Source organism: Pinus tabuliformis, chromosome 9, assembly GCF_031772625.1.
Source record: "Pinus tabuliformis cultivar Carrire ecotype Pingquan chromosome 9, CPIR1, whole genome shotgun sequence".
NCBI classification, from domain to species: domain Eukaryota; kingdom Viridiplantae; phylum Streptophyta; class Pinopsida; order Pinales; family Pinaceae; genus Pinus; species Pinus tabuliformis.
In genome coordinates this window covers 460,156,710-460,226,069 of record NC_142307.1, presented here as the reverse complement: position 1 = coordinate 460,226,069, position 69,360 = coordinate 460,156,710, and the positions used below count along the sequence as shown (strand labels likewise).

Below are 69,360 nucleotides of genomic sequence, written 5' to 3'. Positions count from 1 at the left end.
TGTAAAGGTAAAAATCGCAATCATCGCTATTGTGAAGGTAAAAACTATGATGCCATTGTGATTGTAAAGGTTAAACCCGCGATGGACGAGGAATATGGGAAAAAAACTAAAAAAATTCCAAGAAACAATCCAAAGGCAGTAATCAGTGATGGTATAAACCCAAACTGATGCAAACAAGCTGAAAAATCAATGGTTGGTCAAACTAAACAAAAGATTAGGGTGAAAGATTGGATGGAAAGGGTCATTAGGTCACTAGTTGAGTCACCATTTTGTTAACAAGTTTAATCCTCTTTGCAGACAGAGACGATCCCTCTAGCCCAATGAGTGGATCTAGCAACTGAAGTGACAATCAACTAGAAATCCTCCTAGATTATAATTGAAAAGTAGAACGAGAGAGATGACTACCTCACTCTGATGCTATTCCGATTTCTTTTGTTGAAATCCTCGAACCACTTGTGTCACAAACTTGCTCTCGCTTCTCTCAGCACTTACGTACTTGCACAAGTGATCAAGAGACAACAAAGCATGCCAAAACCAATAGCAAATCCAATAATAATTTACTTAGCTAATCAAGGAATGTCAAGCTAATACATACATGAACATATATATTTTGGGAAGATGAACCAACAGTTGTATATTATTTAAAAAATAAAAGGAAGCTTACAACCATAGCCTTGATGTTTAAAGGTTCTCCTTGAGTAGTAATCCAAGTCCAAGCCAAGAAAGTCTCCAAGCACTCCTTCTCCAAGTCAAATGAATAGTCTTAGGCACAATCTCAACATAAGGGTGCAAATACCCATAGACTAACCATTTGGGAATGGGAGAGGAGGAATTTATAGGTTGGGACAGGGAGTTAGGACTCCTCCAAAGATAGGATTAGGCCCACATCTCAAGGAGGTAGCTCATAGGGATAAGACAAAGAGGTCAAGTTCTGAGGATTTGACCTCATGTATACGAAACCACCTCCAGCTCATCGCTCTGAAAGCTTATAGATCACGAAGCTTCTCATCCTCTTTGGGAAAATTGCCTTTTTGGTATCATTGTGGGTATGATAGGAAACAGAGCGATGCCATTGAGGGTCAAACACAATGCAACAGGCGACGATCACGGTTTTGAGCTTCATAAGAGCGATGACCCTCATTTTAGGGTTTTAAGAGCTATTTCTTCAAGGAAAACTCAAGACATTTTCCAATAAAAGTTAAAGGAGGGATTTGAGTTGTATACATGGATGAGTATATTGTATAATGATCATGTTTCGGACACTTCAGGGTATGTCACAGGGAAATGAAAGAGGCGTGACAAAATGATGTGTAACACACCTTAATTAAAATATTTCAATATCCACTTTATATAATTGCATAAAAATGGGACAACAATAAAATTATCTCTTTTGTTGTTTTGTTGACTTTAGAAAAGCTTTTGAAAACATTCCTAGAATAAAGCTATGGAAGAGACCAAAAGAGATAATTGCCCATCTCAAAGAATTCTTGTGACAAGGTTGCATGAAAATGTTATTGTCAAGCTTAGGGCCATTGAGGATTGGTTGGAAGAAATTAGGTGCAACATTGGAGTTAGGAAAGGGTGTCCCTTATCCCTTACCCTTTTTGGCATATATATTGATAGCCTAAAAGAGTGTTTGAAAGATGCAGGTTGTGTTGGCCTCATGCTCATCGGTATATCCATAACTCCTCTTTTATGCTAACAATATTGTTCTTTTAGCAAAGAACCATTACAATCGTGACAAGCAACTGAAAATCATCCAAGATGGTATGACTATTAAAACTAACAAAACTAAAGTCATAATAATTGAATAAAAAAATATCACCTATGATATTTTCATTTATGACAACAACTGGGAGGAAGTTCTTTATACAAATATCTAAGAATTGACATCCATCATAAGCTCAATTGGAATTATAGCATTGAAAAAAGATAAATGAAGGTTGGAAAGCTTATTATGGACTTGAAAACAATTGTAAGTCGATAGATCTTTAGATTTGGGATTCTAAAAAAAAACTCATCTTTGAGACTCTCATCGCCCTTGTTATTTTATATGGCTTTAATATTTGGTGTTGTAGTATATCTAGGGAGTCGTAGTGTAAGATTGAACATATCCAAAAGTGGTTTATAACCCACAACCACAATATTAAATGAAATAGTCCCTACCTTCACCTCCTGAATGAAACAATTATTTCCCCCACTAAAAGCATGGCTATGACTAAGTATCTTATGTATAGAAAGATTTTAAACAACATGGACGAAGAGGTTTCCTAAAATTGCTTCTAACTCTAGTCAACACCCCCACCTTTAGCGCAAATGAGGGTGGCATAATGTTAATTTTAGTTAATAGTGGTATGTTCTATGCTTATAGCAATTACTTCAATGTTTCATTATAAGCCCAATTACAATTCCACTTAGAGATAGAACAATAAATGCAGAAGACAAGCCGAAACAAGAGGAGACTGAAATTTAGGCTTTAAAGCCAAGGGAAAACCCACAAGGGGAAAACCTAACATATATTTTTCTTCTGGATAAATATCAAATGTTCAGAGAGAAAAATTCCAATAGAGTACAATGATACAAAGTCAAAATCAAATTTGACTTTCCAATTAGATGATCTAATACTGCTGCCCATAGTCAAATAGATGGCCCAATCAAAGTTTGCAATCCTGCTCTCAATCAACAACAATCAAATTTCCCTAACCAGTGAGACAACAGAAGTCAATGCAATAGTCAAACCAATCTTTCTTGAACTTGACCAAACACAAATTAACTCAGCATAATCTAGATAATATTAAGTCTTGGTTGTACCATTGGGGACGAGAGGAGGAAATCATCTTGAAGAATCTAGATAATATTAAAAACAATATTACTTCCAAATTTAAAGAGAATTGTAAGACAATAAAGAGCTAAAGGGAAAAAGGAACTAAGCTATTATGAGGTGATCAACCCTAGTTTGGAAAACCAAAATTATCATTTTGTACTCACTAGTGTTAAGAAATTGAATATTGCCAAGATAAGAACTAATTCTTATGAGATCATAGTGAAACCAAGCGTTGGCCAATTCCTAAAACACCGTGGAATGAAAGAGTGTGACATATGTGATCTTAAGAGGGTTGAATATGAAAAGCACTCTTAGATTATCCATCTTATACTCACATTTGATCTATTTTTCACAATATTTGATACATTACCCACCTTCTTAACATTTTAAGTAAAACTTAAGACCATATAAACCTAGTAAAAATTAATCATCATCACCATATAAAGTATTTTAAAGTAAAAAAATTATGATTGGAACATTGGATCGTGTTAGGTTTGAGGGAAGAGTAATTTCTTCTGTGCTGGTTTGAGGGAAGAGTAATTTCTTCTGTGCTCATCATGAAGTTAACACAGAACATTTAAAAAAATATTAATAACAATAAATTATTTCATGTCTAGTTTAAATTAAAATATATATAAAGAAAGTAATTGGAAATAAATAAACAGAAATATTCCAGAGATAGATATTAGGTGCTTTTACATTCAAATATAAGGGTGATGCATAATTTCGTAAGTGCTTAACATGATGTGAACAAATAACATTCAAAAAAATGTTAATAGATAAAAAATATTTCAACGTTGGTAATAAATAAAATATTTCACAATCAACATTATTTTTATGTAAGGTAAAATATATTTGGCCCATGAATCTGATGGACTGGTTCAGACAGCAGCACAGAACTAGTAATAACATCTCCAATGTATGGAAGGCGGTCATTAATGCATTACCACTCCTTCGTGAAGGCCTTACATGGAGAATTAAAGAGGGCAATGATGTCCGTATTGGCACAGACCCATGGGTTGGTTGTGGAAATGCACACAGACAAACGGCAGACTTGATAAAGCATTTACACAGCAGGGGTATCACCCCCATCAAACACATCGGGGACAGGAACAATTCCTCCTTCCTACAACAAGCATGGAAATCGGCTCGTGACCTGGACATCCCTATACAGTGGCGACCTGATTGGCAGGAATACACAGATGATCTTACACAGGGTCACATCCGACTATCCGAAGGACCGGACGAGATTATATGGGCCTTTGCAAAACACGGTTCATATTCTCCAAAAGTGGGATATATGAGATTAATGGAACCTTTCAAACCCCCGAACATAAACCCGACTTGGAGATTACTCTGGAAGCTCAAGGCGGCCCCTCGCACCCGCTTACTGATGTGGAACATTTTATTTGATAAGATACCCACAGGGTCAAATCTGATGAAAAGATCCTTCCACGGCCCATTCTGGTGTCATCTATGTTACAATGATGAAGAGAATATTGATCATCTTTTCCTACATTGCCCCACCACTAAGGCTCATTGGAATTCCATTATTTCTCACTATCCTAGCTTAAAATCATGGCAAGGACACAACATTCTGGATGCATGGAGCACATGGTGTCAAAGTCAAAATGGAAAATCCAGAAATATGCCAATTTTAGTTTGTTGGTCACTTTGGATTGCTAGAAACCATTCCATTTTCAACCATAAAATACCCCACTGGCCAGCCATATTGCTTCATATCATTGCGGATTATGATCTACTACCTGAGGAGGACTCCAATGCCCCTCCCCGCTACATCATACCAGTGAATATAGACAAAACAAAATCGTGGGCATACTTTGATGGCTCTGCACAGGAGGCTGGATGTGGTGGCGGAGCCATTCTCTACCTAAATGATGCACATCGCTACAAGATCCAAATAAACTTTGGCAGGGGAACCAATAATTATGCTGAACTGTGCATTGCTAAACATCTCATTCATTTTGCATTGGAAAAGAATTGCAGACATCTACAGCTGTTTGGTGATTCCAAAATAGTTTGCAATTGGTTAAATAACGCATCCCATTGTAATGCATTTACATTGAGGCATATATTAGAAGAAGCTAAAAAACTGATATCATCTTTTGACTCCTTTACCTGTCGCCACATTTACAAGGAGCAAAACACGGGGGCAGATCACCTTTCCAAAGAGGCAGCGCATAAACAGGGCAATGACTGGCTGATCCAGGAGGAAATAGATGGGACCTTCCACCAGCATTATCACAGACCTTTTGTGGATACCAGAGATAATGGGCTATAAGCCCCATAATATGATCTGATAAACCTGTATATAGCATGAATGTATTTACATCCTTTTGGACTATATTATGTTTTGTATATACAGCACAGTTTTTGACACTTAATATCTCTCTCTGCGAAGAGACAGTTTACAATTTTGATCTTGTTCTCTCTAGATTAGAGAACAGGTATAGATACAGTTTAGCAGATAACAGACTCCCTGCGTGGAGATAATCTTTATCTATCTGGTCAAGTTTTGGTTTATTACTTTGACAAGCAACTCTGCCTCCATATGCATATGCCTTAGCATCTACAAAATGTAATTTCTTTATATCAATAGAAATTACGACTTTTTTCCATGGACAAAAAAAAACATTCTTTTTATGTCAAAGAGCATGGTAGGGGGTATATAGAGTGAGTGAAAATTTAATTAAAGAAAAAAAAAAGTGTAATTACTCTTAAAGAAATGCACTTTTACATTTCAATGTAAAAATGAGGTATAATTCCTTCTCTTTTGACTTTAATTTAACAAATAGCATTTAAAGAAAAATATTGATAACCAAAAAAAGATTAATGTTGATTATAAATCAGTGTATATCCATCATAATTCTAAATATTCTGGATTTAATCCCTTTCAACACATATAAATCCAAAATTATGATAAATTCATACACACAATATTTAATTATTCAAATATTTCCAAAATTATTCTATAATCCCATCATTTTAATAATTAAGAAAACAAAAAAACACAAAACAAAACAAAACAAAAAAACAAAAAACTTAGAACAGCCATTTTAACCCACCTCTAACAATTTTTTAACCAATCTCTAAGAAGTTTTGGATAGCTTAAGCCATTTCGCTATTCAAATGAAAGGGGATTATAGAGAAAATGAAACCTACCAAAAAAAATCTTATATGTATTTCTTTTTAACTTAATCTTGATTTCATTTAAAGTTTAAGCTTCAAGTGAAAAAAGAAAATAGAGAAAAGGCAACGTACTAAAAATCATTCATGTACCTTTTTTTCTACCTGAGTTTAATTCTGTGTAAAGGGTAATGTTTTTATTGTACCTTTATTTTAATTTAATTTACTTTTGTGTAGAGGGAAATGTTTGATTTTGTGATAAGATGAGTGATGAGTGCTGTGTTATGGTAGTTAAAATGAAAAAACATGTAATAATAATTGTTTTATAAATTTCATTTTTATAGACAGAGGGTGATTGGATGTTCTGTTAAGTCATAAATTCAATTCAATATCCCCTCTTATTTGAGATTCCTAGATATGACTAGACAGTGATTGGATCCACTATTAAAGCACTCCTAGATGTTAAGTCACAAATTCAATTCCCCACCCTGTTTGAGATTAAATAGATTTTTAGACATGACTATGTCGAGGCTCAAATAAATTTTTAAACATGACAAATTCTTAAACATGACATACTAACATGACATACTATGTCATAGGCTCACCAATGCCAAACTTAAAGATTAAAAATAAAAATAAAAATAAATTATAATCCAGCGGTGACCGTGAAAACTATCCCCCACCCCAAAAAAAAAAAAAATACTTCAATACACTTTCAGATTGTTTTATGGTCCAGCTGTGGTGGACATTATTATTTTACGAAAGAGAAATTTAGTTCAAGAAGCATCGAGCGTGTGAGCTGGAGATTGAAGTATACTATTTTCTCATTCTATTCAAAATTATAGCATCTTGTCAAACATATTATTTTTCCTCAAAATTATAGCATCTTGTCAAACATATTATTTTTCCTTCCAAGACCATGCAAGTGACAATAACGTCTCAGTTTTGTTCTCTTATAAGGGTTTAACGTCTCAGTTTTGTTCTCTTATAAGGGTTTTTGTTCTCTTATAAGGGGTGATATAAGTAATATGATGGATAAAGAGTGTCAAACATATTTTTCCTTGCAAGACCACAAAAGTGACATCAACAGTCACAACCAATCAGTTCTTGTGATTATCCAATCATCAAGTTGGATCAAAAACAACATTGTTCGCATTAGAAGGTTGAATTAGAAAAGTTGTATACAATTTGCAACGAGGTTACTAAAGCAGCTGTGAAAATAACAGGGAAACAAATGTTGGATCATGTTATGATCAACCTCCGAATGCTATGAAGAGCATGTTGTGATGATAGGCCTCCCAATGCGAATAAGAACCGGAGGCAAAGGTTGTCGAACATGATGAGCAAAGACAACCAAGATAAGATTGAAGACATGTGAAAGCATTGATTATTATTTTTTTAGACGCCTAGGATTGATTTATGAATACTAAAAGTCAAATTCTAGTCAACATTTCACTACAGATGGTGACCATGGAGAAACTGACTTTGGCCACCTCTCAGGATGCTCCTCGTTAGGAAAAAGATTATATGAGTAGGAAATAGTCATACAGATGTTATGACTTCATAGGAGGAGCACACAAAAGGAACACGAGAAGTATTTCTCCACGTTGGTTCCAAAAAGCGAGCATCTAAGTTATTATTCATCCCCCCTAATGGGTAACTTAGTATATTAAATGAAGAATGCCATACATCTTTCTCCTTGAGACAACTTCATACGACAGGACAAAAGGGACATAACCGAAGTATGATACTTCTCCAAGTTGGTTCAGACAGGGCATCTAATTTTGTAATCCACTCCCCTAAAGGGTAACTTATATATTAAATAAAGAATGTCAAAAATCGACTCCCCGCAAGGTTAACTTATATATTAAATAAAGAATGTCATTCATCTTCTCCTTGAAAGAATCAAACTAATCTTCAGTCCGTTCTTTGTTTCATGGTCCAGTCATTGACTTAGGGGAATGATGACCATACAGGATGACTGCGGTTGATAGCAAGTAGAAAGTTGACTCAATGAGATGAGATAAATCATTTAACAGACGTGAGCAACAAACTGCCAATCTTAGAGCATATTCTGACGATTGTCAACCATCGTGAACAAAGAAAACACGGACAGTATTTAAAGACTCTGAAAGTATGTGTACTACTGTTTAAGATGGCTCAATAACTGATTGGACATCCCCAAGTGATCGTGATCTTAATGTCAGCGAGATTTCAAGCATTAAACATCTTTAAGTTGAACAACGATATGATAGTCAAATTTTAACTGGAAGGTCAGTAAATGTGGTAACTGACGATGGGGATGGGTAGATTGCGTGGAAAAAATCTATACAGATGAATATTGAACACTGAATACATAGAGCACACAACCAAAAGAACACACAAATATTGACTATTGCACACAATTTTAATATTGAAGCCACCACCATAAGCAACAACACAAATTTCTCAGGGATTAGAGTTTCCACCCATCCATAATTTTTTAGATGTACCATACTCTTTATGCTGGAACCGTGTGATCAGGCATGACATACCCACCAATCTAATAGCCGTCAGAGCCAAACATAGGATGTTAGTCTCCAGTATTTTACCTCTTTCCTTTTAGGAAAAGAGGAAGAGTAAGGACTGATGCTCTGAACTCTCAAGGGTGTCTTCGTTTCAGTAATTTAATTCAAAACGAGATACTCTTTGGGGAATATGCAAATTGCTCTTCAGAGGTTCTGCCCGCCCTGAATAACAACACAGGAGCAAGATTTAAAGTCCAAAATACCAGTCCTATGCATATCACTATGAACTGAAAAAAATATGCTGGCAGTCTCATTCAGTCCAGACTCCACACAGTATTAGCCATGTCAGAAATGAATGCAAGGAGAATCCATAATAATTCACAGTTACAGTACAGAATCCTGCCAAATAGGAGAGATTTGTTTCAATTTAAACAAGAGATATTACAATGCTTTACAAGTTTTCATATGTACAACTGAACATCCATATGTGCAGCAGATTAATCCATTCATTCATACCCACCCCAAATGTGCCCCCATCCCACAATTCCAAATAATTCAATAGGCTATGTATGTTGCATCTGTATGTTTTAATCCATCGAGAAATTCCAATGAAAATGCAATGCACTCGAATCAAGTAATCATGGGTCGGCATGGCCAGCCACTTCTTCATCACTAGATTCATATTCATCTTCGCTAACTTCTTCATCACTGCTTTCTTCTTCTTCTTGTTTTCCAACATCCTCCGGCTTAGCATATCTTGCACAGTATTCTGCAATGATTAAATGCAGTAATGTTTAAGAAAATCTCTACATACAAGCTTCAAAAATATTGTCACTTGTACCTTCATATGCAATGCCTGACAACTGCAGATGATCTCATCTTGCAAAAAATTATGACAACCAAAATCGATACTAATCCTTTAGCAACAAATACGAAATCAGCATCAACTTAGTCTCAGCATGAACTTAATCTCAGCATATGCATTCACAGATTCCAGGTGATAAAACGAATCATGATCTGGGATTTTATATTGGCATGTAATGGACTATGTACAACAATGATAGTACCTTTCACTTTCTGCTCATAGACCTGCCTATCACGCATCATTAAAGCTGCAGCCTCTCCATTTAAAGGATCAGTTGGATTTGGATACAACAAAAGTTGAGGAAGAAACACTTCAAATACATTCACCAGATCTGAAATGAAAATAACAAAAAGGTAAGTACATTGAGATCTGAAATGAAAATAACAAAAAAGTAAGCATATTGACAAAGAAATTCACAAAATTTTGCAAAACAAGCCTTGAGCGGAACACAATAAAACTTTAGATATAACAGACCAAACAAGTAAAAGTCAAATGGTCAAAAACTGAAAATTGGACTTACCAAACATGGGACTCCAAGTCTGATTAATTACATCCAGACAAACTGAACCAGACCTGAATGACAAATTTATTAACAATATCAATATTTCTTAAACAAATACAAATTTTGAGAAGCCCACTAATACAGTTAGTTGACAAATCATCACAAAATAATACAGTAAAAGAACAGTGTCACTTGATTGCACCCTGCCATCCATTTGGCAAGCAGTCACACTTACATCTCATCAACATTGGGATGAAAGATCTTATTGACGAAACCTATTGAAGGAGATTTGTATGGATAGGCATCAGGTAACTCCACACGAATCTTCCAAACTCCTCCCTGATAAGGGCCTAAAAACAATGAACAAAGCAGACAAATAATTGCAGACTGATCAGTGTAGTGACCAATAAATTTAACAAGTACACAAGAAAATATTTACCACCACACTTGGAAATGCCTATTTCAATCATCAAATACTAATATTACAAGCAAACAATAGTATATCTTTGCTTCTAGATTGTCCAAAGACAAAACTAGACAATTAGCACATTATTGTACTTCACCAACACAAACAATCCAACTATACATAGTGGAGCACGTTAATTGCTCAGAGGTAAACGAAGTACAGACAACTTCCAGAATATATGACGACATGACCTCCTGAAAACATGACTGATTTCACATGAATTTGAAAGGTTCATACCAATGTCAACAAAATTTAATGTTTCCTTCGTGTTTCCATACAGGTAGATTTTTCAGAATCCAATCACAGGAAACTTCATTTAAACCCCTGGGAAACGTTTCTCAGGAATGAATTATTCATATAAGTTTCCATGGATTTTTCCAGCCTGGAAAATGCCATTTCTCTTATTAAATTATGGTTTTTTTTGTTCCATAAATGAAAAAAGACTTTAATCAAAGGCCATAAAGATCCGTATGGAAACATATAGATCAGAATGAGACATGGAGATACATGCAGCCACTTCCCTTTCTTTCTTTTTTTCCCTCGCAAAGCTATAAAAATAATTTCCAGGTCTTGAAAAAAAACGTACATGTGAGAAGAAATCTGTAAAAGTGAACAATAAGAAGATTTACTAGTAAGAAATGTAATACATACATTTCTCATGCATCATGATTCATTATAGTAATCATGAAAAATTATTACCTATTTATGGAAAAACTTGCCGTGAAATCACCCCTTTTCCTATTTCTTCCCCTACGGACTTCTTTTAATTTATTCCACTTGCTTACCAATTTTATGTCAAGTCATTCCATTTTCTTCCTGAATTATTCCAATTTCTCAATTAGTTGATCTCTTCCAATTTATTACTAAAATCCAATATATTCAACATTGAATACTAAATTGAAAATGGGGCTCTGGATTGACAGTGAATGAGTGATATGTTAAGGAAATCCGTATGAAAAGGTCACTGGTTCAAATCCCCCATGGTGTTTACCCCACCAAATAAAAAGGTAAAAAAAAACATTGATTACTAAATCACTATTATCATTATTGATAGTCATTGTTATTAGTACTATTATAACATATGGCTAAAATGGATGGAAGACTTTAACCTCTTATTGTAGAAGTGCCTTTAAACAAATAGTTATAGGGTGTAACTTCATTGATCCCTCACTCCACCTCTACAAGTCTGAAAACCTTCCTTCAGTGACCCTCAAACCTTTACATTCACCTTACCTCTATGGGTCCGGTAACCTGCAGTTTGATCATATTCCAATCCGAAACTAAGATTTGCAGTGAGGTGCCAGACCCCAAATCTCCTATCTGCAGCCGAATCTTTTCATGTGGTTTCACAACTTCATGGTCTTTTCATGTGGTTTCACAACTTCATGGTCGTTCAAAGGCTTCATTCCTCAAAGGACACAAATTTGGATGACCATCTTCTATTGTCTCTATTCACACATGTGAGAATAAAGAGGACAAATCTGAAGCAGACTGAAATTTTCTGAGGAAAGTGCAGGAGGCCGAAATTTCAGGATGAAGAATTTCTTGACCAGGTTTGACCTGGGTATGTTTGTGGTCAGTTTCACTTTGTATTTGACTGGAAAGATCAGATTGTTTCTCTCATTGAATTGAACGATTTCTCTAAGAAAAGGTTGCTGGGTTTTTCCTTGTGGGGGTTTTCCCAGGGTAAATATTTGGGTCTCTCGTGTTTGGCTGTCTCTTTATGATCCTACTGTTATTATTGTTTCTACTGTTATTGTTTCTACTGTTGAGATCTTCTGTGTAATTACTTAATGATGCATGTGAACACAAGAAAGAATAAATTAAAAATAATTTGAAGATCTTGAAAATTCAACATGGTATCAGAGCATGGGTGAAATAGCAGCCTTTAAGAAAGCCGTTCTGTTTCAAGTTCTGTCGCGAAGACCTAGAGGGACCAAGACCTTGTTCTATGGAGAGTCGAAGCATCTAAGATCTGTATGACTAAAGAAGGTCAATGTATCTGCTGCCTCATAGGAAGACGAAGCTCATAATATGCCAGCAAAGTTCTAGATTATAGGAAGAAGGCCAAAAAGGCCTCGGGCTGTCTCTTGTAAGCCAAAAATCCTCAGAACTAGGCCGCAGAAGAGACAGAAGATGTGCCTCAGTCAGTGGAAGTTCGAAAGGCCTCAGGGGTGATATCACAGAGGCCAAGAGAAGCCTCAGAGGTGGCCAAAAAGGGGATACAAAATGCCTCAATCAGCAACCCAACATTTGAAAGACTAAGAAGCAGGTCCTGACACCTCAAATCAATGAAGAAGCCAGCAAAGTTGTCTTCTGTGTAAAAGCTGAGTTGCAAGACCAAATATAGGCCTAGTTGAAAGGTCCAAAAAGCTTATCCTCAAAGCGTTACAAACTTGAAATATCAGGGGCCTTGTAGTCATTCTAAAGACTGATATCTTTGTATAAGTCTGAGATCAAAGAACAGAAATTTAAAGACAAGTTAATCAAACATCCTGGCATCTATAAATGTCCTAGCATCTATAAATGTGACAATGCGAAAGCAAATTCGATCTGCAAATATATGAAGTGTTCCATGACTATTATCTGAGAGTACTATCCATGTTTTGCAAAGCTGTTGCCTTGTCTAAATACCATATTCGATGGATCTACCATATCCAACAACATAATTCTTCTGTTGATCAGATGTATGAAGTTCCCACTTAATATGACTTCCAATCTCGTATGAGAAGGCAAATGAGACAAGTGTAGCTTGAAAGACATTTTGGTTTGCAAACGTAATATGGATGGATCGTTATGCCTGACTCTGGCAAACTAATCAATGCAAGGGCTTCTTAATGCTCTACACAGAAAAGAGGATACTCAATTCTTCTAAGATATCGAGACCTGGGTTTGATACCTTATGATGTGAATGCGAGAGTGGTGCAGTGATTTGGCATGCAATCTCAAGGTATGATTTTTGGAGTAAAGCTTGCCTTAATCCTGTGATTACACAAATGAACCTTATGGAAAAATGAAGTCACGAAGTCACTCTCTCATTCAAAATCTTGTAGTAATTCTTGGAGATTCTAATAACAGGGTCAAAAATGATTCAAGGAATCTCATTAACAATTCTGTTACATGGGTCAGATCTCATTAAGAAATGTGCAGTATTGATTCAAGATTCAGGGCCCAGACAAAGGCTCACGTTCAGGCCTGTTTGGGCAACCTTAAAAGTCTGTTTAAGGAGGTTTGGGTGGATTGCGGAGAAAAGTATTCATATGAAGTCCATTAGCAGCCATACTAGACAAGGAGCTTTTGAATTGATATAACAAATTTCATAACGTTAAGTATCTTCAAAATCTGTGAAGGACCATTTGAAGATTGTTTGTTTGCCTTGGTTGATGAAACAAATTCTCTTGAAAGACTTTTGAGGAAGTCATTGAAACATATTTTGTTGACATGATACTAGTCAACAAAGAAGCAGATGAAGCATTCCTTGATTAATTGATAACAACCTCATCACATTTACAGAAGCATGGGACCACATGGCACATTCTTGTCCTATTATGCTTTGAATGAACTATCCCATCTGCACTTGCACATGACTGATTCGATGACCTTAATTGTCTTATGAGACCTGAAAGAAGCATGCAAGCCATATTTCAAGAGGGATACTTCCTTTGGAGATACTCATTATATTGCAGAGTATGTGTTGAGGCTGCAGAGATCTAAGCTTTTAGATACCATATATATTATGAACCTTGTACTGCTGCGGAAATATCTTGCATGACTGAATAAAGGTTCTTGTCAAGGATGCAAGCAATGTCTTGCATTGTACTGTTGTGATCATGATTATATTGGCTGAGGTATGTTGCTGGTATCAGGATGCCATTGCTTGATACTAGCTGTTGCTAGTACAGATTAGTATATGGCGGAGTTTTTCCTTCAAGTATTTGAGATATGATCACAGTGGCTCCAAAAACAGATGGAGCAATACTTGTCAGATCTGGTAGTAATAGGGTTTGTAAACCCTAGATAAATCTTTAAGGATATAATTAAGCCCTAGAGTTTGTGGACAAAACCTTCGAACTAGACCTAAAGTTTTGAAAAACAATGATTCTGCTGAATGAAGAAACCCTAGCTCATGCAAGGAAGGAAAGACACACATCATGTGTTACCAGCTAATGATGACAACAAAGATGAAGAGTTTGCGGATGGATTTCTGTGATTTCTGCAAAGAAAGCAAGGATCAAGAGAGAGCTGACTAATTCCCTTCAATCCTCAAAGATAAGTACTTCATATCTTTCTTCCTTGATTGTTACTACTTTATTTATGGTTAGTCACCTGTCTTTGTGTTCTTTTGCTTGATTATAATCGCTTTTCCATGGCTTCCTAAAGACATTTGCAGATACATTGTGAAGGCTGCCAGGACTCTAGCAGCGGGTGGAAACATCAGAAAGAACGAAGCAAAGTTTTCTCCCAGGATAGAGCATAAACTCAGCAAAGAGTGATTTCCGTTCGAGAGGAGGAAATGGAACAAGACATCTACAACCATTCCAGACGAACTTCTGGTTCAGAGGAAGCAGACAGGCCAGCAAGTTTGAAGGATGCCATGATGAAGGAAAGTGTGTTGTAGACTTCAAGGGAAGTCAGCGGTGACTTTCTAGTGTATCTACAAGATCTAGTATGCAACAGATGACAGCATAATGCGAGACTCATGACAAGAGGGTTCTCCTAGTAAGAGGGAGAAGACTGTCGAAACATAAGTCAGTGGTGACTTTCTAGTGTATCTACAAGATCTAGTATGCAACAGATGACAGCATAATGCGAGACTCATGACAAGAGGATTCTGCTAGTAAGAGGGAGAAGACTGTGTCAAAACATTTGTTCCAATTGTCAGGTACACTTTTGTTAGAATTATTATCCCTATGGTTTTTGTTGGAGGTTACACCAGATGGATGTAAAGACCGTTTTCCTTGATGAACTAATTGAAGAAGAAGAGTACATAGATCTACCTCAGTTTTTTGAGGTACATGGAGTCTCTTGCTTGCAAACAGAAGAAGGCTTTGTATAGGCATCTCAGACATGGTATTCTTGGATTAATGGATCAAGGTTTATCTTGTTATCATATGACTTGTTTCTAACGAAAGGACTCACATGATAGAGGGAGTAGTTAAGCTTTGCTTCAGCTTCAAAGGGGGTTAATGTTTGAGTTCGAGATGGACCTAGAGTCCTAGACTTGATGCACTACCTCCTTGGTCAAAGAAAGCACCCACTCAAGGTGATCGAATAGCAGTTGTGATGATGGCTCCCGTAAAGGAATGGTTAAGCCAAGGCATGTGGCTCAACATGTGTTGAAATTCCAGTATGGTACAGTTGGATATGGAACATCTTAATATACAGATTCAGATTGGGAAGAGAGTGCAAAAGACAGAAAGAGTACAGTACGATGTTCCTTCATTTTAGGCTCCGCTATGGTTTCTTGGATGAGCAAGAAGCAAACATTTGTTGCACTCAGTCTTACAGAGGCCAAGTATATTGCAGCTTGGTTGGCGAGTTATGAAGCAGCATGGCTTCAGAAATTATTTGAGGATTGCTTGATCAAGTGCAGGAGACAACCATGATGACAGATCGAAGCACATTGAGATCTAGTATCGAGACATGGTACAAAAGGGAGCAATGTGGCTCAAATACTATTCTACAGATGAGCAAGTTGTTGACAAAGCCTTTGTCTCAAGATGAAGTTTGTACACTTCAAGGACAAGCTTAGAGTGGTTGAGAATGCCTCTCCCAGTGAGAGGGAGTGTTGATGTTGCAACATCAGGGACATACATTCTCTCTAGGTCAAAGGTGTTGACCAGGTTGCCATGTAATGTGGTTAGGGAGAATGGTCCAGAGATTATCAGGCCCACAATTACTCCTCAATAGGGTTAAGTGGGTGCCTTTAGCATCAGGCCCACAATTACTCCCCAGTAGGGTTGAGTGGGTGCCTTTAGCATCTAACCCAAATTACTCCCTAGACAAGTTGAGTGTGTGCCTAAGGTTTCACCATGAGTCAAATGTGTTGACCAGAATTATTGTGACTAGTTGATGTTGATGTTGATGATGACGATGATATTGATGCTAAGTTGTTTCAACCTTTGCTTAGAGAACTTTTTCAGCAAGAGAAGATTAGAAGAAGTCATTATGAATACCTCCCTAGCTAAGAAGGGGTGTTGAATTTTGTAGCTATGGCCGGTCTTCATAATTTGCTTTAGCCCTCCAAATAAAAGAAAATGATAAATATGAAAGTAACCTTTAAGTCGGCTTCAATAGAGGGAAAATGAATTTTGAAATTCAAATTATTCTTGCCTCCAAAATCAAGTCGGTTAACCGCAAAGGTTCAAGTTGACCTAACCCTTTGACACACCTATTCAGGCTCATCGATTTACTATATAATGGCACTTGACTTCCTCCTCAGAGGACAGAATTTAGATGACCATCTTCTATCGTCTTTTTCACACGTATGAGAATAAAAAGGACAATATGAGGCAAAATAAGACAACGAATCTGAGGCATACATGAAGGACGAATCTAAAGTAGACCAAAAAATTTTGAGGAAAGTGCAAGAGGCCAAAATTGTCTTTGGTTGACCAAGTTAGACCAAGGTATGTTTGTGGTTAGTTTGACTTTGTTTTTTATTGGAAATATCAAATTGTATCTCTAGTTGAATTGAACGATTTCTCTAAGAAAAGGTTGAATTGAAGGGTTTTCCCAAGGTAAATATTTGTGTCTTGTGTTTGGCTCTCTTTATGATCCTATTGTCATTGTTGTTTCTATTATTGAAATCTTTTGTGTAATTACTTAATGATGAATGTGAACACGAGAAAGATTAAATTAAGAAATCATTAAAAGTAATATCAGATTAGAATTTCTTGCAAATTCAATAGTCCCAGCCCATAAAAAATGAAGACAAAGAGCGATGTAACCCACCCAGCACATCAAATGAATTACATGTTGCTTTGCAACAAATGGTGTACAAGGCCCAGATGCGGGTGAAATTAATGAAATCGAAAGCTCTTAATGACTGACGAACAGGCATGGTACTGCCAGCTGCAGATCGGCGTGGCATCCCAGGATTTCATCCGGCGCAAGATGGATAACCTTAAGAGAGGCAGATTTGGTAGGATTGCTGAATTAATGGCTCGCTCCGTCCAAGGTGAAGCTATGGCTGTTATAATCATGGCGCTCTGGATTATTCTTCCCACAATTAGTGTTCAGCCTTTATGCTCCAGGCTCTGGCTTGCTGCCGGTCTTGGTGGAAAGCTGGTCTCTGCTAACAGAGGCAAGCTTCATTTCCGCTCCCCGCCTTCCTGTCTGTGGTCTTGTTATGCAATCAGCGATAAGCTTTCAATTGCCCCTGAGATTCGAATTGTGCCGCCCTCTTTGTACTCTCAAGCCTGTCTGGTGCGTTCGAAGTGGTTCCCTGTGCCGTTTTATTGCCCTCCCAACATTGCCCCTGGTCTTACTGTGCCTCCCCCTCCTCACTTCAACATGGTACGCCAGCGTATGAGGAGTCACTCCGGGGGACGCCGAGGTAGCCGAAGGCGTTCGAAGGCTAGTTGTTCCGTGGATACTGCCCTACCTCCTGTTAATATCCCCTCCTCTCCAGTGGATTCGCCTCCTCTTAGCCCTGCTCGCAGGCCGACTCCCAATAGCGCGTTTCAAACCACTCACTTCAAGTTTCAGAGCAATCTCAATAGGCCAATGATCACCGCTCATATCACTATTATCCTCTCAGAAGAAGAAAACCAACTTCATCCTTTGGTGCGCATGGCGACTGAGCCTTCTCAGAGCAGTGAGCAGTTTACGGCAGAGGGAAGCCCGGAGAATCAAAAGGGAAAGTTGCTCAACGGGGGCGATACTCCCAACGTTACTCTGCCTCCTGAAGCCATTGTCCCGGTGGAGGGGGGAGGCAATTCCATTGCCACTCATCACCCCACGGCGATCCCAGAGGGCGAGAAGGCAGGTAACGAAGATATGTGGATTGGCATTGCGTGTCCGGTGGTGGAGGTGCCTCAGAGTGAGGACGTAGCTGTTTAAGGCCACCTGGGCCTACCCAAACTTTTTTTGGGTTTGCTGATGTCTCATATGGTCAAATTCAGGCAGTTTTGATTGCAGTTCTGATTCAGCATCTTCAGCCAGATGGTTTCGTTATTCCTCTCGGGCAATGGTAGTATAAAGATCTTCTGGGTAGCTAGGGAAAGTTTCTGTCTTGCTTCCAGGTCTCTTCTTATGTTATGCTGGTCTATCTTTGGTTTCGCTATGTTGAGTGTTCTCGGGTGATGTTATCCGAGGCCTCAAATCCTTGTAATATTATTTTACTTTTCAATTAATAGAATTAGTCTTTGCCGAGGAAAAAAAAAAACAAATGGTGTACAAGAAATTGCTCAACCTAGATGATTTTCCATTCATAAGTCCCACTTAAGATTTCATGGGTCTGGACTTGCAACAAGTTTCCAAGAGGTCATCAAAAACAACCTTTGAGTGAGCTCATCAATGAAGGCAGTATCAAATTTATCCATACAGTGAGATACCGTAAGTCAATCACTAAATAGAGCCCTTTCACCCTCCTCATCTAAACATAAAATATTTTGGCTAAAGACTTCACCATGTGAATTTGACTGTGACATGTTCTATTGAAGATGGGCTTTCCATGAACATAATATCTTCAATAACATAATGTGTACTGGGGAAAGGTATGGAATAACGGTATAACCCAAACGCATAGGCCAATATATACTATTTATCATGATTAATTTCAAAAAGACCAATGACAAGTGCCTTGGATTTTGGAGCCTTCTTTATTAAGACAAATGAATCTTTTTTCATGTATGCCTTAGTCTACCTTACAATTAACAAAATATATCCAAAAGGCATCTAGCTTTACAAACCAATTAAATAAGGATGCACGCAAGTCTAGGAAGTTGAAGCCTTGGGTGATATGTTGGCTTAGAAAGTCAACGAAGACCAACTTAAAGATATTTATTTAAATAAACATAACTCTATAAAATTATCAATGGGCACTACAGATGATTATTTTCTTGAAATGAGTAGGAAATCCTTCAACAGTTTGTTGGGATGATTACATTATTTTTCAAGCGTCGAAAAAGACCAAAAATGCATTGTTATAAGCAAAGAACATGTGAACATGCACTTTCAATGGGCTTGGAATCACATGGGGCAAGTTTTTAAATACCACTAACGCATCCCTTTTGCTTTCCAATCTTTTCTTGTGAGTTTGGTAGCAAGTTGTGCATTGAGTAGGAGAAAAAGGTTCACATGGGGTGAACAATGTCATATGTGCACAAAAGTGCTAATAACAATACATGTTCACTGCTCTTCATTCTATGCTTCCTCAATAATAACCTACCACCAACTAATGCGCTCTTAGCATTACTATGGGCAAAGCCTAATGGGAAGAAGGGCTTCCAAGGAGTGGCCCATCTATTGTTCAGAAAAGAAGGGAGAAATCTAGGAATTATCAATGCTCAACATATACCCAAACGCAAGCTCTTTTATGCCTAATGGAGTATTCAAACTATCAAAAACTAAAGAAGCCTAGAAGACCCTCGTAAGCAATTTTGTAACAAGTATCCCATATGTCAATAAGTATTAGCTAAGCCACAATTTCCAAAATTTGATCCTCATGCCAACTCCTATCTGCAATCAAGGAACTTTTATACCATAAAGCATTGAGAAAGCTTAGGAACTAGCCAAGCAATGCTTGAGATAGCCACATAATCAATTTTAAGCAAGAATTTCATTCAATGAACACTCAATTTAACTACAATCAATCTTCATGGAGAATGGGAAATGGTTGGCTAACATCATTTGTTTCTCGACCACTCACCTCTTTAAGAGGGGTATCAAGACAGTCAAAGACCTTTTCTCATAGCAACAAAGGAACTAAATGTTAGGAACAAGCTCAAAGTTAAATTCAAGCTACAACATTCAAATAAGATCGAGCTTGAAAGGACCATAGAATTAATCCCAAACTCCCTATCCTTCAAGCTTTGCATCAAGACCTCAATCAATTGGTGAAAGGAATGGAAGTTGAAGCACTCTAAAACTTAAACCTTTCCATGATGCTTCAAGAAACACAATCAATTATTCTAGAGCGAATAAGGCCTAAGTCTAAGCCCTCAACCTAGCATTGTAGACTCAAGGTTATTTGGAAGGTCCCTATCAAACCCAAAAAGGCATGCTTTCCATACTTTTTAGAACATCAATTGTCACATTTGGGTCTTCTCACTTCCACTTTAAGCCTTCTGTTGCACCATAAACAATCAAGCACATTCAAAAATGCCCAAGCCAGCTAAAAATGAACCAAATCAATGTAAGGGCATTTTATCCTTACCCCGATCTCTTGGGAACATCATCTTTTAGCAAGAAATCATCATTGGATTACCAATACCAACCTAGATCCATCTTAAATCCAGATCTAACAAGCGTTGAGAGGGATAAAGTCCAAAGTGAAAATGGATCTAACCTAGTACTCTTGCAATCCATAATGGATTTCCTCAAACCTTTAAATAGGCTTCATCATAGCAAATACCATGTGACAAATACCATGAGTTAAGCAATACCATGGGCTTGTAAAACACCATCGATAAACCCATCAAATGAATAACTCAAAACTTATCTTAATAATTATTATTTTTTATTATAATTTTATTTTAATTTTATTGTAAAAAATTTAACCAAATTAGAATAACATTACATTACATTAAATAACATTACATAACATTTTACAACATCGTTGCCATACTGGGTAGCAGGGTGCCTCTCAGCACAACAATATTACCAAAGTTGTGACATGATTTGGATCAAATTTCTTCTATGCTTTGGAAATGCCAAAATGATATTATTTTGGGTAGCTAAGCAACTAGCTAATATTTTTCTTGGATTAAGAAGACTACAATCATGACCAAATTGTCATTGCAAATTCAGTGCCAAGTAAAACTTGTAATGGAAATCGACCACCTAAGGTAGTTAGTGCACACATTCACACAAGGAAAGTGTTCTATGTGGAAGTATTTGATTCCCAGATTTCTTGAAAGAATCAAGAAAGTAGTAACAAGATGTTAACCACAAGAACTAAACATGGAATAGGAAATTTCAATCAAGACGAGGTATCTCACATATTTAATAGTTACTAGTGCCATGCCTACAAAGTCCAACAACCACATACCACATTAAAGAAGCGATTTATAGTGTTAAAAAAGGATTATTGCCTCAAATCTCCCCCCTAGAATATTGTGTCCAAATCCAAAGACAATGACGTTGCTTAACCCTCTATGCCCTCCATTTTCTCCCAATTCATTGGAGCAACCAATGGGAAAGAAGAAAACTTTGAATAACAATGACAATTAAATATGGCATTTACCAACATTCAAGCTTTTTCGAAACCTCCATCCCTAAAGGGAAATATTAATGAGATCAAATTCATGTTGCAAATTAATAATTAAAGGATTTCCTCCGATGGGAGCATTTTAGTGGACAAATTGGAGGCATCTTTAATCCTAGACCTAAAATCAAAATTACTTCCTATAAAATGTAAAGAATTATGTGAAAATGATTTGGCCTATAAGTTCAACAAGGTCAAGCCATCTATAAACCATTGTTTTAAATAAAGGCCGAGTCGACTCCGACTCGGCCGAGTCAGACTGAGCCAATGCCTAGCCAGGTCAGCTCATTGGTCGAAACAGAATGGCTAGCCGGGTTGTTACCGAGCCAGTCATTGACTCAGTGGACTCGGTAACAACTCAGCCGACTCGGTAATGACTCGGCCGGCTCGGAAACAACTCGGCCGACTCGGTAATGACTCGGCCGGCTCGGTAACAACTCGGTTGGCTCGGCTCTTTGACAAAAATCCTGAAGCACATTTGTCAAAAGTTGTTCCACCTCCTACATATCAATGGTTGGGTTGTTGTTTATTGCATGTTTATAGCCCTAAAGTAATTTATCACTATGAGAAAGTTTTGAAAATTACAAGGTCGAAGTATGGTTAAACTATTGGCATGAATTAGAAAACTGAAACAATGCATTGAAACATACAATGTTTTTAAAATGGCAAATGTTCTGGCAATGGACTAACAAATACATATTTACCTCTGATTTGTTAAGGAGATTATACTTCCATTATCTCCTTAACAAATGATAGAAATAATTAGTCTGGTAATTACTGTGTTGTGGAAATGATGCAGAAAAAGGATGAAATTCCCGAACCTTATCCTTATTCAACGAAGGCCCTTAAATGCAGAACTTATGCACCTATTAAATTGCCACCTTATCCTTATTCAACCAAGGCCCTTAAATGCAGAACTTATGCACCTATTAAATTGCCCTTTATTTCTTTCTGTATCTCCAATACAAGATTGAAATTTCTGAATTTTGTAACCATATTTGATTCTTTAAACTTTATCAATGCTAAGGATTCCCTACAAATGTCTTGATCTATGTGTTTGTTACCGTGCTTAAATTTTAGGCTAGGTTGCATGATACAGGGGCGCGGAAACGCGTATCTAAATGGGAAACACACTGGACAAGTGACCCCCCAAAAATTATGAAATGGGAAAACGTGATATGTGGGTGTGTGTGCTATTTCAGAAAAACTATATTGAAACGCACTAGAATTGTAACACCTCAAAAATTCTGAAATGGGAAAATGTGTTATATATATATATATAATATATATATAATATATATATATATATATATATATATATATCGAAACTTTGAAACTCAATATGGTTGTAGCTGCAAAACACCACAACAAAGCAACAAAAAAGAGCCGTGGCAAGTTGCAACCTAATTATCTCAATCTTCTCTTGCTGAAGTCACCCTTGCTCAAATCTCAAACATTGTGAAAAGAAATGAAAGGGGCATTCTCTTTAAAAAAAAATGATTTTTTGAGATCTCAAAAAAATATTATTAAAACCTAATCACTTTAAAGAAAAAATTAATCACTTATAATTTATAAATGATTTTCAGTGGGTACAAGGTCAAAAATAAGCCACACAAACACGTCATATGGTCCCACCCATGCCATATGGATGCTGAAATGCAGTGTATGGCACCTGAAACATATTTTGGGGGTTTCCATACCAAAAAATGGTGGTGCTGTCTAACTATTCTATGTTTGGAGTTTTTGGCCGGAATCTGACAAAGCAATTTTGGTCAGATCGCGATTTTTTGTTGTTTGAAATGTGTTTTTGAATGCATAAACGGATTCAGTGCCCTGAAAAACCCCTTGGGGTACTCTGATTGTGCTGAGTTCACAGCTCAAACTTGTGATTCCAATAAATCCCTGCCGGATTTCAAGAAAATTTGACCAGACAAGCTCCAAAACATAGAACAGTTAGACTATGGCAAACATAGCTGGTATGTTTGGGAGGGCGGTGGGGGAAGGTCCATGTTTCCTGCAACTAGGTTTTAAGCTTTCAACGATATTATGATTTCAAACTTTCGATACATATTTATGAATCTACTAGAAAATAACAATTCTACCTCTAGGACCTTAGCATCCATATTTGGCACAAAGTTCCTATTTGCCTCTTTTGACAAGATTCAACCCATAAATCCAAGGATTGCAATTCTTGGTAATAACTTTCATAATGATGGATACCTTCCAAAGAAGCAAATCTTGATTTTGAAATGTGCCCAGGTCCTTCATGCAAGAACAAGTTGAAGGCAGCAAAGGTCTTTCTAAATGTTGCCAAAACCAAGGGTGCAAGTATTAGTGCAATTGCAAATGAGGTAGGACAGCAAATGATTCCCAAAACTCAATAATCAATCACTTGACAAAACAGAGATTTCATATGGACACGCGTGCACACACATGATGATGTGTCCGTTGGATTATGGTCTAACGACAAATTGGACTACTTATTGAGATACTGACCTCCGTTCAAATCCTAACAAGCATGTTCCTCCCCTATGTGGTGTTTGTCGACTATGGTTAAGGATTTTATTGAATATTGTTGATTAAGCCTTGAATATTGTTGGCAAGGTATGGGCAAACCCTATTCTTTGCTTAAGTGTCAAAGGCTGGTCGAGTTTCTTATTAGGTATACCATCCTTCAAGAAAAGGATGGTTTCCCATATCTAAATTGCCAACATATATCTATTGATAAAGCATAGAACTGTTGCCTCAAGGAGAAGCTGCTCTGCCAGGACAGTCCCGTCCCCACGTGGGAAATGAACGGCATTAGTTTGATTATAATCTGTCTTCCCTTCTGGTGCAAAGGGGAGCCAGAAGAAGTAATTGCCTCTCAATAAAGTCTCCGCTATTTGAAACAGTCTTATTTTCTGTCCATATTTATCATATTCTGACAAGCATTTTCCGTCTACGGTTATTAGAATTTATTGTAGATTTATTTGTTCTCATAATGTAGGGCTCTCTGGAGTCTGCTCTTGTTTGTATAAAAGAAAACGATTCAAGGATTATCTAATCAGTTTTCCAAGGTTCCCATCAATGAAAATTACATCCAAATTCAGTTTCAGTTGTTTATTTACTTCACAAAACCTCTTCACTCAATAGAGAAACTGTATGGAAGGAACGCCCAAAGGAGACAGCATATAAAAGTAAACGATTTGAAAAGAAGACATCCAACAAATAATGAAACTGTCAATCCCCAAAACATCATATATTCTCAATCCATGTTTTAATTCTGAATTTGGCAGTTTAATTTGCTCATGCTTATTCCCAGAACATAATATGTGCAATGCTCTGCCCCTTTAACAAGGGAATAACAAATTCTAGCAGTCTAAAAGCATTCTGCCAATAATGTTCCGAGCATCTCCGCAATAAATTATAAATAGTATTCAAATATGCCCCAGCATGATATATTCAGCAGAAGCAAAACCATACAGCAGTATAACATAGTTATTCACAATAACATTTAGTGAGACATCTAAAATTCACAGCTGAACTAGGTGCATTCAGTATGAAAAAACAAAGTGCATTCACTATGAAAAAACAAAGCAATGCAACATGATTACTCTCAATACCATTTAATGGGACATCCAAACTTATGCACAGAACCAAGGGCAGATGGAACAAAATTACTTGTGGAACAGATACACAGATGAATAAATATTAAATAGATTGCAGAAGACAAGTTTAGGTGCCTGATAGTTATTAATATCTAAGTTTTCAAAACTCTTGAGGAAGCATTAGATAAAGGACCATGAGGATGCTCAAAAGATGTTATAAAACATTTTGATCTTCAAAAAGTATTGGCGGTTGGCTTACAGTGATCAGAAGCTCTGTCAATTGGGTATAGCTTGGGTGGTTAAGAGGAGAAGTTTTTATCCTCCCCCCTAGGTTCAAATCCTGCTTGTGACATGTTTGCCCCTTGTGGGCCTATTGGGATTGGCAAGTTACCAACAATCTCATTCTCACTTAAGTACTTGAGAGTGGGGCAAGATTGTTTCCACACACTTCTTTTAGCAAGTGAGATAATATTTCAAACCAAGGAAATCTTACCAATACAAGTTATTCATCATGTCAGATATGCATATGGAGGTATTTGCAAACCAATAAAAAGGAACAGCCAAAGAAATTTGAAAAACCGAGATTGATAAATTGAAGGCATGGGAGCCATTTTGATGGAGCTTGTCGAGGTATTCCTGGAAAATGTGGAGCAGGAGGCACTATAATTATTGGAGACAACCATGTTGTTGCTCTAAAGGTAGCAGTTGGGGTTGGTACTAATAAAAGAGTAGAGATATTTGCACTTTGTTGATGCTAAAATTTGCTGTGGAAAGAGGTATAAACTGTCTTCGCATAAAGGGTCATACCAAGCTCATTGTAGAATGGAAAATGGTAATTACAGGTTGGGAAATTATAAATAGCTCCAAATATGGACAGGATAAGAAAGACAGATAAAATTTAATTTATCTCATTCCAACATATGCATACAGGAAACTCACCATGAAAACAGGCTTGATATCAAATGAAGTATTAAATATGCAGCAAGAGGAGATAAAAGTTTAGGAAGTGGAGGGGCATGCTCTTCCAGGCATAACTCTCCCTACATATTTCTAGTATCAGATCTTCAGATGGATATCTGGGGTGGAAGCTGCTTGATTATTTTCAGTTCTTTTCAGATTCTATTATATCATGTTGTAGTGCCACTTTTTAGTCCAGGATGGAAAACGCTGTTAACGACGGATAATATATAGATGTAGGAAGACCTGTAGGTTTTTTTGGTGAAGCTGTCGATCAGTTTTCTGCCTTCTGAGAGTGTTGAACAGACACAAGCTATGTGTATTTGATTTCTAGTTGCAATATGAACATTAAATATATGTTTTTTTCCTCGGAAAAAGAAAGCAAAGGTTCTAATGACAGATAAACTCATATTATCTGTCAAAAAGAAATATGAAGGTCAAATCTAGTCTTAATGAAATGGTTTTTCAATCAAAGAAGGACAAAGAGATAAGTAGCCATCTCAGAGGGAAAAAAAATAATTGCCTGCGAGTGAATAATGAAGACTGTAAAACATTCTGTATTCCTGACAATAATACCAGAGTAACCAATTTTCCTCTCATCAAGATAAGCCATGCCTAAGTATTTGATGTTGTAAAGTAGACAATCATGCAAGCCACTAGCCAGAAGAAGCAAGAAATTCCAAATGTCTTGAAATAAGACCATTTTACATGACTGTATAGTAATAGTAAATATCACTGATCAACAGTCACTTGCCAGGTCGGTGAAAGTGGAATGGTGCCATCACTCCCACCTGGGTTCAACTCTATGCAATTCCATGCTTGTGCCTGTTCTTGTGCGTGTGTGCAAATGTACTTGCAAACACAGGTCGGCCCAAGTGAGGATAAATTTTGTGGAATAGATACCCCCTCACTCATGGCCTCAGCTGAACAAGAATTCCATAGCATGGCAGGATGCTTCCGTCCCAGTGTTAAATATAAAATAGAGCAGTTGCTGTTGCTTGTGTTGAGTGGAACCTTGAATCAATAAAAAAATAGGGAATACAAAGCTTGAATCAATTAAAAAAACAAAGTAAATACCCATAGATGCTGAGTTGTACGGCTGGTTTTCACGACTGATCAATCATGGCAGGAAGAAATGGCTAAAAATAGCACATTATCATGATGCTTTCATAAGCCCTATCACTTAAGCAATTCAAGCTAAAGCATATTTCCAACCACTTAACCAAGGCTAACTAAAGAGAGTTGAAATACTTCTACGCATAAACATCTATCCTAAAGTATATAGGATCATATATTTTATTACAACATCTAGAATTTCTCCATCTATCTTAAGTTTTACGTCAGGAACCACCAGAAAAACAAATCCCTTCAGTCATTCTTTGTCAAATTTATCAGAGGAAGAATCCATAGCAAGGTCTCATTGTAAGACTCAATAAATCTCTGAATTTCCTTGGCCCTAAAACATACTAACCCCCAGTTGTATATCACAACCTATTCCTGAATTACGACAACATTTACAACAAGATTTAGACTTTCTTCAAGTATCTTGAGTTCTGCTTTAAAAACTACCAGAAAAACAAATCCCTACAGTCATTCTTTGTCAAAATTATCAGAGGAAGAATCCATAATGGATTGCATTGCAAGACTTGAAGAATCTCTGAAATTCCATGGTCCTAAAACATAATAAACCCAAGTATATCACAACCTATTCCTGCAAGAAATAACACAAGCCTATTCCTTTTAGTATGAAATTGAATATAGCATGATGAAAAAGGATTATTCAACAGATTCATCTTAAGTGTCCAATGATACAATTTTAGAATTAGGTGCTGTGAGGAGAAGGGGGTGACCATCTTACAAAGGCACTGTATTTAATACTGGCATGACAGGTGTTTGAAATTCAATGGGGCAGCATGATCTGGTAAAGAATGGAGAAGAAGGGGTGACTGACGATAAGAGGGGTGGGCCAATTCTTTCCTATGGTTTAGAAATTCATCGTGCAAGAAGTAAAGAAACTAAACTTATAATTTTGGTTTGAAGACTTACTTTAGCAGTATCTTGGAAAAAACCACATAGTTTTGGAGGATTCAATGTTAACTTTAATGCCTAGGAACAGACAGTGAAATTTTGAGAACTTCAAGATTTGATGAATAATGTGAGTTTTCATTCAAGTACATCCATTTATGAATGAGGACAAACAAGCTGGAAATCTGCAGACAAGATGACTAATTATGAGGTGAGATTACACCAAGCAAAGCTCAACATTTAATTTAATGGCTTTTGGGAATATGACAAGAAATCCAGGTTGGAATTTTTATGAGTACAGAATAGTAATGATGAATTGTGGCACATTTGTGGAAGGGATAAACACAATAGACCTCAGTGTCACCGAATGATTGCAATTTGGGAGGAGGTTGATAGGAACTCCATAGATTAAGAAGTTTCTTAATAAAATTATGGTTTACACAAGATCATGTTTGTCCAAGAACCACTACTCTGTGCAATGTAGAACAGGGAACACTGAAGTCATGGATTGCCTATATGCTGAAAAGCCATGAAGGTGGAGTAGAATGAGGGGAAACTCAGGAAGAGGTGTAAAAGCTTGAAGAAGTTAAAAGAATGCCAGGCAAACAGTCTGTAGATGTGATAAGTGCAAGGTGAAGCAAGATACAGAATCCTGATCATTCCAGGACTCTGATAAATGCTTTGAGACTAAGTGTGCAAGGCAGTGGAGATATTCTATCAGTGATACACCAATAGGCAAAGCATTCAATGATGTTTATGGTGCACTTGTGGATATCCTTCAGACTTCCACAACACCATAAAGCTAGGAGGATGACATCACTGATTTCAAAGGTGTCGCTGCAATGGAGGAATGTTGCAGCAGGGCAGCAGATTCATAAGAAGAAACAGGACATAAAATTGGATAAACATTTGGCAATGGCGATAATGTGAGGCAAAGATAATCACCTTAATGTATCAGGGTTAGAACCATGTGAGACAATCAAAGATGTATATACGGAAGTTTTACAAGTTGGTGGAGAGGATCCCCCAGCCAGACAAAAAGGACAAAAACAGTTGAAAGGTTGTACCAACAAATTAGACAGATGGGATCATGAACATTGTAGCAAGCAGTCTAGGAGTGAACAGAGACAATATCAGTAGTATAGATGGGAGAAATTGCTTCAGAAAAGTGGAGTATGAGAGAAGATTCTGGGTAGTATAATTTGGGGCTTTTGGGAAGAAAAGTGGTGTATGAGAGGAGATTCTAGGTAGTAGATTTTGGGACTTCTGGGAAGTAGTTTTGGATCGTATTTTTGGGAGAGAAATTTTGTGCCTCTGCAAATGGTATATTATTTGAATCAAATGATCCATCTATTGTGCACTTGGAATTTACATAAAAATAAACTCCTTAAAAAAATTAGAAAAATTTACAGTAAATATCCTTGTGGAGAATAATTCTTCACAAAAATTCGCCTCCCGATTATTCAATAAGGAAAAAAGCTGAACGATAGTCAGGTGCCAAAGCAATGCAAGATGGAACAGAAGAACAGAATACCATCAACTATCAATCAAAGTGAAGTCAACTTCATTCAGGTTCAGCAAAATTGGTTAATAGTTGTGCTTGTCAAATATTCTGATATGTAAATGTGGATGGACAAAACAAAACAAAACATAGAAATTGTATAAATTAACCCAACTAACTGCATCCAGCATCAATAAATCATGACTTATGTTTTGATCAATGTTACATTTATTGTTATGGGCAATTTATAACCGCGGGTCCAAAATTTAAATTATGTGCAATATTGTGGAAAATATCGGAGATTATCAGGAAACTTAAAAAAAATACAAAAACAAACACCTTTTTCAATTTTTAACTTCTAAAGCAACATCAACATCAAAAAAATGCATTGCTACATAAATATGAAAATAAAAGTGATATATAAGCAGTATAAAATATCAATACTAAAATATGATATTGTCCTGAGTCATAAGATCTGAAGGATGAGACCAAATCACATCAAAACAGAAACAAATGTATCTCATGAGATGAATCATGGCAATAAAAACAGTGGATTTCCCTGTTTTTGCTTGATGGAAAATGTTCACAAAATCCTCAACAAAATTATCAGAATCGGACCAAAAGATTGATCAACAAAAAAAATACATAAAATATTCAAATTTTGAAAAGAACATAGAATTTATGTGCATCCATATGAATCCAAACCATTATACACAAATAGCCAAAGTTTCACATGCATATAGCAGGTAAGGGCGCATATAAACATATAGAACCAAGTTCAATCAGTCTTTCAATCAAATACATCAACAAAGAGGCTCTAAATGGGTTCTAGAAATCCAAAAAATTATGCTACAACAAATATCTACATAACATCAAAATCATTTCCTATATTGGACTCTCCTCATCAATATCACCCTCTAAGCATTAAAATAAGATAGAAAAAGATTAACATGCCTAATCAATGATTCTGCTAGAGCGACAGGTACATTTTTACTAGGGTCATGATAGAAGAGTTTAACATCAAAGCCCCAAAATGAGGTACATAGAGGGCTTGATGCTCTTGATTAAATGCTAGTTCCATACAATAATAGATCTCAAAACCCAAAAGAAACATTGCAATCCTACCAATCCTGAAATCCTAAAAATTATTAAGCCTGCTGAATTTTAAATGGGATCTAAAATTCTACTTTCTCCATATGAAATCTAATGAGATTGAAACCATTCTCAAACATCCTGAAACAATTAATGGCAATGCTAAAACTTTATGTAAATGTCACAAGCTTTTACATTAAGAATTTAATATTACCATTAATTACTGGGGTATGTATCGAATGAGTTGAATCTTGGAAAATGAAAGCAAAAGGTTTACCCTTGTTTGATTGATGGAAAATAGTCACGGTATCCTCAAAGCTCAATCCCCTAAAACTTACTTTCAAAAAATGAGAGTTAAATGACCAAAAAATTGTTTTTTAGGTGATAATGACAGAGACAGGGCAATAAATTCAAAATTGTCGTGATAATTACCTAAATTATCACAATAATTTAAAAGTTGAAATTATCGCGATATTTACTGCAGATATTATCGTGATATTTACTGCAGATTTTAACGCGATATTTCTGATAATATTGCAATAAGTGCAACACCAGCTTTGATGGCCCTAAAAAAGACAGTCCAAAATTTAAAATCCATGGTTTAAAGTATCTTCAACTTCTGAAAATGAACAACAGTAAAATGGATCTACAACCACTGCAAAAAATTCAAAGAGTGGGGAGTTTCACACATGATAAGCAATATGCAAACTTTAGTCTTTTACAGAGTCTGCAACCTTCTAATTTAGAGACCTGTTAGAAAGATTTTGATATGATGCAAACTACCATATACGATCATCCTAAACAAAAACAAATGATCTTGAAAGAGTTGAAGCCAAAACGGAAGAACTAGCAAACCAACAGGTTATTTTAAGACTCTTTGCTTTCATAGTTGACTAGGTTGAGTTGAACTTAGGAGTGCAGAAGTCAACCATTAAAGATCAAAAAATATCACAGATGTCTAAATGATATGGAGGCCGAGGGCCTAAGAAATTAGAGAATAATCCAGCTTTGTACCCATATGCCAGGTAAGCAAGGGCTTATCAACGACCACAAAGGAAATTTGGACAGAAACAGATCTACAGAGAAAACAAGAAACCAATGGCATGAAACACAAGCCTCGGGGATAATTTTTTGATGCATAATTCCTGCACCTAGTAAGGGTAAGTGTACAAATGAAACCACAATTTTCAACACTGTTTCATTACGGTGCAACCAAAATAACTGCTTGGGCACAAATACTGATAACCATCCATAAATGCGACAGAAAGCAAAAATCTGCAACTCAGATTCTTAAACTAAAAATAATGCATGGGTAAAAGATATTTGCTGAAACACAAATTTGGGAGTTTTTGGGAATTACCATAAGACACACAAATAAACTTAAAGGGGAGGATAATATTTGCAAGCATCAAATTCTTCAGGTATGTTGTTATGGAAATACACAAACACAAATTCATAAAGCAACGACGTCGATTTCAACAATATGTAATATAGATGTCCGTTGGGTTGTGGCCTGGAAGCAAGATGGAATGCTTGCAGCGATGATGAGCCAGGTTGAAAATACAGCGAGCTTGTTCCCCATGCCAACACAGTCTTCCAAAGCAGATGAGGCCAGATACAAGGCCTGGATGACTTTGACCAAACAGAGACCGCTCTATCAGGCTCTTTGTGGAAGGTCCCATAAGCATAAGAACAAATTATTTTGTTCAGCAACCTGACCTTCTAGATTAAAGCAAATTTATCGCTTTCATTAATTATTTTGTTCAGCAACCTGACCTTCTAGATTAAAGCAAATTTATCGCTTTCATTGATTGCCAATAGGCCTATTAAACTCTGATCCATTATTTGTTATATAAATATTACAGGCAAATTAAAAGCACAAGAGCATGACCACAAACTGAACTCCCACTTTTTAACAATCCATAAACCATAAAAGTAAGGTAGATAATAGACAGAACAGATCAGCCTGTAAACAGCTTCAAAACTAAACTTAAAGATTGCCTAACACTTCTAAAGAATATTGCCAGCAGTGAAACCAAAAGTCTCTACACAGGGCATGCTTTGAAAAAAAAATCCAAATGCAAAAATCCAGCAGAACCTAAAAGAAGAACAAAATTTGTCAAATGGGTTGTGGCGGTTAGCAAATCAAGCGAGCTTTCTTCACAGAGACCAGGTTCAATCTCTGCAGGACATGATGCCATTTTAATACAGCCGGTTCATTGCCCATGCTTGTACTATGATATCTCAGAGAGCCTAGGAGGCCTGCTGATAGGGTAATTTTGATGAAATAAATATCCCTCGTCATGAACAAGATATCCTTTCGTCATGGCATCTAGGAGGAAGATATGGCCTATTCGTTAACAAAGGGCCGTATTCCAATATAAATAAATATAAATAGAAGAATATAACTTACTGTCCCGAGGCCCGTTGAATTCGACATAAAATTCATGCATCCCATCGTTTATCATTTCCACTTTGTAGTCACCCATCATGCTGTACAATCGACAAATTTTATCAATTCAAATTCATTGGAACCAGTAACCACTCCCCATCAAATGTGAAAAGGGAAAAACTTACGTAGAAAGATAAGCATATACTTACAGTTTCATAACATCCATTTCTCGTCGCTTGCTGGGAGAAGACATGATTGTATTAAATTTACTGCAACAAAACTTCGACAGAGAGCCCTTACAGCCTGTACCCAGAGCCCAAAACACCAATTATATCTCCATCCAATATCAGCATATATAGCCCTCCGTAGTTAACAGGACAGAGGCGTTCTTCTGGTCCACGAAACGCAGAAAATTATTTGACAAGACTCGAAAGACTTTACAGGATTCCTCGGGTATTTGCAGAGGGCTTCCCAGCGAAAAAACGAATGGACGCAAGGTAGCCCAGAATGATATATATCTGATATGATTCTCCACTACTGCCAATACAATATACTAATCCCCAACAAGGGATAATTTAACTTAACCTCCATTAAACCCCAGGGTCAAGTTTTCGCAACTGGCTACCAACCCTCCCCGCAGGGTGGCAAAGCATTTTCGCCGAGCTTAACTCTAGTTTGACCCAGAGTTGACACCTTTGTCATTATCTGTCGACCTTCGGATTCAATAATTGCGCACTACTTTACCTTACCCTCCCTGCGGTTCGAGCTCCGTCGGCGTTCTCCCTTTGATTTCCTACGGTGGGTTTGGCAGCTGACACCTGGCAACCTTTTGAAAGGATGAAGAGACACTTTTATGTTGCCACGTAGATGTGCCATGAGGCGACCACGACCATGTGATTTTTACATAGCCATTAAGTTTGAGACCAGGTATAAACTTTGAAAGTATAGTAATTAATTTAATTTCATTTTTTTATTTTTTTTTAATTTCAAAGTTTGGAATTTTTATTTAAATTTAATGTTACACATTTTAACGGAATTGCATTTTTTTATTATTAATGTGTAGTTTAAATATATAAATAAATTTAATAGTTTAATATTAGGAATTTAATTTTTATTATTATTTAAATTTATTTATTTGTAAGGTGATTGGTTGAAGTTTTTTTTTATGGGTTGTTCAATAATTTGCATTTCTATTTACTCTTTTTCTTTTTTCTATTATTTTTATTGTCATGAAAAATAATAAAATTTGAATTCCTAATGTTAAACTATGGATAAACGTCATAATTTTTTTGTTAAAAACAAACTAATACCCAGTCAAAAGAAAAATTGAATGCCTTATACCATGCCTTGGACACGTATCATAATATCATTATATGGTATTTTTTATACTATTACATTAATAAAATAAGCATAAATATATAAATGAAATAATATCAATAGATTGTATATTTTTTCATGAAAAAAAAAAAAAAACTAATAACAACATTTTATTAATAGAAAAAGGTTTATATTGTCATGCATGATTTCATCATATTCCCTACTTACCGGAAATCCAATTTACATATTTCCACAACTATTTAGTGGTCTATTGATTGTATATGTGTTTCACTTCCCATCTAATAATTTGTTTATATACATAACAAATATTGGTCATATACATATAATTGTTCATTTATTACTGCTCCACTGCGACCATTAACATTTGGAAACAACCACACTTTATGTTCATATCAAAATATATGCATCAACCAAAACAAAAAGCATACAAAATAGTAGCAAAAAAATGCAAATGTTCGTTTTTGCATATGCGTAATTTAATTGTATATACCCTGAATCTTGAAACTTGTCATTGAAAAAAGTAGAGTAATATATAGCCCCCGGTGGTCTATGAAGACCTGCTTTAGATAAACCATCAACAATTGTGTTTTGATCGCGATATAGATGGGAGGAAGTCAATTCCAGGAACTCATCTTGAATCTTTATGATTCACTTCATCCAATTTATAAATTTGTTGGGCCCAAATAAAGATCGACACCGAACCCAGTCTATAGTCGCCTTTGAATCTCCATATACCATCAAATTATCGATGGAGAGCCACTTTGCATAATACAAAACCCCCCATAGTGCAATGACCTCCGCGCGAGTATTTGAACCCTTCTCACAATTTCATTGTAACACCTTCGAGGGTAAATGTGCATATAAACAACATAATAGGAACAGAAATACAATAAACATATCAGCCATGAAAATCCATATATACATCAATACATTTGCACATGAAAATCAAGGGAATGAATTTTTCATTAATAAATGCAATGAACCAACCAGTGATGGGACTACCACGTTCCACCTGACCATAAATTGGCTGAGCCAAGTCTCTCTTTAGCCAATCACCCATGTGCCATATTCCAAGCATGATTGTGGGATCTTAGAGAACACATCAATCAAAACTCATCCAGGGCTTCTAGAGGCCACCCACCTCAACCCATCAAACAATGATTCCACCTCATGGTCGAACATCACCAAAAACCATCATCATATTGGTCTTCATCCAAGCCTTCTAGGGCTTCCAGAGTGTTTGTCCAACCAAGGCTTCCAGAGCTAGTAACTCAAACCATAGCTTATACAGGGCTTCCAGAGCATTGTCCAACCAAGACTTCAAGAACTAGTAACTCAACCCACAACTTATACATGGCTTCCAGAGCATTTTTCCAACCAAGGCTTCTAGGACTAGTAACTCAACCCACCGAGGGCTTCCAAAGCATTTGTCCAACCAGGGCTTCCAGGACGAGTAACTCAACCCAAGTTGTTATAGGGATTCTAGAGTGTTTGTCCAACCAGGGCTTCCAGGACTAATAACTCAACCCAAGATGTTACAGGGCTTCCAGAGCGTTTTTTCAACCAGGGCTTCTAGGACTAATAACTCAACCCAAGCTAAGGAAACATGAGAACTAACCAAAACAAAGCAATGGAAGTAAACCCACAATCGTTATCCAAGAAATGGCAAGGTTAGGCAATCCACTGTCAATCTCGGTCATCCTCCATGCCAATGACATATCATAATCAAGAAACCACATGCATGTGCCATGCATGCCAAAATTAGTGAAGAAATCATACATGCAACTCGATATCTACAAACAAATCTGATGTAGTTGCCGATGTTGATGCCTTCTTACGCTTTCTTGCTCTTCCTTTGCCTTCTTGCTCCAAGAATCCAAGTATGCCACACCCTCCAAGGGTGCTCCAAGAAAACTCTAAGTATCCAAGAGTATGAAAGAAAGAATAATGAGAGAGCTCCCAAAACTGAATTGACAAAAGATTCACACTGAAAGGAAGAAAACTTGCCAACTGATCCTCAGAAGCCTTTTTATTAATGAGGCCTCTATTTTCTTCATTTTCCATTATTTTCCTTCAATTTCCTCCTCACATGCAACATGTGACCTTTCACCTTCCTTTTCTCCTAATTTCCATTATTTTCATAAATAAACGTGCCAGAATACCTTTTTGCCTCTTTAATGCCTTTGCCAATTTCCATAACCATAAACAACCAAATGAACACCCACTAGGATGTCCTTCCCACCATTCAGCTTGGAATACGTGTCCCATCATTCGTGGTATTTATATATTTTTACATGGAATTTTCACAAGGGTTGTTACATCCACATAAAGTGATAGTAATGACCCGGATTCATAACAATATATGCCTTGCACCCATAGTTCTCAATGTTGGTCGCCCCATCAAAAAACCAACAAGAAACTTGTCCCAGATGTTAATGAATTGAAAGTGTCTCTCATGCATTCGATTATCCATCAGACCATACTCATTGAAATATACAGCAATGGAATAACAACTACGCTTGATGTCTAAACGGATCCCTTGAAAATAGAAACATTCTTGTTGCGTCATAGACCCCATAAAATAAATAAAGGGAGTGTACACCACATTTTGCATTCCATGAGCCAATCCTGAAGGCATGTTGTAATAGAGTCGGTGTTCCAAGTCGCCTTCAACTTAATAATATCTAGCACACTCGACCATATGGAAATCGCAAATGGGCATTGTAAGAAAAGATGCACCACATTTGAATCACATTTCAAGGTGCACATGACACATCTCCCCGGTCCATAGAACCCACGTTTGTATAAGTTATCCCATGTCAAAATCTTATTCCACCGTAACAACCATAAGAAACACTTGAGTTTTAATGGACAGTTCCATTTCCAAATTTTTCTTATATATCTGGGTGTCTCACACATGTGTTGAGCATAAGTGATGTAGCCATAAGCCTCCTAAACATAAATATGTCCATTTTGTGTAAGGTCATCCCATTAAAGGGTGTCCTCCTTGTCATTTAAGGATAAGCCCACCATATATAAGTTTTCAATATAACAATCCCATTAGGCGGTCATCACACCATATAGAAACCAAGTTGTTGACAGCAACACCATGTAAGATATGAAGAGAGTGGCTTAGGATTCAAGTGTATATGATTTAAGTAATATATCCCCATGTTGTGAATATATTGAATAAGGTAAACCAACAGAATATGGTCCCCCACAAAACCCATGATTGGATCCAAGCCTGTCTCCACCTTACTACCCGCCCCAACCTCTCATCTAAGATTACCAATCAACCAAATTTTGATTTTCTTCATACTAGACCAAATGTGCGATGACATATTTGTAGTCATAGCCCCATTTTTAATCCATGACTGCAAAGACATATTTTTTAAGTATTTCACATGATTAATTCTCTGTCAAATCTTTTCCATCTGCGAACAGAAGCAAACTCCCTAGATCTAGTGGCTTGATCTAGAAACAACAAAGACAAAAAGACATGTTTTCCTTAGAGAAATTAGAACATGGAGGAAATACATACCTAGAATCCAACACAAGTTCTCCTCTTCTCTTTGTTTGTATGCTCCAGCTCCAACTCCAAATGCTATAAATGGAACCTGCAAAACAACTAAAACAAGCAAGAGAACTACAACATACAAATAACATATATTAACATATCTAAACAAAGAGTCAAGAAGGCATTGCAATACATATGCATTAATGAGACATAAGTATAGGAAAACGAAGCACATTTTGTATTAATGAATGTAGGATAAGATACAACCCTTTTAGATCTTGACCTTGTAGATGTCTCCCAACTATCTTGTCATTCCTTTGCCACAAAGTAAGCCTTCAATGACAACTCAAGTGCATGGATGGATAATGAATGCCTAGGCACAAAGCAACATCATGAGGGTATAACTAAGAGTCTCAAAAAGCCAACCCAAATTTTATGGGAGGTTGTGAATTTATAGGGTAAATGGAGTGGTTTGGGATTTACCAATCTAGGACTTATATCCACATATGAGGGAGGATAAGTTCTAGGGATAAGAGATAAGACCTCAAGTATAGGAGTTCGAGATCTTGATCTAACAATAAATAGTTAAAACCACTTGAGAAGCTTCTAGAAAGAGAATATTCGAAATTATTTTTATTTTTACTGAAATTCAAGAGCCATCACACTTACTGTGAAGACAACATGCGCTGGCCAATGCAAATGCTTTGTGTACAACTTGCAGCAGTGCAAGTTGCATGAAGGGAAAGTGCGATGGGGCCAAAAATTAGGTTTTTAAGTTGTTTGACCCATAATTCTTGGAATTTTTGGAAAGGATGCTCTTGGCTTTGCGGGGGATGAATGCAAAGTGTCAAAGGATGTTGATTGATCTTGTTTCAATGCCATTTGATTGGATGTGACAAAATTACATGTAACAAATTGCCCCTTAAAGTACAAAGACAGAAGCAGTGGCTGAGGACTGAAGTGATTTACCATGTGACAAGTTCGGATTAAGAATAGATTGGTCGAGATCATCAATTGTCTATTACAATACATAATCATCATGATATCATTGTTGAGGTAGGCATACCCATACTCAGCATATAAGCCGATTTACAAGTACATGTACAATAATTAAAATCACGTCCATTAATAATAGATGGTGGACTCGTGCTTGGATGACTTTTTGAATGATCATAGCCATCATACTTTGTAATCTTGTATGAATTTTGAAATCACAGCCCGAATGGATGAAACTAGATCTAGGGTCTTCTACCTTGTCACTCGATAGTACGAGTCTAACCATGTGAATAAATGTGTTGGATTCGAACATGGTAAACACCATCTAATTACTACCCAATGGTGTAAACTGTTAACAGATGCGAGAGGAACCACTGATAATGATAATGGCTCTCAAGGTACTACAATACAATCTATGTGGTGAGAATAAATGAGCTGAAGTCAAACACCACATAGAATATTTTGGTCGAAGACCAATGATGAAAGCATGTCGTTGAAAGTGAGGAAACTTGCCATTGAGTTATGCAAGCTCCAAGGCACTGAAGGGAGTTTCTAAGTCAACTTCCTGGATAATGTACTAATGTCAACAGGAAGTGACCCATCGCAGGAGGGCCTTAATATATCCCCCATCAACGACACGAAATGGATATCAAGATTTGAGACAACATGTAATGATGCAAAGTTGGTTCAAGAGCGGCCAATATCAAGTAAGGCTTAAGGGTATTGTAGCAAATGTCAAATGAGGCTGGACTTTATCTTGAACATATCAACGACACTGATATGAAGTTGGTAGCACTGACTCAAAGACCCATCATGAAGGCTTTCAATGAGGTGTGATAAATTGAGAGGCAAGAAGATTCCCCAACCCAAAGCAATTACAGAGATGAAGTGAAAGAGTGTCATGTTCAAGAGTGACTCGCTACCATTAATAGGTTGATGCCCTATTTTCCCAATTTCCCAACCATTTCTGGCCAGTACCTCTTTATTTTTGACAAGCTTGAGGAGGATAACATATGTTTGATCTATAAGTTCATCCTTCGGATGAATCCTTATGAGTATTTTTAATGAACCCTGAGAAGGAGTGGTTCGGTCTCATCATGCTTGATGATTCCAACATTGTTTAATAGTTTTACGAGTCCAACGAAGGCATAACTTGACTTCTTTTTCATGTTTAGAGAGTTTGAAAAAGAGGTGAAAAAAAACTCCAAGATGTTCCTTTTCGTAAATTTGCCCCTTAGGCCTGAAAAGGCGTAAAACAATACCCAGAAGAACCTTTTATACATGTTTGACTAAAATATTCCTTTTTTGTAAATAGTTTATCTAGTACAGAAAAATGGTTAAACTTACACTAGGAAGACATTTTTTCATTTACTTTAACGAGATCAAAAAGACAAGTGCTCGACAATCTTTTCATGTTTTGAGAGTATGAAAAGAGCTTAAAGATTACTCCTTCTAGAGGAATGAGTGGTATAAAGGGTAGCAACTGATTCCGGTCATGTTGGAACCACTCATCATAATGGTTCCTCAGGGAAGGGTGAAACACCAAGTGAAAGTGAACAATCAGCTAAGCAAATAGTGACGACGGAATGAGAAAACCAAGGCTCATCTTGCAGAAATAGGCTAATAAAAAATGGAAATTAATAGGTTTCATTTTTATACAAGCTTGAAATGAAGGAAAAAACTATGCTTGAATGTGGTTCCATTTTTACACAAGCTTGAAATAGAGAAAAAATTATGCTTGAGAGTGGTTTCATTTTTACACAAGCTTGAAACATGGAGAAATTATGCTTGAGATAAATATATTTCCCCCAGCGGAGTTGCCAAGTTGTTTGACAAATAATTTCCTTCTGCAGACAAAAGCAAACTCCCTAGATCTAGTGGTTTGATCTAGAAACAATAGAGACAAACAGACTTATGTTTTCCTTATAGAAATTAGAACATGGAGGAAAGACCTACCTGGAATCAAACGCAAGTTATCCTCTTCTTCTTGCTTATATGCTCCAACTCCAACTCCAAATGCTATAAATGGAACCTGCAAAACAACTAAAACAAGAAAGAGAACTACAACATATAAATAACATATCTAAACAATGAGTCAAGAAGGCATTGTAATACATATGCATTAATGAGACATAAGTATAGGAAAATAAAGCAGTTTTTGTATTGATGAATGTAGGAGAAGATATAACCCTTTCAGATCTTGACCTTGTAGATGTCTCCCAACTATCTTGTCCTTCCTTTACCACAAAGCAAACCTTCAATCATAACTCAAGTGCATGGACGGATAATGGATCCCTGTGCACAAAACATCAACATGAGGGCATAACTGAGAGTCTTCAAAATCCAATCTAGAATCTATGGGAGACGATGAATTTATAGGGTAAATGGAGTGGTTTGGGATTTACCAATCTAGGACTTAGATCCACATACGAGGGAGGATAAGTTATAGGGATAAGAGATAAGATCTCAAGTATAAGAGTTTGAGATATTGATCTAATATTAAAAAAGAAAAACCACTTGGGAAGCTTCTGGAAAGAGAAGATTCAAAAGTATTTTTTATTTTTACCGAAATTCAAGAGCCATTTCACTTACTGTGAAGGCAACATGCACTGGTTAGTGCAGATGCTCTGTGTACAACTTGCAATAGTGCAAGTTGCATGAGGGAAAAGTGCGATGGGGCTAAAAATTACGTTTTTAAGTTGTTTAACCAATAATTACTGGACTTCTTAGAGATAAGATGTTCTTGGCTTTGTTGGGGATGAATGAAAAGTGTCAAAGGATGTTGCTTGATCTGGTTTCAAAGCCATTTGATTGGATGTGACAAAATGACATGTAACACACACCATAGGCTCTTCATCAGTAAATCCCATATGAAATACTTTATATTTAATACACCCTAATCTTTGTCCTCCTTCTTTATGCAAATGACCTCTAACCGATCAAGGTGAATTTTTTTGGGCCCTTGGATCCATCCCAAATAAAATTTGAAATAACATAATTAATTTAGTTGATAATATTTTTTGGCAAAAGGTAAAGGTGCATCTAGTAAGCAAAAATACGTTGTAGGATTGATTGGATGAGAATCAACCTACCCCCCAATGTGAGCCATTTATGCAACCATTGTGAAAATCTCCTCTCGAATTTTTCCATTAACCAATATCAGTCCTTACTCCCATATTTATTTGGCTTCAGTATAAAGCTCGAATACTTAAACCTTTGTCTAATGGCATAACATCAATCTCAAATATGTTAGCAATATCCACAATGTGTTGGGTATGTGTTATATTCTTTCTATGACTAGATTTAGGTGTTGTTACATTGCATTGGGTGTAGCAGGGGGGGGCGACCCCCCTGCATGAGGTTCGAGGCAGCGCCCCAGGAAAAAAAACTATGCGGGCCTAATAATAGTTTGGTGGACCCAAGGATGGGAGCAGACCCAAAGATGGTGGGCGGACCTTCCCATGGTTTTGTGCATGGTTTTTGCACTTGGTTTTAGGCATGATAGTTTTTTCCCATGGTATTTTGTAAATCTGGTCAAGGGAACTACGATTATGTTATAATCTAGGGTTAATGGATTGAGGTTTATGAATGCTTCAACATGTATATAATGTATTGTAACATTGAAAGGAATATAATGAAAAATCAATCTGTTTTTCCCTGTCTGGGTTCTAGGAATAAATCTCGGTGTAGATTTTTTATGTTCTTTCCATTATTTATTTTTCTGTTTTAAGAATTTGTTTGTAGGTAATTTCTATACAGGGTTAAAATCTACACAATGGATGGATCATTTGGCGAGGAAACAGTTAAAATAGATTTTGTTTTATTCACAAAAAACCTCGATGCTTCACCAAAAGAAGATATGATTTGATGCGAATAGCTCCACTCCAATAAAAATATCACCCCCATAAGAAGTAAAATTGTCCACGAATATGAGGTGTGCGATAGATATATTACAGGTAAACAAAAAATCCACAAAAAAAACCCAATGATTGAGCCTCAAAAATCCTTTTGCTTAATGCATCTATGAACAACAAAAATAGAAGCGGGGATAGTGAACACCCCTAACAAAGTCCACAAGATGCATTGAAGAAAATGGATGGAGCATCATTTATAAGACCAACATAATTCATTGATGTAATGCATGCCTTGATCCAGTCAATATTCATCACAGACAAACCAATTTTGTGTAAGACCAGTGTTAAGAAATCCCAATCCACGCATTTATATGCCTTGATCAAATCCAATTTCATTAACATAACATGTTTTTTCTTTACCTTGATGGAATGGATACATTCTTGAAAAATCACCACCACATCTTGTATCTATCGATGTTCCAAGGACCGGAATTATGCATCAAGGATGTATCTAGACAAAGTTGTTTTTATGCGTAGAGCAATAATCTTGGAGATGAGCTTATAAACAGTATTGCAAAGTGAGATGGGACAACAATCCACGAACAATTTTGTCAAAGAAATTTTAGGAATTAGTGCAATGAAAGTGGAATTGATAGCCCCAGAAATTTTGCATGAAGTCTGAGACTCCACCATAAGAAGAAGGTCATGACCCATAATAGCCAAGAAGTATAGAAATCATTCCACTGTTCAACCATCTGGTCCTAGACTCCTAACCTTTGCGAATGATTTTAAAACTACTTCCACTTCCTCAATAGTAATAGGCTTACCAATACGATGGCTATCCTGTTCGCGAGATCCACATCTACCCTGGCTTGATACATCTTCACAAAATAATCAACGACCTCTTGTTGTAATTCCTAAAGGGATACTAAAGGTCAATCCCCATCATCATACAACCCCTAAATGGTATTATTCCTCTGTCAATTAGTCACATATTGATGGTAGAACTTTGTGTTTTTATCCCCACTAAACAACCATATGGCATGACTCTTAAGTCTCCATTCTTCCTCATTTATTAATAATATTTCTCGCTTACATCTTTCAAGAACCATAATCAAATCCTTGCTTTGCTTTGAAAAGAAACCCAAAGAAGATGGTTTATATAAATCCCAATTTTTTTGATCAATGTCCCTCATTTCCTCTGTGTGTTTCCTCTTTTTTCAAATTTCCCATACTTTGGAAATTTGCTTTAGATCAAAGATATTTCACTAAATCGCCTCTATCTTAGATATTAATTAATCATTGATAAGTAAGGACAAAAAATCTCGAACAAGATCATCAAATTCCTTATCTTTCAACCATGTATGATTAAATTTACAAGGGAGACCACACCACACAACCTCCCCACTCCATTACAAAAATATTGGTTCATGATCAGATAAGCCCGCAAGAGTAACCCATGTTATCAAAACACCAAGCCACTCCAATAGGTTCTCATGAACCAAAAACCTATCTAATCTCCTTGTAATACTTGCCTCTCCTGGATGACCATTTTTCCATCCTGGTGTAAGTGGATCTAAAAGAATATCCACCAAGTGGTTTTGTCTAAAGAGATCCTTAAAATATTTGCCCAATGGATCCAATTTTCCTTTTGGCCCCCAAATTTCCTTTGCTACCACCTCTAAATTCAAATCACCACACAAAAGGAGTAAGCCCAGTTTTAACAAACCACTGCAATCTAATCATTGCCAGAATTCCACTTTGGCATTATAAGGAGCATAAACATTACATATATGAAGTATGTGCTTTGAACCTCTAGCAAAACCAGACAATAAAATTCATGCACAAGTATGAAAAGGTAAAAATTCAAATAACCAAGGGTCCCACATAGTAGTCATCCTACCGGAGAGACCATTGGCATTTGTTGAGCATACCTTCCATCTAGGACATAACTTTAAAAAATAAGACCAGCCCTTTTCATTCACCACGATAGTTTCTTGAATTAGAATGATTGAATATTTATGAACCATTACTAAATTCCTAAGGGATAAAAGCTTACAGGCTCCCCCAAGACCTTGCATGTTTAGTTACATAATCATCATGGTCCATGACCTAAAATGGGAGACAAAACTCTCAGGGCCTGAGAAGTATCATCCATAGCAAAAGGAATATGGGACTAGTCCATTGCTTCCACAAAATTTAGAGCTTTGGGAGAGGCATATATGGCCTCCGATGAAACCCCTTTTTATTTACCACCCCATTGCCTCTAAATAGTAACATTATGCCTCGACTATGGGTTAACGACCAAATGAGATGGCGAGGAAGTGAAAGTATGGAAGGCAAGTGGGAACATACCCAGAACAAGATTTTGTTCTAGGATCACCATATTGCTACTGATAGAATCAGTGGGTGAAATTTCCCTATGATATGTGCCAAAAAGGATATCCTGTGAATATTTCATCGATAAAGAACCATGAACAGGTCGATCCATTTGAATATCCACCTCTAAAGATATCCCATCTCAAGAAAACTTTGAAGAATGAGGACCCAACTCAAGTAAATAAGTAGATGTGAAAATAGTAGAGACCCCAACAGAACCCATCTTGATCCAAGGGTTTGTACATAGCTTATTATCACAACCACCCTCCATCATAGTCAAAATACCAAAACAATCATCAACTACATCCATATTAACACCATGCAAAAAAAAAAGGCGGGGAAGTAGGAGGTTGAATTTATGTACGTGGATCAACTGAAGGAGATGTTGAATGGACAATCTTTGAAACTGCTTTGAGCCCATATTTCAAGCCATCCTGAAGCTATGATCCTCCCCCAAAATATTTTGGCCTTCAAATTGCATCATAATGTCAAGGACAACAGGATATCAAATGTCCTGTCTCATGACAACCGAGACATCTAAAAGGAATATGTCAGTCATTAATTCATTAGCGATAAGAGAATCTTCCCACACCAAATCCACTTCCACTAGTAAACCCCTAGATAAATTGGCCTCAACTAGAATCCAAGCCCTACACTTATCCACCCCAACCAGACTATGATCATCGATAAATATAAACTTTCCAATTGTATTTCTAATTATCGAGAGTGCCGCCCAAGTCTAGAGCTCCAGGGGTAAACTAGGAAGCTTAACACATACCAACTTACACCTCAAAACCTCTTTGAGGGGATTAAATCCCAAGGACCACTGTTGGAGGGACCAATAACTACGATCACATACCAATGGAAGCCCTTGAATCATATCCACATCCTCTGAATGGAGGAAGTGGAAACTAAACCACTAGTTCATCAGAATGTTAATCATGGGTTTATATGATATAATAGAAGCCCAATGAACATCGACCCAACCCCGCATCTGCACAACATCCATACCACCAAACTCCTAGTTACCAACCAATGCCCTTTGTTTTAAGCTCAACGCGTTATCCAAAATAACATCCTTGTCGAGAGTTAAAACCTGAATATTCGCCACAAGTTGCACAGGCTTCGACCGTCGACCCTGTTTTTTGTAGAACCTCCTAAAATAACACCTGCAACATTGTGCACCTATTTACTAGACACATCATCAACAAATAATTCACAGAGACCCTGTTCACCAAAACGACCAACAAGAATTGAGACCGCATGTTTTGAGGAAAATCGATTTTCTCCTTCCATCGTAGCGTGGATGAGAGCCTCTAACTCCTCGGATGGAGAGCCTTACATGGAAAAGCCACTTGTCTCAAGTGTACATACCCCAAGCATCCCCATTAATAGAAATGGATATAAATATCCACCCATTGGATCTACCTCACGACAACCACCCTCCAATAATAAATGGAATGGAAATAGACCAACACTGAGTCATTAAAACCACCACCAATCAATCAATGTATATAAACAAAATAACCTGCTATGTAGTGAGCCACGAGCATAATCTAAATATAAACCATATAGATATAAAATACGTGGATGAAAACATGTCGGAAACCACCCCAAAAATGCTTCAGAATACAAAGAAGCACTTAATTATGCCAATGTCAATGATAATATTGAAGTGTCCGAGAAATTTTATAGAGTGTATGTGGTAGAGTGTAGGAGCTGATTTGTATTAATTGCCAATAAATATAGCACCTAAAATTTATGGAGACCAATTGCCACCTCAACAGCCGACTCCAAAGTGGAATTGATGTTATGAAAGCATAACATCACCCCCACCATGAATCAAATTCAAATCACCCCAAAACCACTTTAACCCATTCAAAAGATCTAAAGCTGCCTAGAGTATCGTTAACAAAAAAAAACAGTAGAACCGATAGCCTAATATGTAGTGGAATGACGAAATATCGCCAAATATGAGGAATAGGGAGAACAACATCTAGACAAGTCTAAATTGGCAGATCAAACCAATTCAATAATCACCTGAAACTGCCTATATCAAAGAAGAAACCTATACTGCATAAAATCAAAATTCCAAGCCTCACAATGCTCAATCCACTCTATCTTCGAATATAACCTGTTATGCCCCTATACCAATAGGTGTCATATATCATGATTGACTTGATGGGCTATATAATATGTTCATACCTTCACTTGTTGCAAAGGTTTTCCATATTTGTAAAAAATCAAAAAATTTAAAAAATGTAAAGAGGGTATACCCTAAAAGAAAAATCAAAGGGTAAAAAGAATAAAAGATGGTCAAAAAATGAAAGAAAATGAACCCCAACAAAAAGAAAGGACCATGAAAGTGTGCAAGTCTAAATGCCACTATTTTTTACTTGTGTATAATAAACAATTATGTGCAGCTTGTCACTTATGCCACAATTCTTGAAATAGCCAAATAGTTTAAGCATGGCTAGTTCATTTTTCAATTGCATGTTGTAGAAATAGAGAACAAATATCCAACCAAACAGTTTAATCTTGGTGGATAAGTAGATAGGTAGAGTAAGAAAGGAGCTCAACAGTTTAATCTGAGCCCTTGGATGTAATAAGTGTAGACTTAGATAGGCATTACCATGTAAAAGAAAAGGAAGTTTGATAAGGGTTTGCCAGTCTAAGTGCACCCAAATAAAGAAGTAAAAATGCTAGGTTAAAGTAGGTAGGGTAGGTAGATGATGGTTGCAGAATAACATGTGGTGAATGATGATGTTCAAAATGTGCAAATCTTTTATTTTCATCATGAGGCAAAGGCATGCAGTACATGAAAGACATATCAAACAAAGCAAAGTCAGAATAATTAACTCCCCTACTCATTTCCCTTAAATTTTCACTAATTTCCCCTAAGTACCAAGGTATTTATTAAATTAAAGGGGCTCAGAGCATTTCTCTGACTTCTGGAGGGACCGGACCCTCGGCCCAATAATTTATAAAGCCTAAGTACTTAAAACCATTCATTAATCATCATACCCCTTCATAAAAATCATTCATTCCCTTGATAAGTTTTTCCTAAGTAAAATTCTATTTTACTTAGGAAAATTAAAAATATTTCCACAAAAACCCTCTTTTTCACTTTAGCCTAAGTTTGAATACACACATCAAATGTTTTTATACTTAGCGCTTTTTCGTTCATTATGTCATATTAACTACTAACATGTATTAATATATAACTCCCTTATAAAAATCTACCCATTCCCGTATTATTTTAATTATGTAAAAAATCCCAAAAAACTATATATCCCGCCCCTTTGGTTAAAATATAACCATAATACATGTTAAAAAGGGATTAATTAGTTAATCAGTAACTAATTAACAGCCCTAACCCCCCGCTACATTAAAACGGGATTAATTAACCCTCATGGTTAATTAATAACCTCACCAGCCAATCCCGCCGCCCCCGATATGATTATATAACCCTTAATTATATCGGGCCCGCCTCCATTAAACCTCCGTCACTTCATATCCCCCGACCATCGTTTGATCAAGTCCCCGAGATCCAACGACTATTATACATATTGCACGACCCTTTGTGACCGCACGTTAGCGTGCGATCACAAAGCGGTTTCATATACAGTACCCCTGCCACGCATCAACCGTTCTATGGAATCGTTGGCCCAAGGCTAAATACCGCCCTTCCCCATAAGCGGTGCGATATAAAACCACTTACCGCCTCCACACAAAATGACAAAACATCCTGTCGTTCCCCGCTGTCGTCACCCGCCCAAACCCCAAAACCTGCCAAATATTGACTTTGTACATAAAACAAACAAGTCATTTTCATTGTTTATTCTGTAAACCTGTATGCCCATGCAAATGAACGTCGAGGTCAACTAGCTTGAGCTTTCAGTCGCCAACCTGCTCCAAACCTTGCAGCCAACGTCGCCCAGAACCCTCCAGCCACACCCGGTACCTGCATTTCATTGCTCGTCCCCCAAAAGCAGGTATTTATCAAATTCCCAACAAAAACCCTGCAAATACTTGTTTTCCACTGTAAATTGACTAAAAGGGCCCAAATTCACCATAATTCTGTTATTATTTTCATCATTTAAGTCCCCAGACCCTCTGTTTTGCCCATTTCACAAAGTAAACCACAGTTTCCTTTCTGAATCCACAAGAACCAGAAATGGAAACCCCGGTATCTCTAAATGTTGCACCCATTAATGCTCCTCATCGAGACTTAAACTATCTACCTCTGGCAGATAAGGACTTCCAAATAAAAGACTTAAACACTAATAAAAATCACCTCAAAGTCTTTTGTCAATGTAGGGATAATTACTTGAATGGATATGATGTCATGGGACTGTGGGAATCCAACCTCCCAATGTACTTCCTCCCCGCTGTACATGTTTTTCCAGACATAATCCATCAGTGCCATGCCAGTTATGACCCCAACCGCAGAGCAGTCATGTCTCCTAGCCAAACAGTCCTCTTCCCAATAACCGCTGAATCAATCAATGAAATGCTCCAATTTCACCCAGGTCAAGCCCTCACTCCTATTTCCATCGGAAATTTACTTGAGCAAGCAACCAAAATGTCCCAATCTGAACTTAATCGCCTCTGCCACAGATCCCCCAGATCCCCACAGATCCCACAGATCCCCCTCCTTATGGGTCAGTTTTCTTCACATATATGGGTAAAATCATAGTTGATATGATATCTGTAGTTATGGGATTCAACACTAGTGATTTTGTGGATGAATTGACCCTAGTATTGATGTCTATTTTTACCCCTAGATAGCCCCTTGCTGTCAAGTATGATTATGCCTCATTTATTGCTGATAAAATTCATGACTAGTTCATGAGATTGGAGAATAAAGAATAAAGGGTTAGCACAACATGTAAAATCATTAGAGAAAGACCTCACTTTTGACAAACCCCTAGAAGACATTAGGAAGATTCTTTGGACCAACATCACTCAGTCAATAAACAATGTTTGGCCATCAATTCAAATAATTTTTGAACAGATTGATTTGGTAAAAGTAGCTCTCGAAGAAGTCCAGAAAACTAAGGAAGAATTAGGAAGGATTCCTGAGGAAGCCACCAGGCTAATAAACTTTTTGAATAGCAAAAATAAGTACCAGCTAGAAGAGCTGGGCATTGAAGATAGAACAGGGACTATTCTGGAAATCAAGAAGGTACTGACCAAAAGGTCTCTGATGCAGAATTTGGAAAGAAGATGCCAAAACATGCAAGAGGAAATTAATGTTTTTATGGAGAAATTTGGCATTTTGCAGAGCAAAGGACTACCCAGTCCTTTAGTTATTAATGATAAATTGATGAGACATATAGACTATGTTGATAAATTGGCCCAATATGCAGATAACCAGGCCAGCTCATCAGCTAGTTCATCTGCACCAAAGGCACTCCCTACAGGCAGAGTTCTCTATGACAGTTTAGAGAACCTTTTCTATGTTGAACATGAGCTAAAGCATTTGTTTCCAGTTCAGCCTAATTTTTTCAAATACATAGAGGCTGATGAAATCTTCAGGAAACTTCAAAGGACCAGAATACCACAGGAAAAATGGTGGACAGATATGACAGAAATTTTGTAATTTATCCTTGGTAAAAAAGTAAAATTTTCATTATTTACCATAGTCAATAATGGTAAAAAGGGTGAACAAGGATCAAACAGGTAAAGAGTATCAGAATAGGTCAAAGTGTATCAGTAAGAAGATGAAAAGCAGAACAGCCAGCACTGATTTACGAGGAAGACAACAAGATGCTTCATCATAGGGCCTGCCTCCAGCTCATCCACAAAGACAGGGACAACAAGCCATCAGTTTACTTTATCTTCTATCTTCGAGACCATCTGTCTCTACTTTCATGTAACATATAGTTAGTCATCCTAGAATATATCTCTCTTTGTTATGAGATATTTTATTGTAAAACTTTTGTATAAATACTCCCTCATTCAGAGTATTGAGGGTGGATTCTTAGACATTTTTGTAAAACTGATTACTTTGGAATAAAGTGTTGTTGGACAAAATCTTGTATGGCTGGCTGGATGAAGAATTAATACAAAGGACTTTTCACAGGATTCATGTGTCAAACACCAGACAAATAAGTATCTTATATCTCATGTGTTATTGTCTTCTTGTTTAATATTTCAATTATATTTCATATCTGAATATTAAAACGAAAAAGAATAATTCAGAAAGTGCTTAAGTGCAATCTGTCTTCAATCGTTTTTATTCTAAGTGTTTTTCTTCTAAACTATCATAGGCAAGGAATTCTTAATTGCTCCTGCTTTTTAGTTTATCATCTGATCATTTAGTAAAAAATTCTTAATTGCTTTTTATTGGTGATCATCCAAGTTCCCTCCTCTTAAAACATGTTGAAGGATTCTTAATTGCTCTTCATCCCTTTTAAGTCCATTCCATCTTTTCAAATCTCCATTTGCTCCCTGTTTAGCTATCTTGCCCTATGAAACCATCATTTGTGGAAAAAACCAAATCCAGTTGAGCCATCCTCTTTTGACTCCATTAGCCCAATGGCCTGAAATAGTCAGTTCTACCCATCTGCTATTGAATTTCACCACCAAACACAATCAAAACCTTCAAGACTTCATAACTAGCCTAATACCTTATAAAACAAAGTTAAATCTTAAAGCGAGAGCCCTCTCTGAGTATAGATTGGCTAGATTCTGTACCCAAAAGTTGGTTTGTGGTTACCTCAGTCCCCTTTCCCTCTTCTTACAACTTCAGGAAAAATTTGAGTGATAACATAACCCACCCACGTCAAGAATGAAATAAGCCCAAAAATAAAAGATAAGATAATATCCTGGTAAGAATCAATCATTAATGTCAATATTGTGAATGCAACATTACAAGTAATCACCTCCACCCAAAATACTGTCAAGTTCCCTATATATGCATTAGGGCCCACTATCCATGAGCAAAATGCATACAATAAAGAAGAAAACCAAATAAATGTAGTTGTATGCACTTTGGATCCGAATAAGAATCCAAGAATCCCACGAGTTTATGTAATCATATCATAATGTAAACCGGTGGAAAAACGACATACGCCTATACCACAAATATCAACTAAAGGATAAAAGCAGAAAATAAACAGCCAAATCGAAGTGCAAAAATCCTAACAGTCATCCAATCATCTCAACCATCTAGTTCTAGAAAATATTCCAACGCTTCTGCTCCTTTCCCTTTTCTTACTTCAACATCTACAATTTGACATAATATTCAGAATACTTCCTTGCTTGTGAATTACAAAGTTCAATTCCCAATCATGTTGAATAGTTTTTGCTTCATTAGTCGTAGTATTTCAAAATCAGATGAATAATATCAAATAACCATCAATATATTGTATCATAAGAATACAATGATTATTGATGCAAAGCAAATTTCTCTTATAATATAAAAATATCATCATAAGAAAAGATTCAATACAAGGATGTTTTATTTTAGAAAAATTATATTGCAATGCATCATCTTGTATATTATAAACATACATTAAAGTTTACTCAGAATCACATGGAAAATGTCAAAAATACTAATTGCACGTTGAGAGACACTCTTCAGCCTACTATGGTATAGATGTTGTAATGTTTTGTAAATATTTCAACTCGATCAAATTACATCAAAATAAAAATAAAAATAAAAATAAAATAAACATAAATTAATAATTATAATTATAATTAATAATTAATAATTAAACCGGCCTAGATCCCTCCTAACTCTGGATATACCAAGTGTAGAGAGGGATTAAATTTCTTGAGATACAAACCTCTTTTATAGTGAAAAGAGATTTGATCCATCCTAGTGCTTGGTAGATCAAGAGTTAAGATGGATCATGAAGGTTACACTATATAAAATTATTTTTTCCAAGTGTTTTACTATTATGATGATGTTGCAAGTGTGCCTATCTTTGACAAGGAAAATTAGCATAATTTACAATATTTAATTTGGATTTCACGATGATGTGGCAAGTGTGCCTACTTTTGACTAGGGAAATTAACATAACTCATAGTATTTAATTTGGATATATTTTGGTTGAGTTGGGTGTATTTGGTTTTATGAAAGATGTCTAATACTTGCATTTCATTATTGTTATGGGCAATAACATATCACAAACATAATCATGAGTATGTTATTTATGGATATTTGAATTACAGTGTGGATAATATTAATGTTTGAATTTTATTGACATAGGGGTGGTAGGGGTGAAGGGGATCATTCTAGATTTCAAAGGAAAATTAGAGACAATCTTTACCTAAGGTCTCAAAAAGTCCATGAACAATCAAGATGAAACTTATGCACTCCTACAAGACTTACTCTTAGCATTTGAATTGGGAATTAAGGGATTGATTTTCATTGGTGATTCTAACATAATTATTAAACTAATGATGTCAAAATCTCTATCCTCCAATTGCAATATTGCCTCCATTATAGCTCACTGTTAGGAAAACACCCAACAACTTCCCAAGAAACTAGTTCTATGAGGTCCTTTGAGAACAAAATTATCAAATAAATGTAGTAGTAAACAAGGCCACTTCTTTTAAAATTGGAGTACTTAAGAAAATGAGGTTTGTTTTATTGACCAATTTTATTATCAATCTTATCTATCAATTGGAAGCACATGTCATCACATTAATTTCCCACATGCTCCATCATCAAGTGTAATGGATTGCATATGAGGTCCAAAGGTATGAAAGGAACTACACTTACGCTCTTTACATGTTGAAAATTAATTTTAGTCTATGCTTTGAATGTTGTGTTGGGGTTTATAACAAATGTGGTGGAATAATATATTTCGAGCTAGGAGTGTGTGCCAAAAGCCAAAGGGAGACTTCACTACTTGGTCGCATATTAGTAAGAATTACCCTAAATATGTACAATGCTTTATGGAATTTTTGTTTAAAGCACTTGGGTTCAAGCTATGATACCCTCTAGGATTTTTTTGGCTTTTGGAATTTGGGTTTTACGTCTCAAAATTTCAATGCATTGGATCTTGGAGCTTCTTTATATATTTTGACTCACAAGTTGAATCCATCCTAGGGTTTCCCTTAGTGCACATGTTATTGTTCTTTCAAGGGTTAATTTTTGGGGTCTTTTACCTATTGATGTTTTGGGCACCTTTATCAAGGGGTTATGTTCTTTTGTTCTAGACAACATAGGGTTTCTTGTTCTCATTAGCGTGTTAAGAAACCTAGTGGTACTAGAGGGTTGAGTGTGTAATGGGGTTTTCTTCTTGCTTTGGTCTCATGGTTATATGTTGAAGTCTAAGAACATCCCTGTTAAGAATTAGTGGCATTGTCTTGTGATGTGTAATGGTCTCATGGGTTTAGGAAAGTTCGAGAAAATTAGAGAGCCCTCAATATGCATGAGGAGTCCATGAAATGCAATTGGACCTTTATTTTCTTGGTGGCATCAAAAGTGCATGAGAATGAACTCTATTACAATTCTTAGAATTCCACAATCATGAACACATTAGCATGGAAAAAACAACAAATCAACACACTAGAAGAAGGGTGCAACTTGCTCAGAAATTTGGTTCTCAATTTAGTTAGCATCCTCCAACTATATGATGTCTACAAACTTTGTTCACTCAAAGATCAAGGAAGATGATACAATTCATTAGATGCTTGAAGATATGGACCTTGGAAATCAACAATCTCATCCAACCCACCTGGCACTAGAAAAGGAAAATAATCACCGTGTTTTTTTGTTAAATCTTTATGTTATATACAATAATTAGAATTTTAGGTGTTGTTCTAGGGAACTATAAATGTAAGAAATATTAGGATGTGGCACTTGAAATATTGGGATGCAGTACTTGTAGACACATGTGTACTTCATTTTTGGCAAATAAGAAGTTAGTCACTTTGCATGAGATCTAAGGATAATAGCTTTTGTAAACTCTTTGTTTAGATTCAATTATAAAATTTCCAATATAAAATCTCCTAGTGCATATTTAAAAAACAATAATCAAAAACATATTTGTGTGTCTAAATTATAAAGCAAATAAGAAATACCCTTATAACCTCAAGGTTCAACTCAATTATTAAACCATTTACCCAAGACATGTCACTGACAAAGAGACCATAAATCACCTATTTAATTTAATTTATTTTTTCAAAATTACCAATCATTATGACTATTAAAAATAAATTTTCCTCTAGGGGTGGCAGGAGCGAAAGGGGTGATATTTTGCCCCATTCAACAAAATAAGATTCATTTTTCATGCGGGTTGGGCACTCAAACAAACAACCAAGATAAATTTTTGGTTCTTTGGAAAGTATTGGAATTAACTAATAGTAGAGGAATAAAGAGAATGTTGGTTCTAGGAGACTCAATGATTGTAATAAGGCAAGTATCCAAATTAAGGTTGGGGGGAGGAAAAATTAACTCTGCAATATTAAGAAGGATAACTAACAAGTTGAGGAAATTTGAGCATATAAATTTTTTCCACATCCACATGCACCTGAATTCAGAAGTGGACAATTTGGCCAATAATGGAGTAAATATGTGGCTAGGAATAATGGAGTTAAATCATTCTCAAAGGTTTTTTTTCCTAATCCCATGAGGAGGTCACAGCTGTTTTAGTATGTGAATGATGGCCAACCTCGCCACCAATCCAAGGAAAAAGCATGAATGAGAATTTTTGAAGGAATTGCCAAAGAAGGCACCGTTGACATCGAGTATTCCACACATGGTGGTTGTCATAGGTTCTTTACTATGCATGGTGTCCATGTGTACAACATACATCAATTCATGATTCGAAGTTTGTGCTGACCCGACAAATGGATGAGGGGAAATACAAGGTATAAGTGAGATTTAATCACTCTTAATTTTCTTGCAACCATAGCCTTTCTTAACCACATTATGCATTTAAATGTAGATTGCTTCATTTTAGGTCGAGACTTAAATTCCATGACAAAAATAGATGTTCCCTGTGGCTTTTGGATTGGGGTAGTTATGGAAATTAATTCTCCTCACAGGTGATAATGGCTTAGGACCCAAGATCCACATGTATTTATTGAGATGACCTTCAGGAGTGCCCCATCAAAATTCCCCATGATTTGGTTAATCATCTGGATTGGAGGGATGAGTCTGAAAAGAAAAGAACTGGAGATTCATGATTTGCAATCAAAGGAGAACGATCAGGAGCACTAGCACCAATCATTTGATAATTTGTCAAAGGCAGTAGTAGGGATGATAGAGATTTGAAACAAAAGGTTAGAAATGGCAAAGAAGGATAAGGACGTGAGGTTTTAGCTATTGGAAAAGAGGTGTGAATGGTTGCAGATTAAGACTGATAAGAAACTAGATATCATGGAAGTTGAGCTACTACTTTTGAAGCTCAAGGTCAATGGAATGGATGCCCCACCTATTAGTGAATTCGAGAATAAGATGAAAGAGTAGGAAACTGGAAAAAGTTTGCAGATTCCATAGGTTCATGGTCCAGTCGAGTGGGGAGAAATTGCACTTCGCGTGGAAGATTTGGGCATAGCCATAGAATGTAACAACCCCGGGTTAAAAATCCATTTAATAAAGTTAATAAAGGAAAAATAATAACCAAGGTCATGGGACATGTATTCCAACTTGAATGTTGGGAAAAAACATAGTGATGGGGATCACTTGTGATTAATAAATGGCTATGGAAATTGGAAAATGCAATGGTTTTGGAAAAGTATGAGACATTAATTGGCTTTTTATTTATGAAGATAATGGAAAATAGGAGAAAAAGAAGGTGAAAGGTCACAAGTTGCATGTGAGGAGGAAAATGAAGGAAACTAATGGAAAATGAAGAAAATAGAGGCCTCATTAATAAAAAGTCTTCTAAGGATCTCTTCATAACCTTTTTGTCAGTTTTAGCTTGGAGCTCTCTCTTCTATTCTCTCTCTCTCTTACTCTTGGACAATTTTTCTTGGAGAAATCTTGGAGGAGGGTGGAATACTTGGAATTTGGAGAAAGGAGGCAAGGGAAAAGCAAGAAAGTACAAGAGGACAATGGGATCAACAGCTACAATGGGTTTTTCTTGCAAGTACTGAATTACATGTATGATTTCTTTGCTAGTTTTGATATACATGACATATGCATGTGGTTTCTTGGTTATGATTTGTCACTAACATGGAGGATTTACTAGATTGACAGTGGTTTTGCCTAGCCTTTCCATTTCCTAGATAGCCATGGTGTTGTGGGCTTTATCTTTGTTTTTTGGTTGGTGCTCATGTTCCTTGGGTATGGGTTGAGTTACTAGTTTCTGAAGCCTTGGTTTGACAAATGCTCTAGAGCCCTTGGTGAGTTGAGTTACTAGTCATGGAAGCCATGGATGGAAAACCACTCTGGAGCCCGACAGTAGTTGTGGGTTGAGTTACTAGTCCTGGAAGCCATGGATGGAAAAACGCTCTGGAGCTCGACATTAGTTGTGGGTTGAGTTACTAGTCTTGGAAGCCTTGGTTGGAACAAATGCTTCGGAGCCATGGAAAATTTGGATAGAGACCGATCTAGTGATGGTTAGTGATGTCTGACCATGAGGTGGAATCACTGGTTGAGGGTTGAGGTGGTTTTGCCTCTGGAAGACTTGGTTTGGTTTTGATTGGTTATGCCATGGAGATCCCACATTCATGCTTGGAATATGACACGGGGGTGATTGGCTAAAAGAGATATTTGGTTCAGCCCAATATATCGTTGGGTGGTACATGGAAGTCCCTGACTTGGTTGGATTTTCATATGTTAATAAGAGCTCCTTTTTCCTTTGGTATTTCATGAGTAAATATGCTTGTCATTATGTGGCTTTAATGGTTGTTTCATCATTGATATATATTTGGTTATTTGCTGGTTATAAGCATGTTTTATGACAATCTTGATGAATGGATCTCATTATGTTTTGGTTAGTAAATAAAGTATTAATGAATGAATGACCTAATAGATAACAATGCAACTATTGGGAGGAGACATCAGTCCTCCTTGACGATTCTCAGATAAGTATGAGATTCCTATGTTCAGATATGTTGTTATGACCTATAGATTACATGTCTATGATATGTTTGAAGAAATGCTTGTCATGGCTAGTAGGGGTCAGGTCAAGTCCTTGTTAAAGTGTTTGCATTAGTAGCCTTCTTTCATTGTTATTTATCAATTCTAGAAGTTTCATGAAGTTATGGGCAGAGGCTTGAGTCCTAGCCTTGAAAAAGTGGCTCATAATTCAGGGTCATTGGTACAAAACTTCTTGAAAAAGGCCATAGTCGCATGGATGCCTTGCTGTGAGAGAGACTGGAGGGACTTAGTCACATGGAGGGTTTGTCATGGGAGCGACTGGGGGTCTAGTTCAGCAAAATATCAAGTTGTATCAAGGGTTGGGCACCTAGAAGGGTTGGTTGTCTTCTGAAGGTTTTGTAGCTCTTGAGGAAGGTTAGATTGGTCTTGTCTTGTCAGTTCCACTTCCTTAACTGTACATGGGAAGTTGAATAATATCATAGTAACTCTTTATCACATGTTTAACCCGGTTGGATAGTTAGCTGGGGTAAATGTGGGAGGAGGGTGTTGCAAAGGGGTATAAAAGCACAGTTCACCCCTTGGACTGGATGGACGGAATGTGCTTGTCATGCATACATGTTGGTTTCATATGTGTTCTTATACTTGTGGTCTATGTGCTTGTTGTGTATGCATGGTGGTGGTCATTGTTGCAATCATGTAGAAGTTGATGGTGATTGTTGTAAGATGTGGTCGTGATGAGTGCATGTTGGTGTTTGATCAAGAAGGTATTTGAAAAAAATACTAAGGAAGATGATTTCAAAATCCAGGACAAAGTTTTAAAATGGGATGCACATGTTGAAGATAAAGATAAGCAAGGGAAGTTTGACAATATTTGGAAGGGTCCATATCAAATTGTAGCTTTTCGTGGCAAGAATAGCTTTATTCTACAAGATTTAAAGGGTGAATTACTGCCTGAAGGTCCAATCAACAGACAATTTATGAAACATTACATTTCTTGAGAGACAACATTTCACTTTTTCATTGTATATATCCATGTTATTTGAAAATTTGCAAGTGTGGATAAACATTTTGAAGGACTTGAAGCCTGGGGAGAAGGCCCTAAGGTTCTGATAAATGGTTATCAAAGAATAAACTTGCTTTACCTTATTTATTTTATTTTTTAGTTCTAAAAGAGTTTGTAAAGAATAAACTTGAAAAATGATTTTCTTATTGAATAGAGTTAGTCAAAGTGTTGCTTTAAGCAAACTCATTGTAATAAATAGGCTTCTGGTCTATGGGTTCTTGCTGCCATCTATGATCGACAACATCCCTGTGGAGCCAATTGTTATCACAATTTTAGTCAATAATTTTTAAAAGTGTTGACATTTTTATTTTCAGCGCTGATTTGTAATAAAAATGGTTAAAACGCCAACATATAAAATATCAATGTTATTGTAAGTTATAAAAATAAAAATGCATTTACATTTAGGATAACAACGCATATTTGTAAAAATGGCCAGTTAAAACTCTAACAATAGGAGTATCAGTGCCAAAGGGAAAATTTCATTTTTTTTTTGTCTAATGTTCAAATAATGCGTTAATGAAGTACACATCAACAGATGAACAATCATTTATCAAGCGAGTGCTGATGAGTCAGATGGTGAGGTCACATGATGCGTTTCTGGGTTTCGTTGCCGAGATGTAATGTTCGGTTAAAAGATCATGATTTCACATTAATATTTTTTGAAATCACCTATCAGTTCGTTACATGATGTACTGGTTAACATGCCCTAAAATAATTTACTTCATATGGTAAGACCCGCATAATGCATAATTGGGTTGCTGTATTTCTACACCAAAAGAGGACAGGTTGTTAGGTTGTTCTGGAAACCCAAGATTGAATCACGATCCCGCTTCTTGTGTTATTGTTTGACGGTGATAACTATGGGAAGGAGTGTAAAACTACATGGAGGCGAGCCCAAAGTACTCGAGTTGCTTGAAATCTATCCAGAGTTTCATCAACGTTTTTGGGAAGCAGGTGGGGAACAATTTTTCTCTCGCTGTGCAGGCCATCATGATGGAGTTGTTAGAGATTTTGGTAGAGAGTTTCAATGATAAGCGGGTTAATGTTGGGGGAATTTCATTTCCTGTCATCAAAGAGTTAATTTCATAAGTCATGGGCCTACCTGCAGATGGAGAAAGAGCCTTCAAGAGTCATGTTTTGGCCAGAATTGATGTGCCATTTTTCTTGAAGGATGAGTTTAAGGAGATGAGATGGCATTCAGGAGTTCAAAGGTCTTGGTTGAAGGATGAGTGGCATTGTCTCCTGTGGATTACCCAATATTATTTCACATGTGAAGGACGTTACAATCAATTGAATCTCTACCATTTCTGGTTCCTAGCTCACATAGCAGGTCAGTTAAGGATAAACACTCCCTATTTTCTGTTAGAAAGTATGAAGCATATGTATGTTAGGGTTAGGGAAATACCAAATGCATCTACCCATTTCATATATCATAAATATTTGATTAAACTATTAATTGAGAGCTATTTGAGAAAGGTCGGGAGGACTTGGGAATATTTTCTGTTTTGGGGAGGGTTTGAGCTTCAAAATGTAAAACCAAAAAGGGGTAGAAATAAAGGGAGAAAAAAGAAATTCAAGCAACCCCAAAACCTAGAACAGGGGACCTCATCTGTGCAAACAAGGAGTCAACAAAAAGTGGAACCAATTCCTCCTTTAGTTCCCGAAAAGTTTATACCAAAAAAATGATAGGATGAGAAAAACAAAGGATGCCCCTTCTCCCACTGTACCACTACATGTAGAAAAAAAAGGTCAGCAAACAAAAAAAGAAGGGCAAGGAAAAAATGATTGAGCCTGAAACAAAGCAGAAACAAGTTGACAAAGAACCCACCTTAGCAGAAATGTTTAAAAGTGGAAAGAGGCTGTGCACAAGACCATGGAATAAGCCGAGGTTTAACATAAAACAGAAACAAAAACCTGAGTTAGCAAAAGATGTCATCGATGTAGACAAAACTACTCAGAAGGACTTAATTATAAATAAGGAGGAGTCTACAAGCTCAAAGAAACCTAAGAAGACCAAAGGCTCAAGGAAAGGGGTTGTTACAGAGGCTGAGAGGACTAAAAAACCAATAAAAACTAATGTAGATATTCTACTAGAGGCAGCTAGCACACTCAGCTAGTTATTTTCATAGCTCAGTTTTGATTACCAACTTTTCAGATGGAATTTTGACTGAAGGCCGATATCTAGCATGTTAGCGATTTTGCAGGGTTAAATTTCGATGAGTGCTGACAGTTTCAGTGTCAACGATTTTCACTGTGAAAATTTCGATAAGTGCTGATAGTTTTAGTGTCAGCGCAATTTTGTATCAATTTTTATAAACACACTAACAATAGTTAGAGATTGAGGCCCTTATCCGGTTTTGAAAGAGTATCAATGGATTATCAATGTTGGTAGGTCAAGAGATCCCAAAAGGAGGATCAACATAACATATGCCATTTTCAGCATGGGTGGGAGGCATGAATTCTAGAAAACTACATAGAATATTAGTCAATGATTTTGACCACAGTTTCTAGCCACTATTTTATCAAACTGTTATAATTTAGATACAAAAGTTTCTGAGTTTATGTAGCATATTCATGTATTCGATATGCACCCTTTTATATTTACAAATTTGTAATTAAGTATGTACAAAAAACCTGTTTTAGTTTGTAATTTTCCTATAAAGATAAGCTCTTAAGAATGAAGAAGGGTTGATTTTTTATCATAAGACTTATTGTGCATTATGTATTTCTAAAAGTTTAATGAAGAAATCCTGATTTTGCAACAAAGATTCTTGTGTTGGGAAACTATGGATATGTGTTCTCTTGTTTCTGTTTTATTTCCTACGTTGCCATATGTATGCTCTTCTATGGTTGATATGAGTGAATGAACATAATTCATAAGTATTGTGCTTTGTTTTTTATTGGCTTCGTGGGGCCTGACCTAGGTTCAACGTTAGGTATCCAAACAAATCCCTACACTACTGGCCCTTTCGGCATTAGCCCGCGGAGCGCGGATCGAAGTCTCACCCGAAGCAGTATGGGGGGATGCTGGAACCAAGTTTCTGCACCTGGAGATGGTCATGATGTCGGTTTATACCCTTAGCCCCTACTCTTGCGCAAGTCGCTAAGCCTTAGGGATTTGTTAGTCTACCCTTTGTTCCGCCTGTCAGTACCTTCGCGAAGGTGTACAATTGACCTTCGCGCAGCCCTAACCCGTGATCTAGGTACTTCCGCACAGTTATGACAACGTATTGTATAGGTTGCAATTTATCTTAAGTGTTTTACTTATCTTACTAATCAATCATAGTTAGCGCCGCGTAAATTGATATCCTTACTTGTGTTCAATTACCCAATACAATCACATATATTCGCACATCACATAAGCATTGTAAGTTAAACCCAAAGCGCAGTGTAATCAGATGCATTAACAAGAACTCAATACACAGTAATTGCAGAATACTTCTCTTTGTTGATATCTTTAAGTTAATATAGACTCTATCCGCCCTACGCACACAGCTGCAGGGGTCCGTTCACTTAGTTGCGGACTTCTACCCTAGGCCTCTGTGCACTCAGCTGCAGAGCCTCTACCTACGCTAAGACCCGAGAACACTTAGACTTCTCTACCAAGACTTCAATGCTTAACTCTTCACTTCATTCCTCGCTACTTAACTACTTAGAGATTACTTACTTAGCTCCTTTTTATACAATCCCATGGTCTGCAAACCATGGGTGGATCTTTATAGCCGACTTTACAATTTACAAAATAAGGGCGGACAACCCTTTATGACTCTTGACACCTTCGTGCTCCGCGACCACAAAATGCAGAGACTTTACAACTTTATTACAAAATTGTCCCAAAATATGGGCTTTTATCCCCAAAACTGTCCTAGGGGAAACCCGTTCCCAACAGGCCCCCAACACAAACATAGTGACTCGACCTCGAGTCACTCTGCGAGCGCGAAGACCTCCCAGCTCGACCTGTGTGACGACAACCTCGGTGGTGCACTGTGCGGCCGCCTACTTCACTTCTTCAACCAACTGCTCTATCGCTGGTCCTGAACTGTCAGCCTAAAGCTTCTACTGAGTTGCTTGCAGATTAGAAATCTTGCCTTCAATGGAGGTCATGGCTGAATAAGCTTTGTCCAACCAGGGCTTCAAGCGTGCCTTCAACACTGCCTCTTTGTGCTGCGCTGCATCGACCTGTTCCTTCAATTTTTTGGCCTCTTGCAGCTTTGCTAGTCTTTGTGTGAGAGCGATGGTGCGTGCTGTTAGGATTCCAAGAAACTCTCCTAGGTTGTATCTCAAAGATGCCTGGTAACATATAAATTCAACTATTGTTGCAGGTTTAATGGAAGGAATGATGGTTTGTTCAAGCCAGATAACCACTTCTACTTTGTTTCACTCCAGACATGCGTGAATACCCTCAGACTACAAGGCTTTAGACCACCAAATGCTCACAATTTAGATATTGGGTGGATATGGAGAATACTAACCACACCAGCAGATGCACAAGACCATGTGATGGCTGACTGCAACTAGTAAAGAAACTTGTACATCTAATCTACTAATGCATAGACAGGATGAAAACTCTCTTGCATCAGATATAAAGAAACCTAAGTAACCTATTCAGTGATGCATTCAACCATTTAACACAGAGATAAGATGATAGTTATCTGGTACTAAACCTAAAAATATCAAGAACATAGCATATTAGGCACAAGCTTAGAATAGAGGAAAATGGAAAGTGAGCAGTTAACAGCAAAAGAAGCTTGTAGATGAAAATGAAGACGAGATGCTGCAAGTGACAGAATATCTACAGTCTCCAGAAGTTGAACCCTTACATCAAAGGCCAACCTTGATTACATCTTGTTTATGAGTATTTATAGATTTACATTACGAGGGCACTTGGCCATTTAGGTATGGAGGGGTCATAATTGACCACCAACTGCATTTAACCGTGTGATGGAGTCTCTGAACGTGTTTGCTTGCTTCAGTGAGTGAATATGATTTGCTCAGGTGTTGTGCTGTCCTTTTAGCTGTTGGAGTGCTCGTACCAATGGAGTCCATGACTGATAAATTCAGTTACCGGGTCGCACTTGTCCTTTTCTCCCTTGGCTATACTATCTGTTAAATATGGTTGTTGGGGATGACTGTGACTGGTACTGATGGAACTAGTCATCTCCTTCTTCGGGCAACAGAGTGGTCGAGGACATGGAATGCATGGGAAAATGGACAATCGGGATGAGAGGGAAGGATGACCGTTGGATCGAGGAAATGGACAGTGGAGATGACTCGATGGAGGCTACTGGCCGAGGCGAGAGCAAGGTGAATTGGGGCCGTCAGATCTTCGGCGGACAAATCGGACGGTCATCGGGCGACGGAGCTGCATGGTTGTTTAACGGGTGGGGTGGATTGGTTGGGCAGTAAATGGTATTCATCGCATCGCCTTTGGGCACTAAGCGGTAAAAGCTCGGGGTCACGCGATTCCATTCAGCAATCGACACGTAGCGGCGGATGAGAGAGAAAAATCGCTCTCATCACGCGTTAACGTTCGATCATATTGCTGGCACGATGGGAGCGAGTGCCGTCAGATCTTTATGGAGATGATCGGACGGTGGGAAATGATCGAGCGGGTTACTTTATCAGGCTCGATGAGAGCCGTTGGATTAGTGGGGACTGATCAACGACGGGGATTCAGCGAGGGGTTTATCAGCGCACGAGGTCATTTTGGTGAGGTTCTATGGTGGGTTTGTGGTTTTGCGCTCGGGGCTTAAGGCCAAAGGGGTTTAGTTTGTCGGGCTTAGAAAGAGGGTGACAGATAGAAAGCGGGATAGAAGGAAAAGGAGAAAGCGGCCAATGTGAGCTTCCTTTTGAATGTAACCAATTAGACCATGATCCCTTTTGACCTTAGAGAAATAGCATTGCACAACAGAGCTAACATGTGCTGTACCTTTTACTTTGTCATGGCGCTGCTGCAGTTCTTATGCCTCTATCTCCAACCATTGTACATTGGGATCCTCCTGCAGGCTCGTCAGAACCTCGAACAATTGTTCAAACAGCTGTGTGCAGTCTGCTACTGCACTGTCTACCGCCATTATTGCCTCTGTGATAGCGGTTGCGTGTTGCTCCTTTACTTCTGGCAGAGTTGAAGGCTAGGCCTTCAACTGCAAATCTGCAATCTGTAGGCTCATCTCCAGCTGAACCTTAGCCAACTCTGTGCGAGCATAGCGCACCCCTGTAGCAAGCTTGAAGATCTGTTCATCTACCTCCGCATCCTAGGGAATGGCCAATTCGGGGGCCATTCGATAGGCTTCCCTCACAGCCTTAATCATGCGCATATTTGTGTTAGTAAGTTCCACCATGGAAGTGAGGGCGGTGTCTCGCTACAGGGCCATCTGTTCATTATTAATCTTTTGCTCACTGATTACCTGCAAAGCGCGGTGCTTGCAGGCCCTCAGCTCTGCAATCAGTCCATCATGCAGTAGGTGGAGCGCCTCGCTAGGGAGCGCTGCCAAGTCCAATCCCACTCCCTTGAGGGTGTTGACAACGAGCCTATCAGCTTCGTTTTCTGTGGTTAGTGCTCCATCTAGCAACACTATCGCTCGGGAGTCCTTCACATGCACCATCTCGGCAGCTTCTGAAGTACCGATAGCAAGGCTGGTGGACACCATGCCAACTAATGATGCACGGATCTGCGGCTCATGTCTGGATGGCCCCCAATAGTTGTTGTTGCTGCTGTTCGAACTGCTGCAGGACCTCCACGGTGACATCCCGCACCGTGTCTCCAATGTCATTCAAATATCCCTCTGCGAGGGTGATGGCTTCAGCGGTGGCTTACTGGCCTTCGATTTCTTCCTCGACCACACTTTTTCTTGTTCTCTTGGATGCTTGATGTGGTACGACGTTGTCTACGGGTCCGCTCCATGCTGCTCTGTTTGCTCGTCCGTTTCTTCCTCTGTTTCAGGCAAAGGCGACCTCACACCTTTGTCAGAGCCATGCTCTGTTCTGCTTGCTGGGTGGCATCGCACTCTGCCTGGGCCTTGTCAGTGGCTTCCTTCTTCCTCTTCTCGTCCAGCTGCACCATCTTGAGCTTGACCTCCTCCTTTTTGCGCTACGCAGTGGACTTGCTCGACCCCACCGCCAAGTTTGAGGTAGTACGCCACTCTGTCAGCCAGCGATCAAGAACTGCATCAATCGCATCATCAGTTGCCAAGTAAGGCAAGTCATACCATGTTTGCTCAGGGTCCTTCCATTCCCTAATCAATACGCATTGAAAGTCTGCCTTAAACTCCGCGTACTCCTGCAGTTTGGCAAACACAGTAGGTGATAATCGTGGTTTGCGATTGATAGCCATGCATATGTTCATTTCCGTCAAGATCGAGAAAATATTGCTATCCTTGATGCGTTGAGCATCTTTGGTCGCCCACAGCAAAGCGTACTTTGCTGCTTCTGGCAGGTTTGGCGTGATCGAGGGGAATTGAATATCTTCCGGCAGCTCTTAGACTACCAACACAATGGACAGCAAGAGCCACGCATAGTGGAAGGTCTTGCTGAGCTCCTATGCCTCGTGACAGTTTGCAAGGAACTCACCGTAGAGATAGTGCACCCAATTAAACTGGACTCTTTCGGTGCATTGATCCACTAGCGCGACGACTAGTGCCAGCACTTCAACTGTGCGACACTTCCTCGTAACCTTTCCTGCCAAAATCTACGTGGCCACCTTCATTGCGGGATTGAAGATACTTGAGATGGCATAGCCTCACGACTTCTTCATGAGCTTGAATTTCTCCTTCATGGCCTCTGCGAGGGCTTGCTCCCCACCTTTTCCGCTAAACATCATGGCCGAATTTTCCCCTGTGTAGGGCAGCTGCGTGATCCTATGGATCAGCCTGTCGGTGATGGGTAACGACTCCTCTAGCCATAGACACCCATCATGCACCAAGCATAGCAGCTGCTTGATGACCAATACTGTAATGGGGGCGTGATTGTAGTGCGCACCCATGGCAGGTTGAGTAGACCTGCCTTGTCTAGCCCCTGAGCTACTTTTGCGGTTCCAATGCGGTCATGCCGGTGGTTGTATGAACAACGCGGTGCATAAGCTATTCTGTCGCCAAGTGCGATAACTTTCCATGGTCAACTAAGTCCCAATCTTCTAGTTTCAACAGAGGAACCTGCCCCAAGAGTGGTCCTTCAAAGACAATCTCGTCGGGTAGCAGAGGTGTGTGCAAGGCGACCTTGCTTTTGTCAATGTCCTTTGGCACCTTGGTCTTGCCCTTGCGCAGAGGGACGTATTCGGGCAACTTAGTGATAGGGTCAGAACCCTCAACTTCAACTTCCTCCACTTCCACCCCTAAATCCTCATCATCCGTCGGGATGTTCTCAATTTCTTCCTCTTTCGGCTCCAAGTTAATGGCTTTGCCCTTTCCCTATGTAGAGGGCTTATCCTTATATGGGTTTCTTCTAGGCGACGTGCACACCAGTATCGCAGCCTGCTTGCCCTTCTTTTCCTTCGCACTCTCCTTGGTTGGGGTAGGCTTTAGTCTAGGCATCTGTGGTGACTTGGGGACTTCAGCTAGTACCTATGCAACCTCTGGAGTAGCTCCCTCTGCCTCCCTAACAACTTCCAACACAACCCCCTCGGCTGTCATTGCTTTAGCGTCCATAACTTCAGATCTGGGGATAAAATCTCGGATGAAATTGTGGTTGGACTTTGGAAACCAATCAAACACTTGGTAGTCAAGCAATGCTTCGAAGAATGTGTGAGTCATGCACATTTGAGAGCTCACCAACTCAATGTTCAAAATGCTAAGTGTTTTTTGTTGGGCCTCCACCTATAATTTATAGGTCATTTTGAATTCAAATCCGACCGTTCCCCCCACATTCGGTTCATTAATGCCGGATTGGCAGCAAATTTCCAAGGATCTTGCCCATAAATTTTGTCTTAAATGTCAGTCGCCCGCTCCATTTAGCCGCATTCTTACCGTCAAATCATGAACAATGACTTTAACGGTCAATTTCCGACTGACCTGCGTGATTTTTTCTTGGGTAGCGCAGCTCTCTTCGCGTTGTCGGGAACCCTGTGACATTTCCTCATCCGCACAATCCTCCAATTGCACAGTTCCCCAACCCGGGCAGTGTATTTTATAGTCTCGTGCGTCCTTTCAGCTGCCTGGAGCACTAAAACTATGCTACCTTCATCTAGGCATCTGGCTGGATCACCGGTGTATGGCTTCAAGCGGTTGCCATTCACCTTTCCTGGGAGGGGATCTCCGTTTAATTTAACCAACTGAACTGCTCCATCGTCGGTAATCTCCTTAATGACATAGGGCCCTAGCTAGTGCATTCTGAATTTCCATGGAAATTTATCAAAATTATTGTCATATAACAAAACAAGATCATTGACCTTAAAGGTGCGCAGCTTACTGCTTTTGGAACTATTGGTGAAATCCAACCAGAAATCTCTCTTCGTCAAGCTCAGCAAGCTGCACGAGCCTCTCTTCTAGGGCTCTATGATCTATCATACCCGTGAGTGCCACTATGCGCAGACTAGGCACAATGTATTCCATGGGCATCATTGCTTCAACGCCATATACAAGCCTAAAGGGTGCATGTCCAGTCAACTTTTTGCATGTCGTCCGATAGGCCCATAGTACTGCGGATATGCGCAGGTACCAATCACTTCGTTGAGCATTGCAAACCTTGGTCAACACATTCTCCAACACCTTATTGAATGCTTCCATCGTCCCATTAGCCTGTGGGTGATAAGGCATGCTTTTCTGGTGATACACCTAAAATTCCTTCGTCAACGTGCTGATCGTTTTGTTCAGAAAGTGCGTACCACGATCACTCATAAAAATTTTTGGACGCCCAAATTGCATCAATACATACTCAAAGAGAAACTTTGTAGCGATCATGCCTGTGCA

General features: G+C 37.7%; 1 protein-coding gene and 1 long non-coding RNA gene across 2 annotated transcripts; both read right to left on the bottom strand.

Moving 5' to 3' along the window:
- Window positions 1-9,057: 9,057 nt before the first annotated feature.
- LOC149149179 (ubiquitin-conjugating enzyme E2-23 kDa-like) lies at window positions 9,058-33,830 on the bottom strand. Its single transcript, XM_089438662.1, has 6 exons — window positions 33,509-33,830; window positions 33,321-33,400; window positions 10,081-10,195; window positions 9,864-9,916; window positions 9,546-9,674; window positions 9,058-9,247 (listed from the first exon to the last, which is right to left on the bottom strand). The coding sequence occupies exons 1-6, from the start codon at window positions 33,550-33,552 to the stop codon at window positions 9,117-9,119; spliced, it is 552 nt and encodes a 183-aa protein (XP_089294788.1). The 5' UTR covers window positions 33,553-33,830; the 3' UTR covers window positions 9,058-9,116.
- On the bottom strand, window positions 29,328-33,300 carry LOC149149180 (uncharacterized). Its single transcript, XR_016262368.1, has 2 exons — window positions 32,684-33,300; window positions 29,328-32,626 (listed from the first exon to the last, which is right to left on the bottom strand). It is a non-coding gene; the product is annotated as an uncharacterized LOC149149180 (long non-coding RNA).
- Window positions 33,831-69,360: the final 35,530 nt, after the last annotated feature.

Excerpts from the sequence above, each read along its gene's own strand:
- LOC149149179 (XM_089438662.1), bottom strand. The coding sequence starts at position 33,552 with ATGTCTTCTCCCAGCAAGCGACGAGAAATGGATGTTATGAAACT. Across the intron at positions 10,196-33,320 it reads ATTCAACGGGCCTCGGGACA|GCCCTTATCAGGGAGGAGTT; the intron begins GTAAGTTATATT and ends CATTGTTTTTAG. Across the intron at positions 9,248-9,545 it reads CTATGAGCAGAAAGTGAAAG|AATACTGTGCAAGATATGCT; the intron begins GTACTATCATTG and ends TAATCATTGCAG.